We start from the raw sequence: 72089 nt of genomic DNA, 5'->3' as shown, positions 1-72089 counted from the left end.
AAAATGATCTGAGCTATGTTACCACCCTTGCAATTTTCTCCTGAGCTTGCCTTCTCTTTTTGTCAAGCCCTTGAAACAGCAATAAATTAAACTAAGCATCAATAAACACATTTTCCCTCAACTTACATTTCTAGTTGCCAGAAATCATTTCTCTTTGGTCTGTTGACAGGTAGCAGGCACTGTTCCAGCATGGAATACACTGTAGAGTTATTGATTTTTCTGTGATAATTGTAATAGGAATTTATTAAACTATCACCGTGTGCTGGGACCTATGCCTTACTCACATAGATTACTTTTCCTTAAGAAGCACTCCTAGGCTTCTTGTGAATGTCCATGCTAATTAAAGTCTAAATCCCTTAGACTGTTTGAAGTATAAAATTTTCCCCAATCTGACCTGTACCTTTCTTTCCAACCTTATTTCTGTCTCTGTCGTTTAGTCAGATTGAATTGCTTATGTTTCCAGAGCATACATCTTGCATTCCTATTACTTTGCTTTTATTCATGATGTTTCTTTTGCTGGCAGGGTCCTTTTTCTGGTCTTCCTCCATATGTCCAAATTACTCATCTTTCCAGGGCAGGCTGGCGTGCCACATTCTCCACAAGGCCTTTCTTGATAACCTCTTTTGGAATGAATCCCTCTCTGCTTGGAACTTGGCAGCATGGTGTTATGTGCTCCTCTCTTACCAACTACCACACAGCACAGTGCTCACACAACCCTAACCTCCACAATCACCCATCCTTGTCTAATGTTTCCCAGTACATCGGCAACTGTCACCGCTCTCTGTCCCAGTAACGAAGCTATGAAGTGCCAGAGCCAGAATTCATCTCTAAGCTGTCTGAATCCAAAGTTGGAAGTTTTAACTACTCTACTTTATTACTTTTTCCTATGGCACATAATTTGGTATTTATGAATATGTCTAATTTTCAAGACTGGATTATAAACTCCCCCCAAAGAAGGGTCTTTGTTTAATTCATCTGTATATGACCTTGTAAGTGCTGAGTGGAGGGCCAGGCAAGTGTAGATGCTTAATAAATATTTGGATAGGGGCGCCTGGGTGGCTCAGTTGGTTAAGCGTCAGACTCTTGATTTCGGCTCAGGTCATGATCTCAGGGTTGTGGGATCGAGCCCTGCATTGGGCTCTGCACTGGGTAGGGAGCCTACGTATGATTCTCTCTCTCCCTCTGCCTCTGCCCCTCCCCATCTCAAAAAAATATTTGGATAGATGAGTGGGTGAGTGGAGATGTGCATTTCAATAATGATATATTTTACAGGAAAGGAAAATTACTTACTGGTTTTAGAACTTTGGAAGCAGAAGAGTCTTTTTTTCTAATCATGTGATGTGGATGTAATAAATAATCTTGAAGGGGAAAACTCAGAAATATGGTGGGTATAAAAGGAAAGATAATGTGAGAATAATATTTGAAACAGAGAATCCATAGCCTGGATATGTTGTTAATTGAGTTATTATGTGATAATTTAAGCTAATGTATTAGAAGAGCACATGAAGATGTAATAGACTTATATCTCTCTGTGTGTCTGTCTGTCTTTCTTGATATTGTTCTGGTTCACGGTAAAAATCCCTTACCTTTTACTTTTTTTTTTTTCTCTCTCTCAAAGCTGCTGACTCAACAGATTGGTAATTCTCAATCTAATTTTCTGACATGACATTTACTTTGGATGACCCTTATGTAAACATTTCTAGTGGGCAGATCATAGTTCATAGTTTCACCCTTCTCTCACTCAGCAACATATATCAGAAAACTAGCAGTAAGAGTAATAATATTTTAGTTGTTATAATCATGTTCAAATTCATAGAAAAAAGCATTTGATGATTTTGACATTTCAACCATAACAAATGGGTTGTGATTCTCTCTTCACAAGAATGGGGGCACACTGCATTTCAGAACTTCCGCTTCCAAACATTTTAAAGCCCAAGCAAGATCTGTTTTGTTCCAGGAAGATTCCTGGCAGAGTTGATGGTGGTGCCCGAAAGGTGGGTACATTTCCGTTGGTTGAGACTAAGTCTCAGGGCAGGATTTTCGAAGGTTTTTTCCTTCAGAAATAAGAACTCATCAAGGGGGCGGGTATCGTATAAGCTAGAAACCTAAACACAAATGAAATGTTACATTGGGTCAGATCAGTACATCGTCTAGCCCAGAATTTTTTCCTGATGTGGATGTCAAGCCATGGCTAGTAAGGCTAGACTCTTTGCTCCCCATCATGTATAACTATGAAATTGATTGTAAACATTTTAAGGGCATGGGCTGGCCTTTATAATTCTTGAGTTTCATATTGCTATCTGGTGTAATTGTACGCTATGGGCACTAACACTTATTAAAAATCCTTCCATGAAATAAGCCCTGTACTGGACCATGATTTCATGTAATTCTCTCAACAACCCAATGAGGTAAGTACTTTTAGCTACACTGAAGATGAATAAATTGAGGCTCCACAGCAATTCCCTGAATTCCCACATCTAGAAGGTTCATTGGAGAGAAGGAGGGGCTGTGTGGGAAGGGTAGAGAAGAAGGAATCCAGCGTCTCTGAAATTGCCAGGAGATCTCAGGCTTCTGTAACAAGGAGCTTTTGGTGTGAAGAATAGGTTTTAAAGTCAGACAGACCTGGATTAGAATCACTTACTAACCTATGTGACCTTCTTGAGAATATAAGTCAAGTACTTATCACAGTGCTTGACACACATGAAACAGTAAATGCTAGCCATTGTAACAGTTGTAATTATGATTACTAACTGGAAGGGCTAGGTTGAGATCTTGGGTTTGTTTGGTACTGAAGTCTGCGTTATAACTATGTGCACTCCCACGTATTTGTTAAATGAATGGATTCTCCCTAATTTGTTTTTAATAATTTCTTTTAATTGCTTACCATGGTTCTCTTCTCTATGTATTTACCTGCAGCTGTAGCCTTGGTAGGAGCAGAGCCTCAGCTGAGCCCTAGGCTCAGAGTTTGATTTCCACCACTGCAGATGGTCTCTATTCAGTTTTGCAATAGGTATATTTTATTGATTTCTGGAAAGGTTGCATTTTAGATACTGGATCCTTGGCTGTCAGGAACTCAAAAGGGGTCTCCTTGCTCACCTTTTGCCTCCATAAATACAGAGACTTGCCATTCGCCGTAAAGACATCTTAATGAATGAGTTTGGAGGATCCATTGTATACTTTGTCACTGATTTTTGTTTGTCAGTTTGCTTTCTTGTTCCATGTCAGGAAATTCTGTAGTTATTTATCTCTGTGGGTAGTAAAACTTTGGTGCTTTCCCATATAATCTTTTGGGCTTTTAAAACAAACACCAATGGATTTATAGGCTATAAAGACCCCTGCTTCGATTCTTCCATAAAGTAAAGCTAAATTGATATTGGCTGGTCTAGACCTAGATTTGGTAGCTTGGGGAATAATACTTTTGGGTTATATTCTGTATTTGAGTCTGTCAAAAATGTTTCTCAAACTCAGGATATTTAATATATTTAATTTTTAATTATTGGTAATTGAAATATCTGCTTGATAGAGTAAGCACTAGACAATATAGTGTAATGATGAAGAGGAAAGATTTTGGAGGAAGGCAGACCTAAGTTCTAATCCAGGCTGGGCTACTTTGGGGAAGGTAACTTAACCCATGGAAATTTGAGTTTTCTCATCAGTAGATGGAAATAAAAATTGTATTTATCTCCTATGGTTAGCATGAGGATTGGATGAGAAATTCTTGTAAAGTGCTTATATGATGCCTAGCAGAAGGTAGGTTCTCAATCAGAAGATACTGTTATTATGGATCAGAAGAGGCTACTGTCTATCAGTTAAAATTCATACCAGTATTTGTTTTAAAATGAACAAAAGTATATCTTCAAGGATGGAAGAATGGAAGCTAGGCCTTCAAGCCAGTGCTAGATTAGTTTTGTTACAGCCTGTCTTCTGCCCTTGTGTGAACTTTCGATGTTGAGAGTGTTTCCATAGTTAGTGCAGCAGCTGTCCCGGTTTGCCTAGAACTGTATATACATGTATTAACAGCTAGTTACTGGAAGTAATAAGTACTCAGTACACTTCGCAAAAATTTTTGTATAAAAATGATCACATGATACTAAGCAATGAGCAGGGTATAGTAGAAGGCCAAGAATGGTGCTGTTGGGGGACAGCACGGCACAGTGGAAGTTATACCCATGGGGAGCTGATTAAGTCTGTGACTTTGGGTAAATGCTGTTCTCCTCTAGGCCCTTGGTCTCACTTACACAATGAGGGGATTGGATTAGATGATTTGCAACAGTTATCTTAAAGTTGTTCTGTAGAACTCTAGGATTCTGGGATGTGTCTTAGTGGCTGGTAAGGATGGCCATAGGGAAGGTGCACAGAAAAAACTGTCTTCCCTTCCCCCAGTCCAGGATTCACTCAGGACAGTTCTGTCCTAACAAAACTTATAAATTGAGATTATAAATTATATTATTATATATTATATCATTGTATTACCTGTTATATATAATACGTATTGTATATTATTATATTATTATAAATGGCAAAATTTATAAATTGAGATTATATTCAGGATTCTGTATGACAAAAGGGTTCTGTTGCTAAAGTTTAAAAACCACTAAAAGGTAGGGGAATGGGTGAAATGGGTGAAAGGGATTAAGAGTACACTGATTGTCATGAGCACTGAGTAATGATGTATGGAAGTGTTGAATCACTATATTGCACACCTGATACTAATATAACACTGTTAACTAGACTGGAATTAAACTAAAAAATAAAAAAAACATGCCAAACTCAAACTCTTTTAGTTCTAAAATGTTACAGATTTATGTTACCCACACTGTGGTTGGCAAAACTCACGTGGGCCTCCAGCTGCGCTTTCTGCTACAAATATGTCTTATGGCTTTGCTTTGTCTATTGGGCATGGTTGATTTTTACTATTGCTTGGAATGGTAGAGTCAACATAGTTATGAAAGAAGGATGATCCTTGTAAATCCGTCAGTTTACTTAGCACTTTGGCTTCATTATTCCATTTGTACATACCTACACATCGATGAAGGAGCTTGACCACATATTTCATGATTATTGTCATCTCTGTTTTTAGATGAAGGCACTAAAAATAGAGAAAACTACTTGCCCACATTTATATTTCTAATAAGCTTTGAAGCTTGAACTGTAGCACCATGCTGTGGTTACTTATAGAGGGCCTTTAAAATACCCATGGTGTTTGGTCAGGAAGCCTTACGTTTTTTTTCCTGCTGGAATTCAAGTGCCTGCCCAATGGTGATAAATGGGGCCTCCCCGCCCCCATCACTTCCATCCTTTCATTTCACGAGCCTGAACCAGCAAACTTCTTGACGTTTTCTGAAACCTGTCATGCTGTTTCACTTCTCTGTATTATCACATATGCTGTATTTTTTGGTCTGAATTCCCTTTCTTGCTTCATCTGCCTGGAAAGCTTCTCTTCGTCCTTCAGATACCTGTGCTTTCATCTTGTCCTTGATGAGACAACTATTGAACTTATACACAACAAAATGCATTATACTTAGTTGGTTATTTGTCTCTCTTTCCTGCTATCCTGTGGCTGTTCAGATGGCTTGAACTATTACCTATATTCCTAAGAGTTGGCAGTCAGTATTTGCTGAACAAAATTCTATTTGTATTTCTTACTAAATATAAAATCCCATAGTGATGCACCTCATTGTCCCGTGGATATGGTAGGCAACCAAATTTATGTCTCCTGACTCTTAAATTCCAGAATCATATATTCATCTGTTTACTTGACATCTACACTTGGAATGTCAAATAGACATTCCAAACTTAACATGTCCTAAACTTAACATCCTCTGTTAGGATGACCAACTGTCCTAGTTTGCCTGGGACTAGGGAGTTTTATGTGCCACAGGACTTTCAGTGAGAAGGTCTCATGTAAACCAGGATGGTTGGTCACCCTAACTCCCCATGGCTGTAACTTCTGCTGCTTCCAGATTATTTCCTTTTTTTATTATTATTATGTTCAGTTAGCCAACATATAGTACACTATCAGTTTTTGATGTAGTGTTCAACGGTTCATTAGTTGCGTATAACACCCAGTGCTCATCACAGCATGTGCCCTCCTTATTTAAACCCATTACCCGGCTACCTCATCCCTCCACCCCCCTCCCTTCTGAAACCCTCAGTTTGTTTCCTGGAGTCCAGAGTCTCTCATGGTTTGTCTCCCTCTCTGATTTCTTCCCCTTCAGATTTCCCTCCCTTCCCCTGTGGTCCTCCATGCTATTCCTTATGTTCCACATATGAGTGAAACCATATGATAATTGTCTTTCTGTGCTTGACTTATTTCCTTAGAGCACCATTCTTGGCACTCTGCAACAGTCTACTAATTTCTTAGCATCATGTGGTCATTCTTTTATTTTATAAAAAGCATATTGGGTGCTTATTACTCTCAATAACCAGTTGGTAGTACACACACACCTATGAATTGCTGTGTGTGTTCGACTGTTTTTAATGCATATGCATACCCTGGCATTTTACCTTCCTCTGTTATGAAATAGAGAAAGGGAGGTTTGTCAAACCAGAACCTCTACTGAAGTACTACAGTAATCAAGCCAAATAAAAAAAGATCTGGATGTTTCCCTAACATTTTATTAAGGCAATTACCATCTCTAGACGCTGTGGTGGATGGGAGGTGGTATAGCACACACAGACACTCAACACCCAATTGGCAGCAACCCTATCCTCGCAGGTGCTCCGGCCAAAAGCTTTGGAGTCAGCCTTAACTCCTTCCTTTCTCTCACATCCCACATCCATACACACACAGACACCACACTGTTGGCACCACTTCTAGTCTTTCCCATCTCGATTGGCAGCAACTCCATCCCTGCAGTTGCCCAGGCCAGAAACTTTGCAGTCATGCCGAATTCCTCTCCTTTCTCTCACATCCCACATGCAGTCCTTTAGTAAACCTTTCTGGTTCTACCTTCAAAATGTAGAATCCAATCTGGTTACCCTACTTAAAATTGCAGCCAGCAAACCACCTCCGCTCATCTGTTTTCAATCTCCCTTGCCCTTAGGGAGGCACTTACTACACACCTGTTTATGATGTTTATTATTTATTGTTTCTCCAGGGATTTTTTTGGGTGGTCTATTTTCTTCTCTGATGTATCTCATGTATAGGACAGTGTCTGGTGTATAGTGAATGTTCAGTGCTTATTTATTGAATGAATAATAATTCATCTCCAAGTTTTAAAGTCAGAATTGAAGTTATTCTTCTTTCTACTGTTTAGTGAACACTTGGTATTTTCAGCCATTGTTCTAGGTGCCTGATACGTATTCTGTCATTTATTATTTTTTTTAAAGATTTTATTTATTTGAGAGAGAGTCAGCCAGCGAGAGAGGGAACACAAGCAGGGGAAGTGGGAGAGGAAGAGGCAGGCTCCCAGAGGAGGAGCCTGATGCGGGGCTTGATCCCAGAATGCCGGGATCACGCCCTGAGCTGAAGGCAGACGCTCAATGACTGCGCCACCCAGGTGCCCCTGTATTCTGTCATTCAATCCTCACTAACTTTCAGAGGTTGCCTTCATCTCACTTCACAGAGATTAACTGACAGAGATAGTGAGTGGCAAAGCCAGGCTTTGAATATAGGTCTGTGTGACATCTGAACATAATGTTCAGCTGCTGTTGTGTTGCCTAACACCATGGCTAGCTTGATCTGACTAGACATTTCTAGGATTCTACTTCAGTAAATCACAGTCTCTCATGTTGTTCAAATCAGCATGTTCTAATTAGAGAGGAGCTGATATCACCTATAACATCTGTCTTTGTGAGGAGCTGTGGTGGATGGGAACCAATTAAAATGCCATAGAGCAAATAGAATGTTTATTTGGAATAAGTTTCGAACTACTAAAGAGTACTGCTAATGAAAATATCACATTGAACAATTTCACAATAGTTTAAAACCCATTGAGCACAACAAGACAAGCATTGAGCTGTCTAGAGAGAAAGCTTGAGCAGTGTGGTGGAAAGAGAAACTATTTAAAAATATGACCATTTAAAAAATTTAGTTTGTCTCTCCTTTTTTCCTATCCAAATAATTAAAGTTCTTGATTTGTTTGAAAATAGCTCAGATTTAATTTCATTTTGTTAAGCACCTCAATTTTTCAGCTCAGGAAAAAAAGGCCATTAGCAAGTTGCATTATCCATTACAACCTCCTTTATAATATGAAATTTATATGGGAAATGCTAATTGGACGTTCATCATCGTAAAGATAATGATTTCTGTACTTTTGGTGGTGATAATTAAGATGAAAGATGAAAATGATATGGGGTGAAAGTCAGATTTTTTTTCATTTTCTGCTAGTTGGAGACTGGGGAAGGCATTCTGTTCTTTGCCTCAGATGGGTGACAGTGGAGGGCAGAGCCAGGGGGTCAAGAAAGGGTATGTAAATTGGAACTGCCTTGATGTCCAGAAGTTCCTCAATTACCTAATCCCAGGCGATTAATCCAGCTCCAGATGAAAAAGGTAGGAAATGCTGTCTCTCAAAGACAGGTGCATCTGAAAAGATCTCTTCCGTCTAGCCTGTTGTTTTATGGACAAGAGCTCCACTGAAGTGCTCTCTCATCAATCCTTGTTCTTTCATATGGGATGGAAGTAGATGGCTGAAAAGAGTAATAGGTATGACTCCTGTAGGCTATTCCACTGAGCATTGTTGCATCTCTTAGCTTGCTGATGCCCTCAAGATTAACCTTTTGGAATTGACTTCTGATGAGCAAGGTGTGGTCATGGTGGATAAGAAACCTTGTTTTATTTTCCCATCATGTTCCTAAAATGGTTTTAAGTGAAGCAGAAGTCACTGACTTTTCTGTGTGTANGGAATTGGGAAGAAGTTTAATTTATTGGAACTTGAGAAAAATGATGCAAGTATCCTTTTAAACAGATTCCTATTCATATGCTTTTCAACTAAACTGGAAAATATTTATTGGGCATCTACTAGAGTGTAGACATTGACCTTTTGTAGGTACTGTTGTACCCATCATAGGTATTATTCCTCCTGGATAATTATATCTGCCCAAGAAGCTATGATTGATCAAAATTCATTTTATTTTATTTTTAAAAATTTTATTTATTTATTTGACAGAGAGAGAGAGAAGGAACAAGCAGGGAGGGAGAGGGAGAAGCAGGCTCCCCACTGAGGAGGGAGCCTGATGTAGGGCTCGATCCCAGAACCTTGGGATCATGACCTGAGCCAAAGGCAGACGCTTAACTGACTGAGCCATCCAGATGCCCTCAAAATTCATTTTAAAGATGTATAGCTACATGCAAAAGAATGAAACTTGACCACTCTCTCACACCATACACAAAAATAAACTCCAAATGGATGAAAGACCTCGATGTGAGACAGGAATCCATCAAAATCCTAGAGGAGAACATAGGCAGCAACCTCTACGACATCGGCCACAGCAACCTTTTTCATGACACATGTCCAAAGGCAAGAGAAACAAAAGATAAAATGAACTTGTGGGACTTCATCAAGGTAAAAAGCTTCTGCACAGCCAAGGAAACAGTAAAAAAAACTAAGAGGCAGCCCACGGAATGGGAGAAGATATTTGCAAATGACACTACAGATAAAGGACTGGTATCCAAGATCTACAAAGAACTTCTCAAACTCAATACACGAGAAACAAATAAACAAATCAAAAAATGGGCAGAAGATATGAACAGACACTTTTCCAATGAAGACATACAAATGGCTAACAGACACATGAAAAAATGTTCAAAATCATTAGCCATCAGGGAAATTCAAATCAAAACCACACTGAGATACCACCTTACGCCAGTTAGAATGGCAAAAATAGACAAGGCAAGAAACAACAATTGTTGGAGAGGATGTGGAGAAAGGGGATCCCTCCTACATTGTTGGTGGGAATGAAAGTTGGTGGAGCCGAGATGCCCTTCAGCAGATGACTGGATTAAGAAGTTGTGGTCCATATATACAATGGAATATTACTCAGCTATCAAAAAGAACGATTTCTCAACATTTGCTGCAACATGGATGGCACTGGAGGAGATAATGCTAAGTGAAATAAGTCAAGCAGAGAAAGACAATTATCATATGGTTTCTCTCATCTATGGAACATAAGAACTAGGAAGATCAGTAGGAGAAGAAAGGGATAAAGAGAAGCGGGGTAATCAGAAGGGGGAATGAAGCATGAGAGACTGTGGACTCTGAGAAACAAACTGAGGGCTTCAGAGGGGAGGGGGTTGAGGGAATGGGATAGGCTGGTGATGGGTAGTAAGATGGGCACGTATTGCATGGTGCACTGGGTGTTATACGCAACTAATGAATCATCGAACTTTACATCAAAAACCAGGGATGTACTGTATGGTGACTAACATAATATAATAAAAAAAAATAAAAAAATAAATAAAGATGTATAGCCAAGTATTGGACTTCCACCCACTTGTATCACTTGGATTTCCTGATTTCTAGAAATAAACCATCAAGAAGAGATCATGTGCTTATAATAATTGTAAGATAAACAGCCCCAAAGGGGCAAATTACTGATCTTCCTTTACGCTCCTTGTCTCTATAGTACAGTTTGTTTTGGGATTTTTTTTTAAAAAATCATTCATTCTTCAGCAAATACTTGCTGATTACCTACCATGTATTCCAGGCACTGGGATATGAATCTGGTTTATGCTTAACGTTTGGTAACAAGCACAACTTTTGAAACTCTCGAGTATCTTCTTCATTTACTAGAGTCATTTTAAGTTGGTACCATTTTAATACACAGTGGTAGGTTTCTTTTTCTTTTTTTAGAAGATGCTGTGGACCATCAGGATGCAAGTACCTTGGCCACAGGCTTAGAAAAGTCTTCCCTTAGAAAGGGAGTGTGGGAAACTGGTGATGGGTGGAGTTTTAGAACTTTCAGCATTGAATTGAATATAACGTTCCTTATGAGACACCTAATTGGATGAGACCAGTGTTTTTAGTTGGCCCGCATTCATCCCCAACATGACCACCAAGAAATAACAGGGGAGGCATGATGGAAAATCTTCATGTTGTTTGTCTTGAAGTGGATTTGTTTAAAGTCCTGTTGATTGATTATTTGTTCTGTTGGTCATAGTGTTAAGTGCTTTCCTACATCAGTAGCCTCTTAACTACTTGCTCTGCTCTCCTTCCTGCCCCTAAATCCCCAACAGCCAGAGACATCCTCCTAAAATATAGATCATGTTGTTTCCCTGTTCTTATCCCTGGTCACGCTTAAAATAAAATCCTGGTCCTTGACTCACTTTCTGACCTCCTAACCCACCACGCTCTCCTTTGTTCATTGTGTTCCAGCAAGTCTTGCCTCAGAAACACCTAGCATGTTCCTATCTCAGGATATTTGTATTTAGTGTTTTCTTCTCCTGGAACACTATTTCCCAAGATATTTGCTGGGTTTATTCCTTCACTTCATTCATGTCTGTGCTCAAATGTCACCTCCTCAGGGATACTTCCCTAGAAACTCTGATAGCTCTTTTTATCACTCTTTATTCTGAAACGTAGTCCGCTTTATCTTTCTTTTTGATGCTTATCACTCCCTGGCATTCTGTGACATAATTATTAGTTTATGTGTTTATTGTCTGTCTACTCTATTCAAATGGGGGCTCCAAAAGGAGTGAGGCTGTCATTCACACTTCCGTTCCCAGCACCTCCGCTCTGGCCCATACTATGCACTCAGTCCATATTGTAGGTGTTATTCCCGCCCGCTTTACAGTAGCAAACCTGGTGTTGGGCGAAGCTAAATGATTCACTGGCCGGTGGTGAATCCTGACTTAAAACTCCAGTCTGTCTGCAAAGCTGAAGCTTTTATCTTCTGTGCTAGGCCATTTCTTTTGACATTCCGTAAGGACCAGGGCTGGGTTTTACATTTTCTTGTATTGGTAGATACACATTGTTTGTTGGATGGATTAGTGACAATAGCATATATTTATTAGGGATTTATTATGTGTCAGATACTCTTCTAGGCACTTGGTACATATTGTCTCATTTAATCACAGTATGTAAGAGATGGTACTATTATTATCATCTCGAATTTGCAGATGACACACCTGAGGCATGGAAGGGCTGAGTAACCTAAGTGTCAAGTCACCCGCCTGTAGAAAGCGAGCTGGAATTCTGAGATGAGGGCCTGTTCACTCCACCGAGCTCAGAGGTTCTCAGCCTTTCTGTCATTATCACCTCCTTCACAAAGCCTTTTTAGATATTTTCTTTCTCGGGGCGCCTGGGTAGCACAGTCGTTAAGCGTCTGCCTTTGGCTCAAGGCGTGATCCTGGAGTTCTGGGATGGAGACCCACATCGGGCTCCTCCGCTGGGAGCCTGCTTCTTCCTCTCCCACTCCCCTGCTGTGTTCCCTTTCTCGCTGGCTGTTCTCTCTGTCACATAAATAAATAAAATCTTTAAAAAAAAATAAATAGATGTTTTCTCTCTCAATTGTCTCACTTCCTTTGAGGTTTTAGTTCCACAGAACTGTATATCTGTTTATGTACTATATGTCTCTCTGAGCTTTTGACAGAAAGAGAGTAAGATATTTTTTTTGCCTCCCCCCAAGAAAAAATTTTACCCCCACGGTCTAGGCTTATCTACACTTTGCTGCCTTCCCTCATCCATAGCAAAGGACCCAGCATAGAGTTTGGTGATGAATTTTGTGCACGGCATCATTATTGTTGGTTTATTTCTGTCTCTTTTTAATATTTTGCTAATGCCTTGAAGGGTAGGGGCTGCGTGTGCCTCAGCCTCACGTTCCTAGAACCAGGCGCGGAGTAGGCTTGCTTAATGCTTTTTGAACAGTGTTGTTCACCTTTCTTCCACAGCCTGCTGTGGGTGTGTCCTACAGACATGAATCTAAGCTCCTGGAGCAGAGCTGGCTTTCTTCATGGCTTAGTGAGTGCTGCTCACTCTGTTCCAGGCAGAAGCGTCAGCATCAGCCCATTGCTTTCTGGTGGGTCTTCCGGGAACAGCAGTGACATAAGTGCTCAGGCCCTGGGGTCTGCAGCAGGTTTCCTGGCAACAAAGGGGAGGTCAGCATCTCTTGGAACATGACAGGCTTTTAAAAATCCTGGAGTGCCTGGAGGAGGGACTCAAGAAGGTTCCTGTCAGGAGGCGATGAATGAAAGCATACCTGTCTCTCCCCTTGGTGTTCCACATCTGTACTGAGATGAAGGAAGAGGCCAAGGGTTGGAGTGAAGAAAGAAGTTCCTTCTTTCATCTTTTGTTGCTCCATCTCTAGGCAACCTTCAACCCAGGTGTTTTTGTTTGTTTGTTGTTTTTTAAGCAGGCCATTTGCAGACTCTCTCAAGTGGAAGCCGGCTCCAGGTTTTTCCCACGTGGTTCCAGTCCTGACGTGAATGTGTTCTTCGTCTTCTCTTTCCCCCTTCAGTTTCACACCCCCCTCCCTTCTCCATCCTGCACTCTGCCTGGGTAGGCAGACCTATGTAGACCGTGTGAATGGTTCCCCTTGCCCTCTGGCTTTCAGCGGGGGGTTGCTGATGGGGAGCCCTAACAGGAAATCAAGGGAGGGGAGGAGAGAGGCTGGGTATTTATTTCCCTTGCTGGTGACTTTCTGTGCTGGGTCAATATGGGCTGACTGCATCCTTTGGGTGGGCCACAGCTCCTTTCAAGTTGTCCCTCTCCATGTGATTCTGTTTTTGGGTTCTGGTAACTACTTCCTTTCTTCCTTCAGGCCTGCAGGTGTGTATCAGTCATGTTTTTTGCCTCTTGTATTTATGATGCTTTGACATCTTGGGACCTTTTGGATCCCAGGAGAGGAGGGGTTTACCCCTCTTAGAATTTGCTGATTCTTAGAGATCATGAAAGACTTGCCCGGGCATGCCTTTGATAAGCAAACCTACCAACATGGAGTCTTTACCCCCAGCACCTTCTTTTAAAAGACTCCTGTAGTCAGAGACACCATCCACCTGCCCTAAACATCCCAGGGCCAGGTACCAGGCAACTAGGACCAACTTCTGTAGTCCAGAACCCACCACGATTATTTAAACTATCAATCCTAAACATGCTGAACCTGTTTACCCTATCTCGCTATTCATTCCTGAAGAAACCAAATGAAGGCTCTTGCCCATGCTTTCTTCCCGCTCCCTCTGCATCCTTACTGACCCTGGTGCTTCCTGTGTGACTCCTCCATGATTTGGCATGCTCCTTCCTCTTGGGAACTACGAGTAATAAACTGTCTTTTCAGTGGCAGTCATCGGGCCTGTTGGTCTCACCACAACTAAATACAAACAAAATCCTGGGTACATTTTAAGATAGGGCGGCCTCATTAGTTTCCCTACCCACTGCCTTCCCCTTTGTAAATAGTTCCTGGTAATAAACTCCCCTTCAGTGATCTTATTTGATGTGCTCTTTCCTGCTGTGGACACTGACTGAGGCACTGTGCCTGTTTGCTGGACCCTGAGAGTCAGGGAGAGGCAGAGGGAAGAGAGCCGGTCCATACAGCCAGAGGCTTATGTTTTGATATACTTGAACTCAGCCTACTGTTTTTTGTTTGTTTTGTTTTGTTTTGTTTTTTAATTGACCCTGGCAAATACTTAGTGCCTAGCACAATGCCTGGCACCCATTAGGTGCTCGGTAGAGACTTGAATTAATGTCTTCCCCTTGATGCCCTGTTCTGTCCCATACTGTACTGAACTATATCACGCATAACCCAGTACAAGTCAAATTGATCATAATATTTTAGTGCTGGAAGGAATTTTGGAGATGATTCAACTCTTCCTGTTTCCCTAGTTTATAAATAAATAAATTTAAGGACACAGAAGGAAAAGAGATTCATATTAGAGGTAGAGTCAGGACTAGAACTCCAATCTCCTGATCAGTATTTTTTACACTGTGCAGTGATATTAATTACAGTAATACTCCCAAAATTTTGTGCAGATATTCTGGTGTTAGGCCCTGTGTTAAGCATTTCTTTATATTAACTCATTTAATCCTCACCCAACCTTTTAAAATACCTGTCAGTATTAGCCTTGTCTTAAATATGAGACAGAGAAAGGTTAAGTAATGTTTTCAAGGTCATCTAGCTAGTAAGTGGTAAACTAGGTTCAGATCAGGCAGTCTGGCTCCAGAGCCTTTGTTTTAACCCTGTTGCTCTATAAATTTACATTTATAGCTTTTTAATTTGGCCTGTCTCTCTCTGTCATGGAAGGGCTAGACACCAGTGTCCTTTTTTCATGCTCAGGGGACTTCACATATTACGTGGTAGACACCAGGTGGTCAGTCATTACTGACCAGTTGCTTACACAAAATCTCCTGAGCTTCTCTGTTGAACTCTTGGATCCAGTCAGCAATGATTCGGTGGCTTGTGTTTGTTTTTCTGTGTTATCTGCCAGCCCCAAGTAAGCTTCACTGACTGAATGGAAGATGCCTCCCTGGAGAAGAGGGAAATCCAGCCAGCTGATGCAAGCACACATTGCCCCTGGGCTGAGGTCTGCCTTGGAGTCAGATATGAGCATAACTAGAAGGGGTGGTTTCCTCTTGCCAAAAAGGGAGACTGGCATTTTTACGTGCCTTGTATTACAAAATTTGTTGCAATAAGGCAATTTAATTAGCACAGCAGTTTGAGGTTTTAATAGTTACTGTATTTAAGCTATTTCTCTGGCACTCCCATTGTTTTATGAGGCTATAATTTGGCTCCCAAATGGAGAAACAACAAGGCCCAATAAAGCAAAAAGATGGCAGTGTTATTCTGGAGGTTAAACTCCTGTTCAGCCCAAAGCAAGGTACCAGTGAAGCAGGGCAGCCATCTCTGCTGGCTTCCTCCAAGGACACTCTAATTGTTCAGTGTGTTTCATTGGGTCATTTGCTAAGAATTACATTGTGCAGCTATTGCATCCAAAGCTCAGAGAGGGATAAGGGACTTGCTAGGATTGAATTCAGGTTGGTTTGTTTCTGTGTAACCTAATAGGGCACAAATGTCAGCAATGATGCAATTGTGGGAACCATATGGTGGCCACATAGGAAAAGATGGTGTCCAGTTTTCATAGAGCAGAGGATATGGGAACCATGTGGTGTCCGCACAGGAGGGATGGGACCCAGTGTTTTTAATGTAGAGGATGTGGACCATACACTGTCCATGCGGGAAGAGATGGGGTCCAGTGTCCTGGAGAGAGACTATGGAACCTTATGACACCCAGGCAGGAAGGGGTAGAGACCAGTTTTCCTAGTACAGAGGATGTGAGAACCATGTGTTATTTATCTGGGAAGGAGTGGAGTCCAGTTTTCCTGATGTAGAAAATGTGGAACCATGGTATCTATATGGGAGTGGACGGGGTCTAGTTTTCCTGGAACAGAGGCTGTGGTGTCTATGCAGAATGAGTGGGGAATAGTTTTCCTGGAGCAGATGATGTCTGTTTTAGTGAACTGGGAATTAGGAATAAGTCTTTGCATGAGCGTTTCGCCAGAGAGAGACTGGATAAGGTGGGCGCTAGGAAGCTAGAGGTTTATGGTATCATATAGGTAACATTGTAGTTTGAGGTTAAGTTCTGAATCAGGGGCAGCAGTGTATTGAAACTGTCAACTTTTGAGCTCCCAGCAAGAGCTAGGCATTGTGCTAAGTGTTTAGATATTCACATAATCCTTATAATAACCCTTGAGGTAGGTGCCATTATTAAGCCCATTTTTACAGATAAAACTGAGGTTGATTAATTAATTCACTGCAACACGAAGGACCTGCTGGGCAGTCAGGATACAATGGTAAACATACAAAGAGGTTATTTTCAAATAATCACATGGCAAATAAATGATGGGGACTTAAACACATCTTTGTCTGATTCTCATGTCTGTGTTAATGAGAATTGTTATTTACTAGCAGTGTGACTTCAGAACAGGAATCTAACCTTATTGTTCATCGATTCCCTTATCTATAAACTAGGGATAATAATATCCAGTTTGTAATAGTGAACTGAGGATTAAAAGAATACAAAGTATCTGCCAAGTAATAGCTGATGAAGTCTGGTTCCCTCCCTTCTCTGCCGTTTGACGTTCTGAATGACTTTGCTCCAATACTCTAGATGATACTGGATTTGACAGAATGCAGCTTCCGTGCCCCCAGCACTTTCTGAGTTCTGCTTTACATTGATTTTCCAACCAAGACACCCAGTGGCCCCAAACGCCACTTCTCTACCAAACTCTGTAGATTCCACTGAATCTGTGAAAAGGGCTTTTCTTCTATTGGTAATTCGTGTGGTGGTAGGCATAGTTCTAAGATGACCTCCAGTAATCCCCCTCCTGGTACTCCCTTCCTTCTACAATACCCCTCCCTGAGTGTAGGATTGATATAATGACTTAGTTAACCAGTAGTATATGGCAGAGGTGATGAGATCTCATTTCTTTGGTTAGGTTACAAAGGACTGTGGCTTTCTTCTTGTTAGCAGACCCTGTTGCCTTTTCATCTTGCGCGCTTGCAGAAAGCAAGCTGCCGTGTAGGAGAAATCCACATGACAAGGAACTGAGGGTGGTCTCTGGCCGATAGCTCTCGAGGAGCTGAACCCTGCCCATTGCCATGTGAGGGATTTTGGAAGCTGGTCCTTCTCCAGTTGAACCTTGAGATTACTGTGGTTCATTGGGCACCTTAACTGCAGCATAGAAGAGAGACTAAAGTAGAGGGCAAGCTACGTTGTGTCTAGATTCCTGACTCATGTAAACTGGGAAATAATAAATGTGTGTTGTCTTAGATACTAAGTTTCGGGGTAACAGTAGGTAGCAGCAGTAGGTAACAAGTACATGCATGTGACATGTGCTTACTTGCAGGTGATACCTACTATGACAATTACTTATTTTTATTTATCTCTTCCAGGGCAGAGATCATTTGTGAACCCTTGATTATTATATCCTCAGTGAATATAGAGATTGTATGTAGGCAGTACATATCTGTTGAATGAATGGATGGAGGTACATTGGAGCCTGTTTCAGAAGTGGGGAGAACGATGCAGGCTACTTATCTCTCTTTTTTTCTCAATGTGTATGACTTGTCACTTTTTTGCTTATCCAGCTTCTAGCCCTCTCTTCCTATTAGTACCTCCGTCTCCCTTCTGGGGAACTCCCTGTTGGTCTGTAGGAGGGTTATTCCTGACATTGCCTGTTCCCTTGTCTTTGGAAGCAAAGGAGAGAGGTCAGATTTTTCCTCTATGCCTGTCCTGGGATAGCCAGGACTGGGCATGTGCTCCAGGTGCTGTTAGATCCGGGGACATTGAGCCCTGAGTGAGGGACCGATGGATGGAGGGAGACTGGTAGATTCAGCATGGTGGCAGGAGTGTCCAGTGCACCCGCTTGTGACTATTGTGTGACTCCTGCCAGGAAATGCGCTTGCCAACCTGTGTAGCATTTCTGACTCCCACTTGATTTCTAGGCCTGGACGTCAGAGCTTCCAATTGACCCTTAACAATAGATATGTGTTTAAAATTCTGTTTCTGTCACTTGCAACAAGAACCCTTCCTAGTATGTGTTGGGGAGAACTTGAGGATGCATGGAGTATAGGAGGGTTATTGAATATATAATTTCCATGTGATGGTAAGGGTCACATAACTGATCTCATTTCCTTCCACAGATTCTAGAAAGAGTTATTGCTTATGTTGAATAGAAAAGGAGAGCTAGAGAATTGGGTGTCTTGTCTATGGGTACCACATAAAGGCTCTGTGGTGTTGGCCAATCCAATTCAGTAAGGTATTAGCTCCATTTTACTGTTGGGAAAACTGAAACTCAAAGGCAAATACGTTACCCAAGTTCTCGCAGGCAGTTGGTGTTGGAACAGTGGGTTTCAAGGCAGGAAACGTGTGCACGCTCCTCCACTTCATCGTATCATTCCAGGTGAACAGTCAGCCGGAGCTCCCTCCTGTGTCCAGTCAGGCCTGGACAGGCCGGGGAGCCCTTGGCTTCTTGCTTATCTTTGCGTGCCCTTGTACGATGGGGCAGACTTAGTAGTAGAGTAGACTCAGTAGTCGCAGGCTTTGTTAGCCTCCTTTCCCTTGTTCTAATATGTAGCTATTTGAAAATTCTCTTTCTGTGATGCTGCCGTGGAGTTTTGCTGTGTGTTTTTTCACTGTCGGTGGTGGTTAGTAATCCCCACATAAGTAGGTCATTAGGATGAAAGGGGCGTTTAAGCCCCAGTTATCAAAGGTGCTCTGTGGCGGTGATAATATTTCCTGGTTGAAATTTGCTCTCAGAGGAATGGAGTGTAACTGGAGAAAGCAGGCTATTTTGATGCAGTGTTTTGACACTTTATAACTGTTAGCTTTGTGCAGTTTTTCCTTGAAAACAAAGATTTCTGACCGTTGTCAGTAATGTTTGGTGAAGGCTAAGGGTAACAACTTCTATTTTTAGTAAAGTGAACTAATCGAGATTTTTTGGGGGGGTGGGGTGGGCAATAGAAGATAATACCTACTTTGTTATCCTAAAGAAGAAACCTCTGAAATTTCATTGTTTGACAGCTGCCATGGGGCGTTTGCTTGCCATCAGCAGTATAACCACGTAATGTCTCATTTGTTTTGCTTGACAAACATTTGGATAGTGTTTTTTATGTGCCAGGTGCTATTCTCATATATATTTACAGTTACTGATTCTATTAATCCTCTCAACATTGTGTTGAGTTGGATCCTGTTGTGATATCTGTTTTAAAAAGGAGGAAATTGAGGCACAAAGAAGTGTCCAGATCACACACCTCATTAGTGGCAGAGCCAGGACTCACACCCAGGCAGTTTGTCTTCCTGGCTTACACTGTTAAAATTGTTCTAGATTGCTTCTCTGATGTGCAAGAAATGGAGATAACACATGCCCGCTAGAGCTAGAGGGTTCTTTTCTTACAATATCACAATTAACCAACCAGATCCTTCTTTTTATCTTGACTAGGATTCTCAGCTCATGCTTATCTGCTCTTGATTGGTATGCAGTTTTCAAAGTGAGCTGAAGTATAAGGACAATTTGAATGAATGATCTTAGACACTGCAGGCATTCTCAAATGTAGAACTTGATGATCTAGTGAAGTTAATTAATAAGCCCCCCTAGATGTCAGAATTGTTGAGAAATTGGTTATGACCTAAAGCAGGACATAGAAAACTTGGTCACTATAAACATCTTTTTCTGGTTTGGTTGTTGATTGTCGGCTGAACAAAAAAATATAATCATCACCAAATCTGTCGAATTGCACTCAAAATGGCTGGCATGAAAATGACTCCAAAAGGTGATGTGTAAAATGTCTTGAATCTAAGAGGGATATGATGACTTGACAGTGAGCTTTGGTGGGACTGGAGTGTAGGTTGTGGATGTAGGGGAAGAATGGCAAGAGACGAGGCTGAAGAGGTGGAGGGGAAGTAAGGGTGGATTTTAGCTTATGGCGGACGGGGAGTCACTGAAGTATCTTAGGGGAGAGAGACGTCATTAAATAGGGATTTGAAGGCATCCCTTCAGAACCAGTGTTGGGGATGACTGGAGGTAGAAAATCAGTTGCTCTTTTCTACTTCGTTTTATTTTCGGACAGTGCCAAGCATGCTTTGCCCTTAAGGACCCTCTGGGTGAAGATGGTGGATCCTAATCGGCCCTGCTGTGCCCATTCCAGGATGCCCTAGGTAATGTTCTTTGGAGGAATTCAGTATCTGAACAATGGTCAATTTTTATCGATGTGATAATTTTCTGCCGTTGTGAAGCAACGTGTATAGACATTTGGGATTCACAGATGTGGTAAGTCAGATCTGTTTGGAACCCCAAAATGCCAGGAGCCTGCCAGGGAAATAACGAAGGGTCATTTATCCTGCTGAGAGTCTCCTTAAAGGGAATCAATAGCCTCATTGGAAAGAAAAATTGCATCATTTCTGTGAGGCCCCATTCCAGGTGAGTAATGCTCTATGGGTGTTTTAGCTGCCATTTGTAGAGTGCTCCCTCATGACAGGCCCTGACACATGTGTGTAGATAGGAGCTCATTTCATTTAAGATAAGTTTTATTGCTCCCATTTTTGGATGAGGATACTGAGGTCTGTACATTCCACTAATGTGCCTACCATCATATAGTTGGTAAATGATAAGTGATTTGAACCTGGGTTTGTCAGATACGAAAGACACTACACTGTTCTTGTGCGTGCATGTGTGCGTGTGTGTGTAAGCATCCATCTGCATATGGTCAGGGAAGTTTTTAGAGCAAATCGTGAGTCAATACCAGATAATACTCCAAAAAGCTCTCATGCCTACTTGGAAGCCGTCATGTTCAGGCTTTTGCAGACCTGAGGAAGGTAAGTAACTTGCTTTGATCATTTGAATTGTGATTTAGAAGTAATCATCTGAAGGCAATATTCTCAGCATTTGACATTTGTTAATGAACTCTTTTAATCCTTACAACATCCTGTGAGGTTAAGTGCTATTATTAACCATTCCCATTTTACTGATGAAAAAACGGAGTCAAGAGAAATTAAATAACTTGTTCAAGGTCATACAATTAAGTGGCAGAGCTAGGATTCAAACCAATGCAGTTTGTCCCTCAAATCCATGCTCAGTACTGCCTCTGTTTATCATTCCCTCCAAAAAACAGCTCATGTATGGGGCTCCCATGTGCTCCCCAGAACAAGGTCATAATCTTGAGCAGATCTATAATGACTGGTTATAGGTGACTGTCTCTAAGGTAACTTTTCTGCTTTTTTCTCTAACCAGTGAGAGATTGGCCCACAACCCCAGGAGCCCAGGACCATCTAGGCACATAGTTGCAGAGGATGCCTGACACCCAGGGGTGGGCCCATCTTTCTGTTTTCTTTGTTCTTTTACACTAACCTGTAAAGAGTTGGGTTTGAGAGCTAGGCTGTTGATAATAAATTTGAAGTGACCTGTTGGCTGTTCCTTTGCTGTGATATATGTATTTAATGGGGGTGTCACCAGATGGGGAAGCAACTGTTGGTCACTAAGATAGAGGCGGACAGTGCTCACTGGAGGTTTAAGCTGTACTTTACCCACAGATCACAGGTAGAATTTGAAATGACCCTTGCATGCCTTATCTACTAGGATGTAAGTCGCCTGAGGGCAGGGATGACATCTGCCTTGCATTTGTGTGTCCCAGTCTCAAGCATAGTGCTCAGCCTATAGGAGATGTTTTATAAATTGTTGTTGATCCACCAGTCTTTTGCTGGTCCTTCAAAACCCAGGACATCATCATTCTCTGTAGGTCTTCCTGATCCCTTAACACTTTCCCTCTATCTTTGCAGAACTAATTGCCCCTTCATCTGGGTTCTTATTAGCTAGACTTTTCACAAATTGTTTTACTTATTTTTGTCTTAGTATCCTTACTTGTAAATTGGGGATAAAGGTACTGTCCGTCTCTCATAGTTGTGAACATTTTAATGAAATAATGTATATGAAAAGCGTTTTGTTAACTTTAGCATGATATAGAAATGATCGTAATTTCATCAATTAAATAGAGAGTGTCTCTAAAGGATAGGGAACTTTTTTTTACATTTCTTGTCTACATATCTTTGCCCTGAATAACTCTAAAAGAGGCTTCCAGTTAAAGGTATATGTAACTTGAGTATTTAAGGGAAATAATGGCACAAAGACTATGGGTCTAGGGATATTTTAATTATTTCTCAGTAATCTTTCCATCAGCTGAGAAGTATGAATAGCCTAAGAGGACTCTGGAAAGGTTACTCATAAAGGAAAAGTGCTTCTATTCTCACATGGCTAAGTGAGATCAATATAAACTTTTTCTTGGCTAATTCTGAGGGCTCGTTAATTTAGTGACACTAATGGCTTCTATGACAGTCCTGAAGTTGAGGTTCCCAGACTCCCTATTGAGAAAGGCAGAGACCTAGGAAATCATTTACCACTCCAGGTGAGACCTGTAAAATTATTGGCCATATAATTAGGGAATTTGCATATTATTTCTCAAACTGCTGGAGTATTGTGTCTCAAACTGCTGCAGAAATGATGTCTGATCTGGAGGAAAGGGCCAGAAGCAGGATGAAGCTGTGTGTCTGTTGCCTTTGTTGGTCAAATCTCTTAGAAATTGCCCTGAGGTTATCCTGAAGAAAGAAATACAGTCTTATCCTTCATGTCTTGACCTCTTTGCCTCACATTTAAGCAGCACACACACGGCAGTTTGGTGGAATAGCCTTTATTAATAATACCAATAATGCCTGCCGTTATTTAGAACAACAACGGGGATCATTTAAAAAGGCTTGTGTTAACCCTTGGCCTTGCTCTCAGCATGGACGGCTGTTCTTTTAGAATTTTGGTCTGGCTCTTCCCATCAGGGGAAATAGCAGGAGTAAGACCGAAGATGGGAAATCACCATCATGCCAGCTGTTACGGCACAAGCCACATAGCATTTCTGCAGACTTTCAACTTGGGGAAGTTTTGTCAGCAATTTTATTTGACAGCCCTTTAAGCAAATCAGCCCCAGTTTAGCAAAGTAATCAATTGGATGAGAGAAAATATTCTAATGTTTCTGAGTGCACCTGAGGTTGTAGAACTTTGGGGTTATCTTATCCTAGCATGACTGTAAACATGGAAGGAGGCATTAATTTTCATTCACAAATGCAAAACTGTGACTCTGAGAGGTTAGGAGACTGTCCAAGGTCACACAGCTGGTAAGCTAGACTTGCAACACAGGTGGATCTCTGATCTTTTCCACTTAGGCTCTGTTGTGGGCAGTGGGGTGGGGGGAGGTTGGAGTTCTGGGAGCTATTTCAAACTCTTCCTTTCTCACTACTTCTCCTTCTGATCCAGTGGATGTGAAAAGATAGACGGGAAGGGCTCAGAGTGGAGAATAGCAGAGCCATCTTACCAGTGCCTACCTGCTTATACCAGTAAGGCTGTAATCGCCCATCAGTGACAATTCACATGACACTGAGATAATAGCTGAAGGTTCAGTAGAGTCAGGAGTTTTTGCTTCCCGATGCTGTGCACTTCCAAGCCCAGGGGTTGCCTCTGGGTTAATATTTACCTTTCTTTTGTCACCACCGCCCCCCCAACCGGATCAGGGGAGCTAGAGTGTGTAAACACTGCAGGCATCTCTTCACAGGCATTAGCTGTTTGTTTTGAGAATTAATTTATGTTCCTCTAAAGGAGTATTGATTTGAGCTAGGTGATTAAAGGCACTCGATAAAGAACCTGCTTAATCTATTCACTTGTGTCCCACTGATTATGGAAAGGGATATATCAGTCTTTTCTCACCAAACAGCTCTTCCTATGCCTCAACCCCTCTTCTGTTCTGATGCCCTAGGACTTTCTATTAGGCTAAGAGGCAGAATTCATTGTCCCCCGGGGCAAAAAGAATGGCTTAACCTTTTAACTAGTTGTATAAGCTTGGAAAACAGCAGTTCCAGGCCTTCTCTTCTCCCCTTCTCTCATCTAATCACTTTCTGATTCCACATCGAAAATGTTTCAGGCCAGCTCTCTTTCCTTTCTTGGTTCTGGTGCTGTGCTGGTTCAAGTCCTGATCGTTCTGCCTCACCTACCGCCGCGGCCCCTTAACTGACCTCTGTGCCCCCAGAATGTCCCTCACCCACCCATCTCTCCTCCGCCCTGCCACTGAATGTCTTTAAAATCAAGTTCTGGTGACATCACTGATACCTCTTGCTCTTCTCTTTCCTCGCTGCCGATAGGATGGATTCTGAACTTGTTTATCTGGTCCATAAGGCTTTTCAGAACCTGAACTTAGATTGTGGGACTGATTTTTCCTCAGCCACCTTGCATATACTGGGTTCTAGTCACACTGTATGACCTGTCATTTTTGAAGAGTCCATTTACTCCACACTTCTGCATCCTTGCTTTATCTTTTTCCTTGGAAACTCTTGTTTATCTTCAGGTTTTGCGTCAGACACTCAAACGTAAAGCCTTTGCTTATTCCCTCTGCTCAGGAAGCATTAGATTCCCTCATTTGTCTCCCCTTCCATGCAGTATTTTGGATATACCTTTACTTAGCAGTTTTAACATTATCCTTTTAGTACTTTTTTCCCTGAAGTATGAGTTCCATGAGGACAGGAATCATGACTTATTCATCCTTGTATTTCCAGAGCCTGCTGGAGAGTCTAATACATATTAAATGATGGATTGGAGTGTTTTTCAGTAAAATTTTACATTCATTTTTTCCTTCTTGGGTGAAGTGTACTTTTTTTTTGCCCCACTGACTTTGAGCTTGGCAATATTTCCTCCCTAACCAGTGGAATGTGAACAGACATGATGTGAACAGAGGTATTAAGTGTGCAGGGATAGCTTGTCTTGTCTCTTTGTGCTCCTGTAATCCACTAGAGCCAGTGGTCCAAGGCAAGTGGGGCACACATGGGGCAAAGTTGAGCCAAAATCAAAGGTTTAACCCAAGTTCAGCCAACTTGAAGATCTGTGAGCAAGAAATAAATGCTTGTTGCTTTAAGTCACTGGGCTTCAAGGTGGTTCATTACGCAGTATTATTACAGGAACAGCTCATGAATACAGGTACCAAAATGTTTGAATCTATACATGGATGAGTAATACAGAGTCAAATAGGATGATTCCATGGTCTGAATGTTTGTGTCTTTCAAATATTCGTATGTTGAAACGAACCCCTGAAGATGATCATATGAGAAGGTGGGGCCTTTGGGAGATGCTCAGTTATAAGGGTGGAGCCCTCATGAGTGAGATTAATGCTTTGTATAAGAGACCCCACAGAGATCACTAGCCCCTTCCATATGTGAGGGCACAGTGAGAAGGTGTTGACTATGAATGGGAAGAGAGCTCTCATCAAAATGTCACCATGCTGGTACTTTGATCTTGGCTTGACAACTTCCAGAACTGTGAGAGATAAATGCTTGTTGTTATCCAGTCTGTGGTATTTTGTCATTGGAGCCCAAACAGACTAAAGCAGATGAGAGAGGAAAAGTCAGAAATTATGAGCTAAATCCCTGTGCATTTATTTCTTGGGAAAGCATGACATTAGGACCTAGTGATAACTCATCACCCATGGGAAGTTCAGGATGGGATTATATGAAGTTATGGCAGTATCATAACCTTTAATGAAAGACTTTACATTTTAGTTCTGCAAGCCTGGGATGGAAGCTGAGGCTTATAAATTTTAAAACTCTAGGACAGAAATTAAGTTTCTCACTTGAATATTCATCATGGAAAACATAATCAGAAGGTAAATCTTCTGGGAAGAAAGTCACATAATGAATTCCAAATCCTAATAGAAATTATTATTGGATTGTAAACTGTTTTGGATTAACCATGCCACTGTTCCCCTTCATTAGTGTGGATAATTAAAAGTTAACTGTGTATTATTTTCTTGATATTTATGGATATTGCTGTACCAGTGATGGTGTGATTGGTATGGTCTATGACGAGTTACTTTCTTTCATTAAGGAGCTCAGTTAATGAGTTCAGTGTTATAAGAGTGAGACCTGAATGTGTTTATGAACTTTGTCTTCATAATCTCAAACGCATGCCAGGAAGACCTAGTGAGAATGCGTGATTGCACAGACATAACATTTACTTTAGAGAAGTCAGGTAACATCTAACACATAGTAGGAATTGAATGTTGATGCGAATGAGAGATTCAGATTATATAGAAGAAGGGAAATGAAAGATGGAGAACTGAATCAGCACTCGCATGTGGAGCAGCTCCTGAGTTTGCGTGCCTTTGTTCCTGGGTGTGAGTCTGGCAGGAGAAATTAGGTTTGATCAGCCACTGTGGAGAATTCTTGATGTAGTGAGGTGACTTATGAATCACAAACTCTCACGCATTGTGTTTCCTGCCTCCAAGGACCCAGAGTTCTTGAACCCTGCAGGAGTGAGTTCTTAGATTTTTGCAGGCAGGGTTAGAAATTAAGTTGCTTGCTTGAATAGTAATCTTTCAAATGAAAGAAACATCAAACCAAGTTGTTGGTTTGATTTGAATTAATAGGGTCATGTTTGTATTTTTTCTAAGCCTATAAATTACAGGCTTAGAGGTGTAAATTTGTTCTTTCTGTTCTTAGCTTGTTGGAGTGTTGTGACATTTAGGGATTTGTGCTAGTGTATCATTTGACCTGTTCATTTCCTATTCTCAGGATGAGGCTATTGCATCTCCCCTAGAGTTGGCCTGCTTAATTTAGGGTACAAAAGGATGTCATGTGCTACTGCTATGATGTTCCCTCCATAGCATTTACTCCTGTAGCTCTCTTTCTCTGTCCACCTAGCACTTCTTTCCAGTCACCCTGAGGAGCAATTTGGTTACGGGAAATACCATTAGAAACTTCAAGAAAGCTTTTTTGAAGCCTGGGGATGGTGGTGCTTATGATAAAATAGGATTTCTTTTCCTTGAGAGCCTGATACTTATCCTATTCCATCAAGGTACTCCAAAAGCATAATCCCCACAGAGAATTTAAATTTCCACTCCTTAACAGGTTTAGAACATGAACATTATTCACTCAAGTTTTGGACAGAACTGAATTCACATACGATTTAGTAATTATCTAAAACATTGGCTGTAAGGCAGAGAAGATAATATGTGGCAGCACAACTGGATTTTGTAATGTGTTTGTAATAGACTTCGTTTATCAACTGTGTTCCTGGGTTACTGTAAATCAGGATAGACCTGGTACATGATATAGATTATAAGAAAATGACCCCAATAAGGCATCACACAACAAACATGTTCAAATGATGAATAATAGAGGATGAGACTGGAGAGAGGGTCCTGGGCAAAAGTTAACTTTTGTCCTTGGGAAATTAGCCAGGGAAAGAATATAGAGAAACCTGTGTTGGTAGAAGAAAGTGTTGGCCTTAAGAACCAAAGAACCAGTTATTTTACCAGCAAAGTTATTTTACGGTGGTCCCCCCTTATCTGCTGGGGATATGTTCCAAGACCCCCAGTGGATGCCTGAAACTGCGGATATGGTATATGCTATACTGTACATGTCATATCCTCTGCATATATGCATATGAGATGCAGTATATGTCATACTCTCTACAGTATATGGTATGGTTTTTCCTATATATATATATATAGCTATGATAAAGTTTAATTTATAAACTAGGCACAGTAAGAGATTAACAGCAATAACTAATAATAAAATAGAAAATTATAATTACAAAAAAAGAATATTATAATTACATACAGGAATAAAAGTTACTGTAGATCTTAGTAACTTCAGCATACGATTTTTTTCCCCCTTTCTTCTTAAGTTGAGAACTTTTACCTTTTCACTTAAATGAAGTACTTTACAGCTTCTCTTTGGCATGTCCGAATTGCCAGCATCACTGCTCTTGGCACTTTGTGGTCATTATTAAGTAGAATAAGGGTCAGTTGAACTCAGAATTGTGATACTGCAACAGTCGGTCTGATAACTGAGCCACCTACTAAGTGGCTAACAGGCAAGTAGCATCTAGAGCATGGATACACCAGACCAAGGGATGATTCATGTCCAGGGTGGGATGGCACAAGATTTCATCACACTGCACAGAATGATGTGCAATTTAAAACTTATGAATTGTTTATCTCTGGAATTTTCCATTTAATATTTTGTACTGTGGTTGATCATGGGTAACTGTGAAAGTGTAGAAAGCCAAACCTCAGATAAGGGGAGACGGTTGTATTCGGGAATAACAGACAAATTGCATTTTGGGGCAAGCCACTGAGGGCAAACCTTGGGCAAGTCCAGAGAACAGAGCAAAAGGGCTTGCTTTTATAGGGGAAAAGAAGAAGCAGGAAGGAGCTGTTTTTCTGAGTTCTGATTGGCTGGGCTGTTTCTGGGCAAGGAGAAATTCTTCCTCCTGCTGGGGTTGGTGAGGTAGGCTTCTTCTAGTTGGGGAATGGGAGATGCGTTTCTTTAAGTAAGTGGTAGTGTGTCAGAGCTCCCCTTACAGGGCTTCTTGATTCCATTTAAAATGAAGTTTCCTTTATTTTTACAAAGGAGTTAGCCTCTTGCATCTCATTGCAGAAGTTCTTTCACTCTTTTCTTCTTTTCAGGCACATTGGGGGCGGGATACCATTCTCCTAGCACATGCAGAACATCAAAAGGGAGTGAACAGCTTTTTTTTTTTTTTTTAACTTTTTAAAAAACTTGTTCAGTGTCTTTATAATAAGAGAGCTGGAAAAATGAACTAAAATAAATACCTATGCAGTTGTTATTAATGCATTAAGACCATACATTTTTTTGTGTGTTTTATTGTCAGATTCAGCGTATATTATGGTTTGTCCAAAGCACTTTGAACTCTAACAAAAATGGGATCACACTCATTTCCTGCCTTGTAATTATATATTTTTATTTAACAGTTTATCAGGACCATCTTCTTGTGTGTCTAACTTTTCTGCTGTGTCAGGTTTGGCCTTTACCAGTGGGATCACTCCACCTCAGTTTGGCCACGCTTTTGACCTTCTCCACGGATCTTATCACAGTTGGTCTCCTTGCCGCTAATGACAACCTTTTGATTTTTCCTTGGTATTGTCATCCCACTCCTTCATGTTTCACTTAACTTGACTCAAGAGAAAGAGGGCTGGGCTTGCTGATGGATCAGGGTCTCTGTGGCTGTGTCAGGATTGAAGTGTCACTTCAGGGGGACCTCTGCATTTCCTGACATTATTATTAATTTATTTATTTTAGTTTTTTGAGACTGTTACCAGTTTATTAAGGAGTCTTCAAACACTGGGGTATAAACATAAGATGGTTCGATATCTTCTAATCATTGCTTCTCCCACTTGGCTCTGTTGAATTGTCTGTTGTTTTAACACCCTCAACAGTATCTTAGGCAGATTCCATACTTTTCCAGTCACTTAAAGTTTAAAAATAACTAGACAATGAATGATTCCAAGTCGCTAGTCTCAGTCTTGGTTTAAATTCCATGCCCTCCTCCTCTCTGTACAGAATTGAGGTGGAACCCTAGATGTTGAAGGATGGGGTGAAGTCTGCTGCTGCAGTGCCCACCCCCTTGCCTGGCTCAGCTCCCCTGGTTGACAGGCAGGAGAGAGGCACCAGAGGGGGACACGTGCCTATTCATTTAAGTGACCACTTCTCGCATCCTCTCCTGGGTGGTTCTTGTCGCTCTACTACATACGCTAGGCTGACTGGCTCATGATACCTCTGAGAGGCAGCATCCAAACACTGGATCTCTTGCCACAAGTCTGAGTTCTTAGAGAGCTCTCAGGGCGCTGTCATCCCCCTTCTCCACCTCCTGCACAATTCCCTAATGTGGAGGAACCGGCTCTGGCTTGGCCTTTTTTTTTTAAAGGTTATTTATTTATTTATTTATTTATTTGACAGAGACAGCCAGCGAGAGAGGGAACACAAGCAGGGGGAGTGGGAGAGGAAGAAGCAGGCTCCTAGTGGAGGAGCCTGATGTGGGGCTCGATCCCAGAACGCTGGGATCATGCCCTGAGCCATAGGCAGACGTTTAACGATTGTACCACCCAGGCGCCCCGGCTTGGCCTTTCTTAACCCTTTCCCATGCTCCTTATAGCAGGGGCAAATCCCACAGCCTGTTTTAAAAATTTTTTAAAATTTAATTTAATTTTATTTTTTTTAAGATTTTTTATTCATTTGAGAGAGTCAGAGAGTGGGAGCAAGAGAGCACAAGCAGGGGTAGTGGTAGAGGCAGAAGGAGAAGCAGGCTCCCCGCTGAGCTGGGAGCCTGATGCAGGGCTCGATCCCAGGACCCTGGGATCATGACCTGAGCTGAAGGCAGATGCTTAACTGACTGAGCCACCCAGGCGCCCCCTAAAAATTCTTTTTTAATTTTAAAAACTTAAGTATAGTTGAAAAACAATGTAACATCAGTTTCAGGTGTACAACTTAGTGATTTGACAAGTTTATACATTATGCCATGTTTACCACAAGTATAGCTTAAGTTTAGCTACCGTCCGTCCTGTTACATTGCTGTTACAAGATCCAGACAGGCTCTTAGTTCAAACCCTGGCAGTATGGGTAGTGGTTATTCATGTAGACTCTGGATCAAATACTCCAGCTTGAGTTCCAGGTTTTCCACTCAACATGCACTTCAGTGCACTCATCGGCTCTTCATGTGGTTGCTCTGTGTGACAAACACATTAATACCCAGAAAGCACTTGAAACAGGGCCCAGCACATAGCAACCACTTACTTAAAAAGTGTTAGCTCTTAATTTTTATTTAAACAGAGATTTAGAATTGATTCTTTTTTTTTTTTAAGATTTTATTTGATAGAGAAGGGAGAGAGCGTGAGAGTGTGTGTGCATGAGTGGGGAGGGGGCAGAGGTAGAGGGAGAAGCAGACTCCCTGTCGAGCAGGGAGCCCACCATGGGTCTTGATCCCAGGACCCCAAGACCATGACCTAAGCCGGAAGCAGACACTTAACCAACTGAGCCACCCAGGTGCCCCGTTGATTATGATTTCTTAACACCACTCAAATATGCATGTTCCATCCTCACTGACATTACGTTAGTTCTGATGTCTTGTCGCCACAACAGTCTTGTCACCGCCCCTGTCTGTTTTATGCCCCTGATTCATTCTTCATACCATAGCCAGAGTGAGTTTTCTAAAATACAGACCTAATTAGGAGGCTACCCTGGCTGTAGTCAGAGTTCACTCTGACTAGAATGCCCTTCTACTCAGGCCTTGGGACTGGCTAACTTCTACCCATCCTTCAGGAGGCAGAGGAAGTGGTCATTCTCTCCAGAAGGCCCCCCAGAGCCTCTCTGTTACCCCAGCTGGGATTAAGTGCTTAAGTGCTCCGTAGCATCCGGTTCTTGCCTCAGCTATGGCATGTTCTGCATTGTATTATGATGTCCTCATCTGTTTTCCCCACTAATTTGCAGACTTCTTGAGGGCAAAAGACTGTTGTTCTCTGTACTTAGTATCTGGTATGGCAGCTGGACCATGATAATTTCTCAGAATTGTTTTTCCCAGATGGCCAGTCTCAGTTATTACGTGTTGACTTTTGATAGTTTCTGTCTCAAAGGGTGGATTTTTGTGGATTTTGTCCCCACTTTCTCACCTCATTGTTCCTCTTCTCTGCTACCAGTCTCTTGTCTCCATCACCTCTATATTTAGAACCTTCCATACTTCCACTTTTTTCTCTTCTCAAAGTATTTTGTCTAAAATCCCTGTAATTATACTTTTAACCCTCAGCTGAAATTAGTGCCTGGTTTTTGCTTTTCCTTGGGATTGTGAACAGTTCGTACTACAGATTGGGTGGGGCATGGCCCTTTCAGCATCCTGTCTTCTATGGTGTCTTAGTTTAGAAGGATTTTGCTAAATAGTGGTAACATTAATCCAAAGCTTTGAGGAGGGAAAGTCAAAGAAATGCATATTTAGGACACCCCTCTCTGGAAGCCTATTTTTTTTTTAAGATTTTATTTATTTATTTGAGAGAGAGAGAGAGAGAGAGAGAGAGGAGAGAGAGAGAAAAGAGTGCACGAATTGGGGGAGGAGCAAAAGGGGAGGTAGAGGGACAAGCAGACTACACCCTGAGCGCAGAGCCTGAGGTAGGGCTTGATCTCGCGACCCTGAGATTATGACCTGAGCAGAAACCAGGAGTTAGACGCCTAACCGACTGAGCCACGCAGGTAACCCTGGTAGGCTATTACTCAATAGTGAAATTGACAATTGTAGGAGAAATCTTATATATAAATCTCATATAGAGGTTGTCCCTTTGGGTAAACTGAAAGAGGAAACTTACCATTTAGACACCTTTTTAATTTTGAAAGCTGGTAATTGTTCCATGGGACTTTTTATAGAAGGGAAGGTAGAAACTGAGCTGTGTCTATGGTCTAAGTAAAGCTCAAATAGATAATAAATGCTTAATATATATTTTTATGTGTTATATGAGGATTGGTTCTAGAGGACAGCTCCAGTTGTAGATTATTCTGTAAAATGGGTTTAATAATAGTATCTACCATATAAGGTTGTTGTGAGAGTTAAATAAGTTAATTCTTATAATGCATTTATAAGAATGGCCGTGCCTAGTTAGCATTAAAAAAGATAGCTATTATTACTCTGTGGCAGTTGTTTTATATATAGTATCTTATTTTATCCACATATTAACTCAAGGCATTTCCCTTCAACTTTTTGAGGCTCATTGATGTGGGGTAACATCTTTAAGATCATAGAGCCATAACGTGGTAGAGTCAGGGTTTGAACTGTGTTTTATTTGACTCCAAAGTCCATGCTCTTTTCACTGTGCTGCCCATTTAGAAGGATGACCTGGCCAAGGCTGGCATTGATTAGAACTTGAATCTGTAGGTAAAATTGTTCAGGTTTCTCTCTGGTTCCTCCCTCTATTAATTTGACTTTATAATTTTCAAACCAATATATCAGAACCTGTTGTGTTAGGAGTCTGATTCTTACCCATCCAGAGCAGAGTTTTGCACCCTCAGCACTGCTGATATTCTGGGTTGGATAATTCTCTGTTGTTGGGTCTGTCCTGAGCATCGTAGGATGCTTAGCATCTATGGTGTCTACTTCACTGGATGCCCATAGCATCTTCTGTCTCCCAGGTATGACAGAAATGTTTCCAGACATTGCCAAATTTCCCCTGTAGGGTCAAAATTGCCCCTGGTTGAGAACCATTAACCTGGAGTATGAATCTCATATTCACTATGTCATCTGTCCCTAGTGCATTTCTATTTGAGAGAGGACAAACCCCAAATGAAACAGTCCTAAATAGCAACTTCTTCCAACTTTTATCAGTATTTTTTTTTAAGATTTTATTTATTTATTTGACAGAGAGAGACAGCTAGAGAGGGAACACAAGCAAGGGGAGTGTGAGAGGAAGAAGCAGGCTTCCCACTGAGCGGGGAGCCTGATGTGGGGCTCGATCCCAGGACCCTGGGATCATGAACCGAGCCGAAGGCAGACACTTAATGGCTGAGCCACCCAGGCGCCCCTACCAGTATTTTCAAGCTTAGCCATCTGCCACTGCTGCTTTCCTTGGCTCTTAGGTTACATTATCTTCTAAGTCACTAAGAAACCTTGCCATACCCACCCATATCAGTTTGCTAGGGCTGCCATAACAAAGTACTACAGACTGGCCAGCTATAATGAAATGAATTTCATTATAGTTTTGGAGGCTGGAAGTCTAAGATCAGGGTGCCTAGCTGAGTTGGTTTTCTTTGAATCCTCTCTCCTTGGCTTGCAGATGTCTGCCTTCTTGCTGCCTTTTCACATGGCTGTCCCTCTGGACATGCATTTCCCTGTTGTCTCTTTGTATGTCCAAATTTCCTTTTCTTCTAAGGACAAAAGTTAGTTTGAGTTAGGGCTCATCCTAATGGCATCTTTTAAACATAATTACCTCTTTAAAGACCCTGTCTCCAAATCTAGTCACATTCTGCAGTCCTCAGGGTTAGGGCTTCAACATTACAAATTTTGGGGACATAGTTCATCCCATAACACACCCCAGCCCACCCAACCCATTTATGCCCCTTTTATATCCACCCTTCTTTTCTCCAGTCTCAGATGATGAACCATATGTCCTATTTATGGCCAAGACTCAATCCTCACCTAAACTTCTCATTCCCCAATTTCCTTTGAGACCTTGCTCCAGCAGTTACCTCCCACTATTCCTAAACACCATGTTCCCCCAACATCTTCATACTCTGTCTCATCACTGGATCTTTTTTTTTTTTTTTAATACTGATTCTTTTTTGTCTGTTAATATGCTCAAGGATCTTTCATTCTTGAGCCATGTTGTCCTGTGACTGTTCCTCTTCTCTCTCCTTGGCACTATATTTCTTTTTTGAGAAATACAATTTTTTTTTTAAGAGAGAAAAGAGAGAAAGAGTGTGTGCACACGAATGAGCAGGAGGGGCAGAGGGAGAGAGAGAGAATTATTATTTGCCTGGTTTTCTGTGTACCTATTAGTATTTTTTTATTTTTTTATTTTTTTTTTAATTTTTTTTAGATTTTATTTCTTTAACAGAGAGAGACAGCCAGCCAGAGAGGGAACACAAGCAGGGGGAATGGGAGAGGAAGAAGCAGGCTCCCAGCAGAAGAGCCTGACATGGGGCTCGATCCCAGAACGCTGGGATCACGCCCTGAGCCGAAGGCAGACGCTTAACGACTGCGCCACCCAGGCGCCCCCTATTAGTATTTTTTTAAACCAAACTATGAATTAGAGCTATAAAATTCTTATCCATGTGCTCAAACATCAGTTTCATTAATTTTCCTTGTAAGCAGTCTTCCTGGAACCTCTGTCCTTCTGCTGCAATATGGTTCCTCCCTAGGCCTAGTACCCAGATGTCATCCTAGACTTTCTCCAGTATTATCCCAGGTATTCTTTTTTTCTCTCCTGTTTTCTATCTCCTTTTTCCTGGATCCTGTGTTTTTCTCTTTCTTGGACTACTTCATTTTGCTCTAGCATATATTCTAGAAAGTTCCTGAGAAGGAGTGCATAGGAGATATTTTTCTTATTCATTTTGGACCTGTGATTTGGTTTGATATAAAATTTTAGGTTGTAAATACTTTTTTCAAGAAATTCCAAGAGTTCCAGTCTTATGGTTGGGATACTGATGCTATCTGAATTCTAGATTGTTTATGTGTGACAGATAATCTCCATGTTTCTCTCTTCTTCCTTCCCTTCGCTTCTCCCTTCATCTCTCTCCTCTCCTTTCTCTGCATACCTCTAAACCTTCTTTCCTGTCCTCCCAGATGATGACCTTGCTTCCTATTTCCCTGAAAAAAATGGAAGAAATTCAAAGAGAATGTCTTAACTCTCTAACACTTTGAATAGCTAAATTGTGGAAGGAGTCGAGATGGCCATCAACAGACGAATGCATAAAGAAGATGTGGTCCATATATACAATGGAATATTACTCAGACATCAAAAAGAATGATTACCCAACATTTGCAGCAACATGGACGGGACTGGAGGAGATAATGCTGAGTGAAATAAGTCAAGCAGAGAAAGACAATTATCATATGGTTTCACTCATTTATGGAACATAAGAAATAGCAGGAAGATCAGTAGGAGAAGGAAGGGAAGAATGAAGGGGGGCAAACAGAAGGGGGAATGAACCATGACAGACTATGGACTCTGGGAAACAAACTGAGGGCTTCAGAGGGGAGGAGGGTGGGGGACTGGGATAGGCCGGTGATGGGTATTAAGGAGGGCACATATTGCATGGTGCACTGGTTATTATATGCAAGTAATGAATCATGGAACACTACATCAAAAACTAAGGGTATACTGTATGGTGACTAACATAACATAATAATAAATTATTGAAAAAAAAAAAGGAAAAAGAACTCTCTGCATCTGTTTCTTTCTTCTCCTTCTGGTATTTCCATTATGCATATGTTACACTTTTTGTAATTGTCCCACAGTTCTAGAATATTCTGTTCCATGTTTTTCATTCTTTTTTTTCTTTGCATTTCAGTTTTAGAAGTTTCTTTTAACCCTTTTAAGCTCGCTGATTCTTTCCTTAGCCATGTCTAGTCTATTGTTAGGCCTGTTAAAGGCATACTTCCTATCTGTTATAGTGTTTTTGATTTCTAGAGTTTCTTGATTCTTTTCTTAGAGTTTCCATCTCTCTGCTTACATTCTCTATCTGTTCTTGCACGTTTTCCACTTTTCCCCATTAAAGTCCTTAGCATATTAATCATTGTTGTTTTATATTCTGTCTGGTAATTTCAAAATCTCTACAATGTCTGAATTTGGTTCTGATGCTTGTTCTGTCTCTTCAAATTGTGTTTTTGTCTTTTCGTATGTTTTGTAATTTTTTTTGTTGAAAGCAGCGCATATGTAGTGGGTAAAGGGAGCTGAGGTCAATAGGCCTTTAACGTGAGGTTTTTTGTTTATCTGGCTAAGAGTTAGGCTCTGTTTACTGTGTGCTGTAGCTATAGGTGTCACAGATAAAGTGTCCTTTCATGTTCTTGTTTTTGTCTTATTGTCTTTGAATTTCCCTAGAAACTTTTTTTTTTTTTTTAAGATTTTATTTATTTGAGAGAGAGCATGGGCAGGGGGAGGGACGAAGGGAGAGGGACCAGCCTACTCCCCACTGATCAGAGAGCCTGATGTGGGGGTCAATCCTAGGACCCTGAGATCATGACCTGAGCTGAAGGCAGATGATTAACCGACTGAGCCACCCAGGTGCCCCTCCATAGAAACTTCTTAAAAAATATCTGAGGTGTCCTGTTCTTTCCTTTGTATTTCTCTGTTATTATCCAGGAGCCCTATTGGCATGATGGTAAAGTGTAAGGGTAGGAGAAACATTTGGTAGTTCTATAATTAGCTTTCAGTGTTTTCATGAGCTTTGTCCCTAAGGCTGTGACCTTTACCAGTGCTTCTCAGTTTTTTTTTTTTTTCCCCCTCCCTTAGGTGAGACAGAAAGGATTAAGGGGGCTGGAGTTGGGTATTTTCCTTCCCTTAGGTTGTTTAGGCTCTGGTAAAATAGTTTCCCTTGAGTGAAAGCATTGTTAAGAACAGAATGTTCTTATGTTTCCCTTCCTGCTGCCAGAAGCAGAGAACCTAGTACAGAATGTTTATGTTTCCCCTCCTGCTGCCAGAAGCAGAGAACCTAGTAGGGCTTCCATAGATAAATCGCATGAAAGTATGGGGGCCCCATAAATTTGGGCCCCTCTGGATTTTTAAACTCTCAACCTTGTCCCAGTGTCCAGCATTTTGTCACTTACAATGTTAATTTTCCCACCTTGTTACTGTTTCCAGGAGTGATTTCTGCTCCGATAAGCTGTGATTCCCTGTATCCACATTTCTGGCTCCCCAGTTTTGGGGACAGTGGTTTGCCCCTTTACTTCAGTTATCTGGTGGATCCAAGAGAAGTTGTTGATTTTGGTTTTTTCAGCTTTTTTCTTGTCACAAGGGCAGGAGTGATAACTTCCAAGCTCCTCACATGCATGCTAGACTGGACACTGGAAGTCCCCGCATGTGTATTACACATACTCTGTCTTCCCTTTTGCTTCTGGAAACTGTCTCTGTTCCTATCTAAGCACAACCCTCCTCCATGCTTCAGATCTCATCCCCTTTCAGCTACCCTAGGATCTTACTCAAGCAAGTGTCCCCTCTCTTTGCTGCATCCTAACATTTCCCCCTTTTCCTGCAACATTGCCATTAGTATTCAGAAATGGTGTCACCGTTCATAGCTTAATAAAGCAACAAACAAAACAAGCCCCGTAACCTCACTTGATCACACATCCTAATTCAGTTACCACCTATTTATGTCCTCTCTTTTGCCACAGAATTCTCTGAGAGACTTCTGTTTGCCCTCGGTCTCCAACCGCTCCTCACCCAGGCTTTCATCCTCACTTATTGCAAAACGCTTTTGTCCTGTGCACTGCTGAGTTTCATGTTGTTGTACTCCACGCTCAGTTTTCATTCCTCATCTTATAAGCCTGGCCTGTCTGCATTTCGTAAGTGTTGATCTCTGTTTGCCTTGGAATATGTCTTCACTTTGCTTATGAGAGCCCATACTTGCTTGTTTTCTTCCTAACTTACCTTTGGTGTTTTTAGGTCTCATTTTCAGATTCCTCCTTACCTTCCTGACCTTTAAATTCTGGACTGCCTCAGGGTCCAGTCCTTGGATGTCTTCTTAATTGACACTTATTCCCCTATGATCTCATGGGGTCTTCTGGTTTTAAATATCCATTTATATGCTGATTATTTCTGTATCAGAGACTAGAGGACTGCTTTTGGAACCAGTTCCTCTTCATCCAGGGGGCACAATTAGATTGCATTTCCTAGCCTTCTTTACATTTAGATATAGCCATTTGGCTGAGGAGTGTGAGAAGTGATGTGTACCACTTCCAGGCCTAGCCCATAAACGTATCCCACATTTGTTCTTCGAGGGCTGGATGCACAGGGCTCCAAGGCTGGAGCCACAAATGTGAGGAGCATGAATCTCTGAATACCATCAGGTGAAGGCTGCCTGTCAATCAAGAACAAAATTTGGACTTCGAGTGTGTGAAGCCACTGAGATTTGGAGATTTAGCTGTTACAATAGCTTGCATTACCTTAACTAAGCTAGAAATTAGTATCTGAAATGGGTTCTGCCATAATAGAAACCTAAAATGTGTGGCACCCCTTAATGGTTAGGTGGTAGACAGCAAGAAAGCTGATATCAGAGGCAGGAATGATCATTTGTGTGTAATAAAGAGGAAAACATCTGGTTAAAACATTTTCTGTGATAACTTGGAAAACAGACTTGTTGGTAAAGAACTTGTAGCTCTAGGGGAAAGACAAAGTAGAACCATCAAAGTTTGTTAGTTGTTTTTGGCTGTGTTTGATAAGGAGCTGGCAGAAAAAGGTGAGCTCCAGAAAGAGCCATCTGGTTTATAAGCAGAATAAAAGGCGTAGAAAGAAATTCACCTAGAAGAGTCAACTATTTCTAGATCCCAAATGCTAATAAAATTAAGCAAGGCTTCAAGGGACATAGTCCCATTATGATTGAGCCTTGTAGCAATGATCGGATTAAGAAAGTAACTTTTCTCCCCAAACCTGTTATCCCAGCTGTTGTTTACTAGAGATGGAGTAGTAAGAGGCAAGAAAGCCAAGTCAAAGGTCAGCATCAGCTTGAGAATTAAATTCAGGAAAGAGCTTTTGGTGTCATAACTGACAAGGGTAGAGACAGGTAGCAAATAGAATTGTAGCCTACTAAGTTATAAGGAAATTGTACTGACAAGGAAGTGTAAGCCCAGATTAAAGTACCTGCAATTATTCAGGCTTTAAGCACAGTCTTTGGGGACTCAAAGTAGTACCAGCAGCAGGTGGGCTGAGAATGTTGCATAGCCACGTAAAAGGGTATAGTCCACAGCACCCGGTTCAGATCTTTGGACAGAGAATCACAAAGAAGATGGTTCTCCCCAGAGAGCACAGTCAGCACAGTCAAGGAGTTTTCTCACCTCCAGGGAAGGGATCTTCTGCTGCACTCCCTCAGCAGGATTTCAGTGACTGCAGTGTTTCTCCTAGTGTTCCCTGTTTGAGTGGGAGGTTTAACTGTGCTTATCTTGTCCCTATTCCTCCAGGATAGGGCATGCAGGAAGACACTTAACTTGTTCTTTTGCTCATAGATGGATGGATTATGAGGTGCCACATCCAGATTCAAGGTTGAGGACCACACATATTTGGGAGTGTCCGGATCTGAGCTAGATATAGAGAATGAATGGAACCTGAGGCTGTATCCTTTGGGAACAAGGTACATGTGAATCTGTAGAAGAAAATGAAATAGCTGTTTCATCCTCTGGAGGGTTGCCCATGACAGAGACCAGCAAACCGTTCACTAAAGCATGCCCTCTTCAGGAGCACACAGCTACACTTCCTGTCTCAGCCTTGCTTGCAGCTAGCTGTGGCCATGGAAACCCAAGTGGTCTGCATCCTTTCCTGACCTGGCCCGTAGAAACATCCCCCATATGATTGCCTGTTCCCCTTTCTCACCCTCTGACTAAATGCAGAGGACTTGGAGACAGAGCAGAGCCATAGGTGGAAGCAGCCTGGGTCCTTAAATAGCCATAAGAAAGGCCACCCACCAAATCAGGAATACACATTTGTTTTGCTTTCACACGTGAGAAAGAAGTGCTACTGTTTTTCTGGGCATTAATTTTGTATCTTGCAACTTTACTGAATTCATTTGTTATTTCTTGTAGTTTTTTGGTGGCATCTTTAGGATTTTCTATGTATAGTCTCATGTCATATGCAAGTAGTGATTTTCTTCTTCTTCTTCTCCTCCCCCTCCGCCCTCCTCCCCCAACCAATGCCTCTTATTTCTTTTTCTTGTCTGATTGCTGTGGCTAGGACTTCCAGTAGTATGATTCCTTAACCTTTGTGCTGGGTACTTTTGGGTCCTGTCATTCTGGAAGCTCATGGCCCTTCAGTTCTGAAAGTTTCCTTACATCATTTCTTTGGTAATTTCTCTTGTGTTTTCTTAGTTCTCTGTGACTAGAACTTTTCACATTTTAGTTTTTTTTTCTATTGTCAGGGAGATTTTATTTCATCTTCTAATCCTATCTCTTGAATACATCTTAAAATTTCTGATATCATGCATATCATTTTCGGTCACCATTTCTGTTTTGTTAATTTTCTTTTGAAAAATACACATTGTTAGAGTGCCTGGGTGGCTCAGTCGTTAAGGATCTGCCTTCTGCTTACGGTGTGATCCCAGGGTTCTGGGATCGAGCCCCACATTGGGCTCCCTGCTCATCTGGGAGCCTGCTTCTTCCTCTCCCACTCCCCCTGCTTGTATTCCTTCTCTCTCTGGCTGTCTCTCTCTCTGTCAAATAAATAAAATCTTCAAAAAAAAAAAAAAAGAAAAAAAGAAAAATACACATTGTTTTTTCATCACAGGTGCAGTATTTACTTTTATCTTCTGAAGATATATCATTTTGAAGATCCCCTTTTAAGAACACTTTATTTAAACTGTTTATCACAGTCGGTGTTTTCCTCAAGTGTATGGTGATTATTGACTACAGATTTCAATTATGGAAAAATATGTGGAAATGATCGGAAGCCCTTGTGGATGGCAGAGCTTCAATGAAGGTTGATAAGGTGATGACTTGCGATTTTCACTGGTGCATCTTCAGTTGTCAGTATGTATTCTTTTCTCCACAGAGGAAGAGTCTGTTATATCCTGCCTGAGATGTGTGTGGGGGGGTATGTATGTAGAGGGTTGAGGTGAGGAGGGCTGTTGGCATTCTGGGAGCCAGGGAGTGGATGAAGATAGGAGCCTCCTGGTTCAATACCAAAGTTCTCCTGATTCATCCTCTTTTCAGTGAGCTGCTTTGCTCCCACTCTCACACGGACCTGCTGTCCCTCAGACCAGAACATCTCTTGTTCACCTTCTGCAGAAGCTTAAGTCCAATATTGGGTTGGGATGGGGCAGGGCAGTCACTAGCTGTGGGGCATCAGTTTAACTCTTTTTAATACAAATTTACAAACTGTCTTTCAATTTTCAGCCCAGTCATACTGGAGCTACAAATGTTCCTGCTCTCCAGTTCCTGAGCATGCTACAGAAATAGATTTTTTTCCTGTATTTTTTGACTCTCATCCCAAAAGCTTTGTAAACCATGCTTTAGTTTTCTCCAGTCTGCTAAGTTCATGATCCTTGCCTATTTCCTTAGCAATTTCCAAAACTTCATCAAAATGTCCAGTCTGCTGGTATCTCATATTCTGTATTCTTTGTGTGTTTATAAATCAAAAACATTTTTTATGGTCCTTGTTTTTGCTTTTTTGAGGGGAAAGTAGTAAATATATGTGTTGAATTTCCTTTGTTTTTTCACAAATCCATTTTTCTTTCTGAAACTCTCAACCCTGACTTCTATTCTGTCACTCTCTCCTGATTATCTTCCTCTAGCTCTGACTGTTCCTCCTCTCTGCTTTTTATGGGCTGCTATTAACTTGCTTTTGCCTTCAGCAGTGGTCTTTCCTAGCCCTTCCTCATGGCTTCCACTTCCATTCCTGTGTTACACATTTTGATAAAGTGACCTGTGTATTGTCTCATGGTTTTAATAACCCCGTAGACAAATAACTCACACATCTGTGTCTCCTGCTCTGACCCTGCCCCCTAGTTCCACATCCAGTAGCCACTTATCATCTGGATATAGCCACTGAATCATCCTATAAACATATTTTAAAATGCAGTATGTACAAAGTAGAACACAGTTTCTATTCTCCTCCTCACACCAACTCCTTTTTCTATATTTGCACTTATAGTCACAGAAGTCACAAATGGGGGAGTCATCTTAATCCCCTCCCTCTTTTTCACTCCATAGATCCAGATAATCACCAAATCCTGCCAGTTTTTCCTCCCACGTGTTTTTTTGAATCCAGCCCTTTCCTTTGCCTCCATGATGACCACTCTTATAACCTCCTTTCTGCTCTGCTGCCACAGCCTCCTAACTGCCACCCTCTTCTGTCTTTTCCCTCTTAAATTCTTCCTTTGCTCAGGTACCAGAGTGACCTATCCAAAGCATAAATCTCATCATATAGCTCCCATGCTAAATCCCCTTCCATTGCTCCCCTGTGAGGAATAAAATCTATGTTCCTTGGCATAGTATACAAGGCCTTCTATGACCTGGCCCTAGCTTGTCTTTCTTGGTTCATCTCATTCCCCTCCTGGCCTCATGTGTTCAGTCTTGTAGTACAGAACTGCCAATCCCCCCTGCCCCTTACATTTCTTGCTTCTGTACCTTTGCTCCTATGATTTCCTCTGCCTTCTTACTTATTTTCACTTGACTAAGAAGGATCTTACACATTATTCAAGATATAACTCATGATGTGTATTCTTCCCTAGGAAGCAACTTCTAATTTCTCTGGTTTCGTGAAGTGTCCCTTCTCTGTGCTCCTATATATCCATACATGCATACCACCATCCCAGCATTTAATGTCTCTATCATTGAAAATTATATATGTATATTTGTTACAGTGATAGGTATGTGTGTGTGTATGTGTATATATACATATGTATACATATGTATACACATGTACATATATATGTATATATATAATTTGTTGCAGTGACTCTGGTGGACTGCACGTTTTCCCAGAGAGGAGGAATTTTTCCTTGTTTTTGGTGCCTGGCATGTAGTTGGTATTCAATAATTAGAGATTGAATGGAAATGAATCTGCTTATAAATTACTTCATAGTGACTTGGAATCAGCAGGAGCTCAGTACCCAGGAAGAGTGTGGCAGGAAGTGTTGGCATGATGGCTATGATGGGAGCAGATTGTGATACAAGGGTGATCCTTTGGCCTGGGTTTCTCTTGCTATTTTGAATGTTTCATGTGGTGAATGTCAGTGAAGGGTATTTCCTGATCTGGAGGTGTTGGATGTCAGAAAGAAGAGAAAGCTGGAGATAGTTTTCATTCCAAGTTGATGAGTTGAGCATGCAAGGAAGAGCTGGATGTGACTTGGGTCATCACCATAGATTAAAACATAAGATTTTATACTGTCAAGTGATTTAGAAGAGGGTTGGAAAAAGGTAGATCCTATAAGTACCTGGCAAGTGGGACTGGATTGGCGGAGAGGTAGGCAGAGTTGAAATAAATGAAAAGTGACATTTACTTTCACCTTCCTCACATATCAAAGTTCTCCTGGTCTGTTCCCAAATGTCTCTGGGCCACGTCCAGTTTGCAGATGGCAGTGGACATCCTAATGTTGTATGTAGGCTCTTGAAGACAAGCACTCATAAATAGTTCCCATGCCCTGGGAGGTGCGCCAAAACACATTTCTGTGATGACTGCCGAGATGCTTGCTAAAAAGCAAACAGCACATTAACAGCCTTCTGAGTTCTTGTGCAAATGGAGTGTGAAATTGTGGCTTGATGCTCCAAAGCTATACCTTTTTCTCCCTGATGATGATTAAGAGAAGCCTGACTTGATTTGATTGGGAGGGTGTGCATGGCTGGAGGTGGGGGGTAGTCAGATGGGCAGGAAAAGAATGATTGGTGAAAGGGAAGGAGAGAAATGCTCACACCCCCTTCAACTAAGTGCTTTATTTGACCTTCAGGAAATTGGAATAGAAGTCACATGACTTAACGTTTGCCTGGAAATTAACTGCCTCTGTTTGTTCCGGACCCTGGGAATGATGAAAAAGCCAAGGGATACTGACCATAGAATTATAATAAAGGGAAATGTCTCAAGCAATTATTAAATATTTAAAGAACCATCTCAGTACTAACTTGTCAGATGGAATGAATGAAATTGAAATGATTTTTAAATATTATTTCCAATGGCGTGGATAGAAATTCAGGGATAAAAATTACTCTGTGCCGTAAAGAAAATATTTTCAGTTTGTTTTTGTGACACTGGTGTTTTCTGTATCAGCTTTCATTCCAAATGTTAATTAAGGAACAGTGTGCCCAGGAGTTGGATCAAATGAGGGATCCAAAAGGAAAGGGCATGGTCAAGGTTTTTTCTTTTTCCTTTTAGGTATTATTAAACCAAAGTGTTCAGAGGACAAGGGGACATTAATCCCCAGTGCAGTTGATATATTCTGTATCAAAACAGAGGGAAGCAAGAGCTTTGTGTATAGTTTTTGTATTGTCTAGACTGGGCAATGTGAGATGAATAGGTGGTAAAATAAAATGATCAGAGATGCCATAGAGGTTTTTTTTTCACTGAATATTGTTAATAGATAATACAGTAAATATTGTGGATACCTACCTAATCCTTATTCCTCCTTTCTTTTGATCAACACCCTGTTTTTGTTAAAGGATCCACCCCTGGCAGAGCCTTCGAGTTGCTATCCAATATCAATTTTTACCTACTCACAGAAATTTGATTGTGAGAAATAAAAATACTCACCTAAACAAGTGTATTTTTCAGCCTCCCTTTTTAGAAAATTGAAATGTATTTGACATGTAACGTTGTGTAAATTTGAGGTATACAACATGTTGATTTGATACATTTATATGTTGTAATATGATTGCCACTGTAGCAGTAGTTAACATTTCTATCAGGTCACATAATTATCATTTCTTTTTTTGTGGTGGGAATAATTAAGATCTAGTCTCTTAGCCTGTTTAATGATTATAATACAGTATTGTTGTCTGTATTTACTATTATGTGCATTATATCTCCAGGGTTTATTTTTCTAGTAGTTGCAAGTTTGTACCCTTAAACAACATCTCTTTTGTTCCACCTGTCACTTCCCTCCCAGCCTCTGCTAAACATCATTTTACTCTCTGTTGTTACTAGTTGACTTTTTATTTTTTAAAGATTTATTTACTTATTTTAGGGGGTGGGAGAGGGGCAGAGGGAGAGAGAGCCCCAAGCAGACTCCACACTGAGCATGGAGCCCACTGTGGGTCTTAATCCCATGACCCAGAGATCACGACCTGAACCAAAACCATGAATCAGGCACTTAACCCATAGCACCATCCAGGTGCTCCACCAGTTAACTTTTTAAAATTTCACTTATAAGTAATATTATAGTGTTTGTTTGACTTTTCTCACTTAGCATAATGTCCTCAAGGTTCATCCACATTGTCAAAAATGGCAGGATTTCCTTCTTTTTTATGGCTGAATAACAGTTTTTTTTCTCTCTCTCGATCTCTTGCTCTCTCTCTCTCTGTCACATCTTCTTTATCCATTCATCTACTGACAGACACTTAGGTTGTTTTCATATTTTAGCTGTTGTGAATAAATGCTACAGTAAATATGGGAGTGCATGTATCTCTTTGATACCTTTTTATTTTCTTTGGGTATATACCCAGAGGTGGAATTGCTGGGTCATATGGTAGCTCTGTTTTTAATTTTTTGAGGCACCTCCATACTGTTTTCATGGAAGCTGAATCAGTTTACATTCCCACCAGCAGTGTACAAGGGTTGCCCTTTATCTCCATCTTCACCAGTACTTCTCTTGACTTGTTGATGATAGCCATTCTAACAGGTACGAAGTGAGGTCTTATTATGGTTTTGATTTGATTTGAGGATTAGTGATTTTGAGCATCTTTTCATGTACCTATTGGCCATTTGGATGTCTTTTTGGAAAAGTGTCTATCTAGTAACTCTGCCCATTTTTAAGTTGGATTGTTTTGTTTTTTGTTGTTATGTGAGTTCTTTGTGTATTTTGGGTATTAACTCCTTATCTGATACATGGTTTGCAAATACTTCTCCCATTCTGGAGTTTGCCTTTCATTTATTTGATTGTTTCTTCTGCCATGTAGAAGCTTTTAAGTTTAATGTAGTCTCATTTGTTGATTTTGCTTTTGTTGTTTGTGGTTTTGGTGTCCTATGCAAAAAATTATTGCCAATGTTGAGGTGCTTCTTTCCCATATTTTCTTGTAGAAGTTTTATAGTATGAGGTCTTATGTTTAATTCTTTGATCCATTTGAGTTCATTTTTGTGAGTGGTACAAGATAGGGATCCAGTTTCATTCTTCTGCATGTATTTATCCAGTTTTCCTAAAAATATTTGTTGACGAGACTGTCTCTCCATTGAGTGTTCTTGGCTCCCTTGTGGAATATTAGTTGACCATATATGTGTAGGTTTAATTTTGGGCTCTCTTTTTGGTGCTATTGGTCTATATATCTATTTTATGCTAGTATCCTACCGTTTTAATTATTATAATTTTGTGGTATAGTGTGAAACCAGGAAGTGTGATGCCTCTGGCTTTGTTTTTTTCCCTCTCAGGATTGCTTTGACTATTCAGGGTCTTTCATGATTCTATACAAATTTCAGGATTTTTTTCTATGTTTGTCATTTTTAGTGAATGCCTTTGGAATTCTGATAGTGATTACATTGAGTCTCTAGATGGCTTTGAGTAGTACAGACATTTTAACAATATTTATTCTTTCAATACATGAATATGGGATGTCTATTTATTTGTGTCTTCTTTGATTTCTTTCAATAAAGTCTTGTAGTTTTAATTGTACAGATTTTTCACATTCTAGGTTGAAATTATTTCTAGGTATTTCACCATTTTTTATACTATGGTGAATAGAATAGTTTTCTTTATTCTTTTTTCAGATGTTTCATTATTATACAGCTATGTAGCTGGTTTTTATATGTTGATTTTATATCCTGCAACTTAATTGAAGTCATTGACTAATTCCAACAATTTTTTGATTGAGTCTTTGGGATTTTCTACATACAAAATCACATCATCTTCAAATTATAACAGTTTTACTTTCTGATTTGGATGCTATTTATTTATTTATTTATTTATTTATTTATTTATTTATGTCTTGCCTAATTGCTCTAGCTAGGATTTCCAGTACTGTATTAAATAAGAGTGATAAGAGTGGGCATCCTTATTTTATTCCTGATCTTAGAGAGAAAGCTTTCATTTTTCACCATTGTGTATGTTAGCTGTGGGTTGTCATGTATGGAGTGATGATCATGTGATATAATTCTGGCCAACAAGATGAAAGGGGAACTTGATACATGGGGTTCTAAAAAAGCTCTTAAAAAGGGAGCAGGGTCATTTGACCTCCCCCCCCACCCCTACTTTTTCATTCTCCCACCATAAAACATAGATATGATGTTTGGAGCTACTGTAACCATTTTGTGACAGATGATTAGGTATAGACTGAGAGAAATGGGAAAATGTCTGTTGGGCATTGTATCAGTCCTGGATTTCTTCTGGACTTCCTATAACATGAACGAATAATGGGCCCCACTTTAGGTGACTGTAATTTGAGTATTATGTTACACAAAGCCAAGCCCAGTGCCTAGGAGATACTCTATTTAGCAGAGCACATCTCCAGCTCTATGTAGCTCATTTATAAACTGATTAGTCTAAGCCACAAGAAGTCTCACTTTCTTGAGTGACTGGTTTAGGCATGAGCTTATGATGGTAGCTGATGGAATGTGACCAATGAAATGTAAGGAGGAATATGCTGTCGTCCAGAGAGAAAAGCTGCCCCACTCCTAAAATAAAGCCTATCAGAAGGGATGGTATCTTTTGTTGGGCACTGTCTAGGTCAGAATGTGATGCTTGGAACCGCACTGCAGTCATCTTGTAGTGGGGAGCTGGTTTGGGGATAAAGCTAATGCAATTAGGATGGTACAGTGGTTGTTTAGAAAGAACCAGATCTTTGACAATGTTGTTGAACTGTGAAATCATCCAGTCCTGGAATTGCCCATCTTTGGATTTGTTGTTGTTATCTAAACTGAAGTTGGCAAACTTTTTCCGTAAAGGTCCACATTGTAAACACTTTAGGCTTTGTAGGCCAACTCAGTCACTGTAGTGTGAAAGCAGCCATGTACAGTATGTACACAAACAAGCATGTCTGTGTTCCAGTAAAACTTTATTTACAAAAGCAAGCAGCTGACAGTATGTGTCACTTGTGGTGGTTTGCTGAACCATGGTTTAGACAGTGAGTTGAGGTTTTCTGCTTCTTAACTGATCTATATCTTACCTGATGCAGAGTTGGAGGTTGAAATGCATAAAATGTAAGGCCTCTTCCAACTCAGAGATTGGATTATTTGGAGGATGACACAAGAAAAGTCCAGAGAGGAGACAAACAAGTTAAAAGTAGAAATGATTAAAGATACTTGTAGAAGAGCTAGTGGTAAAGCAGTTTGAATCTGTGTCCGTTGAATAGGGAAGAAGGAAATATCTAGCCCTCAGCAGAAAGCCTCTAAAAGAAGAGAGTCTCAGAGAATGTAGATGCATTTAATTTTTAAAATTTCCATCATTTTTTTAGCACATAAATAAAAAATTAGAAATATACTTAAGAAAAAATGTGCTTATTACCCTACCACCCAGATATAAATCTTGTTACAAATATGTAAATACTTTTTCTTTTTTCTTTCTTTCTTGAAGATTTATTTATTTATTAGAGAGAGAGAGAGAGAGAGAGAGAGAAAGAGCGAGTGTGTGTGTGTGTGTGAGCAGGGGGAGGGGCAGAAGGAGAGGGAGACGAGCAGACTCCCCACGGAGCAGGGAGCCCCGCGTGACCTGAGCTGAAATCAAGAGTTGGACACTCAACCAACTGAGTCACCAGGTGCCCCTAAAGGCTTTTTCTTTTTAAAAAAGGGAAAATTGTATTATACATTTGATTTGTAGTTTGCCTTTTCCACCTTAACTGTGGATTTTGAAACAACTTACAAATTTATACAACCATCATTTTGAAGGTTGCTCAGTAGCCCATTGTTATAAAAGTAGCAGTTTATTGAACTGGTTCCTTATTATTCTTTCATTTTGATTGTCCCCCCTTTACCCCTATTCCTTTTGCTCTTATATAGTAATCTTGAAATATTCTGTTTGCTGTTAGGAAGTTCTGTGCCATTTTCTCCCTAAAGCCTTCTTGTTTCAGATGAGGCCTTTTCTTCTTCTCTGATAATGCCAGGCAGCTGTTAAAGGGCAATTTAAAAATGTTTTAGTTTAGCAATCAGAGACATCATCTTCTATTCCACTCTGAGTGAAATCCTAATGAGGTCATTTGTCCAGATGTGAAATTCCCGAGTTTTGGGGGATTTCAGCAATGGTTTCTGCTATTATGTTGAGTCTTTTGGCTCTTCTTCTCCATATTATATACAGTCCTTAAATTGTAGGGTAGGGCTGGCTATTGATCAGAAGTAGTAATATAATGGGCCTCAGGTCTGCCTCCCTACTCTCCTCCGGTACCCCTACTCCAGTGTCTGAAGATGTCTGAATCATTCTCAGGAGCAGTTCAGCTTATACTGTTTAGTGTGGTATTTTCTTTTTTCTTTTAAAGATTTTATTTATTTATTTGACAGAGAGAGACCGCTAGCGAGAGAGGGAACACAAGCAGGGGGAGTGGGAGAGGAAGAAGCCGGCTCCCAGCAGAGGAGCCTGATGTGGGGCTCGATCCCAGGACTCCGGGATCACGCCCTGAGCCGAAGGCAGACGCTTAATGACTGCGCCACCCAGGCACCCCTAGAGTGGTATTTTCTAATCAACTTGTGTCTGTCAGGTAGTGAGTACTCCTGTTCATTGGAGCAGATGGAACAGAAAAACTGTCCTTTATAACCGGAGAATACATATTCTAGTTTTCCTACGTTATTAGGAGGGAGTACTGGTAATGATAATACAAATGGCATTCATATTTAATTTTAGAATGAAACCTGGGACCCAGAGAAAGAAAGAAACTTGCCCAATGATGCACAGCTAGAGGTGGGACTGAGGGAGGAACCAAAGGTTCCTGGGGATTTTCCGTGACACCGCAGTGGTCAGAGTGTACCAGAAGGGAAGTCTCTCTCAGGAAGTGCTCATCCAGTGTCCTAGAGTTGCGTGTGGGGGGTGGGGAGTGGGGAGAATAAGCACAGAGCAGCAGATGTAGTGTACAAAGAAGAAAGGTTCTAGAAAAAAATGAGCAAATCTCATTAACATATTTTTTAGGTAAACATTTGTGGACCTGTAAAATATCTGCTGTATATAAAGTGAAAAGTTTAGATTATAAAGTAACATGTGAAACATGACTCCGTTTTTGTGAACAAACACATTAACCTCATATTGGTGGGTCTGTCATCTCTACATACCTAAAAAGTTATATTTAGAGGTTTCTTTTAAAAATTTATTTAAATTCTTGTTAGTTAACATATGGTGCAGTATTGGTTTTAGGAGTAGAATTCAGGGATTTGTCAGTTACATACAACACCCAGTGCTCATCACATCAAGTACCCTCCTTAATACCCATCAGTCACCTAGCCCATCGCCTGGCCACCTCCCCTTCATCAGCCGTCAGTTTGTTCTCTGTTGTTAAGAGTCTCTTACCGTTGGTTTGTTTCTCTCTCTCTTTTCTTTTTTTCCCCCTTCCCCTATGTTCATCTGTTTTGTTTCTTAAATTCCACATATGAGTGAAATCATGTGGTATTTGTCTTTCTCTGACTGACTTATTTTGCTTAGCATAATACTCTCTAGCTCCAGCCACATCATTGCAAATGGCAAGATTTCATTTTTGATGGCTAAGTAATATTCCATTATATATATGAAATGAATATATATATATCTCACCTCTTCTTTTTCCATTCATCAGTCTCCAGGTTTCAACAGTGTTATTTGGGGGTATTAGAAACTGAAGTGTTATTATTTTTTTCTTATTGATCAACAGTATTTTCTAATTCTTTTATAACAAATATGTGTAGCCTTTCTAATAAAAAACATTATAATTAGAGAAAAAAGGCAGTTATAGATGAATTATAGGTTGTGTCTTAAAGCATATTTGTGTGTCACTAAGACTTATAAGGAGCATTTCAGCTCTTCTCTGCATGAAGAATATTCTTTTCACTGAGAGCATCATTCACATGGGACCTTTTGTATACCATGCTTTCTTCATAGTCTTTCTCGTAGCTCTTGAGGACAAGAGTCTGTGTCTCAACTACCTGGTGGCCAGTGGCCTATTAATTGTTAATTTTTTTTTAAAGAAATAAAAGGTATTCATTTTTTTATTTTTATTTTTTTATTTTTTATAATAATATTTTTTATTATGTTAGTCACCATACAGTACATCCCTGGTTTTTTATGTAAATTTTTTTGTTTTTGATTTAAATGAATGAATGAATAAGAAACTTTTAATATTTTATTTGACTGTCATGGAGGCTGAAATTAGTCCATGAGAGGATATCAATGAAGGGCAACCCATGGGACAGTGTGTGGATTCTAAATCTTGGATCCAGGATAGGGAAAGGCAGGAGAGGAAATTTGCAGTGTAGCCCCTCCCCCATATCATATATGAAGAGAAGGTAATCGCCAGTGTGGCTGAGGATCATTGAAACGTGGTTTTGCTTCAGATGCTCTGAGATTTATGCTGAGAATACCGAGTGGAAGTGTGGTTGTGAGCCTGGTGCTTTCCTGGAGGGTTAGTGACTCTGCTGTTGGGAGGGTGAGAGGAAGGACCTTCCAGAGCAAAGGCAAAATGGAGATACTGGGAACATGGAAATGGTTCAAGGGAACTTGAAAAAATCCTGTGTCCCCGGTCATGTGTGAAGAAAAGGTTTCTGGTAGGATTCAAGGAAGTCACTGGCTCAAGGCTGAGTTAGATACAAAGGGGAGGGTGGAGATATCAGAGAGAACAGGCTTCCTGCGCCACCAGAAGTATAGCATGGATTAGTAACTAAGAAGGATTGCAGTTCCCACTGTGTAGAGAGAAGACTACCATGAGCCGCTGGAGGGAAGGATGAGCTCTTACCTTCCTGCAATCCTTTCTCCAAATAGCAAGGATTAGTGTTGTCACCAATTTAAGAGCATTTGCTAAACCTTCATAAATTAAAAACAAAACAAAACAACCAAAAAAAAAAAAAAAAAAAACAAACCACCAAAAAACACTTCAGACCCCTTCCTTTGGCGTGCCTACAAAGCTTTGCGTAATGTGTCACCACCCCATTGCCTGCCTTTTTTTTCTTTTTTCTTTCTTTTTTCTTTTTCCTTACAAATCAGCTACAAGGCACTTCCTTCTGTTTTAGGAACAGGCCAAGCTTGTGCCCACATTGAGGCATTGTACTAGCTGGAAAACCAGCCAAAAAACCGCTGCCCTGGATCTCAGCTTGTTGGCCTCTGCCTTGTTTTCTTAAGTCATAGCTGAATGTCACCTCCTCAGACGTGAGAAAAGAGACATGGTCTGTCTTATTTATTTATTTATTTATTTATTTATTTTTAAAGATTTTATTTATTTATTCGACAGAGATAGAGACAGCCAGCGAGAGAGGGAACACAAGCAGGGGAAGTGGGAGAGGAAGAAGCAGGCTCATAGCAGAAGAGCCTGATGTGGGGCTCGATCCCAGATCGCCGGGATCACGCCCTGAGCCGAAGGCAGACGCTTAACCGCTGTGCCACCCAGGCGCCCCAGGTCTGTCTTATTTAATGTCTAGAATAGTCTTCAGCACATAGTAGATGCTCTGGGATATTTGTTGAATGAATGAGGAAATCTAGCTTAAGATCTTCATATCCTTATTCTGGGAACACTCCTGTGTCCCCTTCGGCTGAAATAGGTATCTTGATTTTACTTCTGGTGCTGCCCCAGTCTTTGAATGCAGTGTTTGGCTAAATTGTACACAGCAACAGACCCAAAGTCTGGGACTTGCCAGGAGCTATTTAGTGAGTGAGTGAGTGAATACTGTCTGCAGATGTGGTAGATTTTTGGGCAGAGCCTCTGTGGTAGAAAAGCAGACCTTGGCGGGAAGGAAGGGGAACAAACAGGGAGAGACATTCAAAGTGACATATAAATTTCATTTGAGGTTTGTCTTGAGTCATACCAAAAAAAAAAAAAAATAAATAAATGACAGAGACAAAAATAAGACTGGAAGGGCTATGAGAAAGTAATTGAGGTTACTTCTAGGATCAGAAATCTGGAACGTTGATTTTAAAAGACTGTCAGCTTAGACTTTGCCCAATCTCCAACTTATATTAAATATGAAGACTGTCATTCCTCTTCAGCTACTTTGGAGATCTGATTAACTATCAAATTTTTGACCAAGAGAGGGAAAAAGAATATGGAACCTCAGGAGATCTCAAATGGAATATATTTGGAATAGGAGAAGGGAGAAAAATGAGAAAATATTCGCTGTTAGTGAAATAGTCCTCTCTTCTACCTTTGTATTCCAGTCTATTTCTGGAGGTTTAAGATTTAGCTGCTACTGAGCATGTTAATGGCCCAAGGAAGCTGGGGTTCCCTTTTTTATGACAGTAACTTTTGAATTTCACTAGATAGTTTCCACAGAATGAAATTCCTATTATTCCATTTCTGTGAAGAGTTAAGGGATTTGGGGGCTACTGACATGCTAGAGAGGAAGGTGTCCCACATGCTGTACCCTCTTTCTTTCTTTCTTTCTTTTTTTTTAATTTTATTTATTTATGTGACAGAGAGACAGCCAGCGAGAGAGGGAACACAGCAGGGGAAGTGGGAGAGGAAGAAGCAGGCTCATAGCGGAGGAGCCCGATGTGGGACTCGATCCCGGTACGCCGGGATCACGCCCTGAGCCGAAGGCAGACGCTTTAACGACTGCGCTACCCAGGCGCCCCTGTACCCTCTTTCAAATAACTGGATATTCTCTCAGACATAAGACCAGATGATTTCAATTCCACAGGTGTTTATTAAGATATGGGGTGATAAAGCGCACTATTTATTAAAAATGTTTTATGGAACAGTGGTCCCTGAGATGCTCCATGAACAAAGGATTCTGTAAAATAGCTTGGGGAAAGCTGCTTAATATATTCTTGGAGATGTACACTTCACATCAGCATGGAAAAGGCTCTGAGAAGATCTGTAGTAAAGAAAACTTAAGTTTCTTGAACTGTTTTGACTATGCAGCCTTTGTGCATGTGTAATGTATATGAATGCTACTAACACTTATGGGAAATATATGGTAGAAGAAATAAAAACATTGGAGTCAGACAGACCCAGGTTCAGACTTAACTCTTGCTGCCTGCTGCGCTGTGGCTTAGAACAACTGATTTAACTGAGTTCTGTTTTCTCTTTGTAAATTGGCTGTACCACTTTTCCCAAATAAGGTTATTGTGAATATTAAATGAGATATTGCATATCCTACCATCTAACCCAGAGCATGGAATATAAGTGTTTAATAAGATCGGTGACCAGATAGGCAAACAGTTATTATACAACAGCACCATGGTAGGTATGTGTGGGATACCAACCAGAATAAAGTAATGCACCTTATGTCAAAGAGGCTCAGTATTTATCAAATGTTTACAAAAAACTTCTAGCTCTCTGAGTCAGCACTGTGCTGGATGCCTGGGGTGCAACACTATGAGCGAGAGATGACTCTCATTCCCATGGAGATTACTGGCTTGCTTTAGGTGGCATTTGTGTTCTTACAGCCTGATTTACACTAGAACTTGTCCCCCAACCTCATGCCTAGCTGCCTTCAGCTTGACATTAAAAAATAACATTTTTTGGCTAACATTAACAACAGGAGGAACAACAGGTGTTGGTGAGGATGCGGAAAAAGGGGAACCCTCTTGCCCTATTGGTGAGAATGCAAACTGGTGTAGCCACTCTGGAGAACAGTTTGGAGGTTCCTCAAAAAGTTAAAAATAGAACTACCCTATGATCCAGCAGTTGCACTTCTAGGTATTTACCCAAAGGATACAAAAATACAGATGCAAAGGGGAACACACACACTGATGTTTATAGCAGCATTATCAACAATAGCCAAAGTATAGAGAGAACCCAGATGTTCATCATCTGATGAATGGATAAAGAAGATGTGTGTTTGTGTGTGAAGAAGTCTGTCTGTATCCATTCACGCTTCAGCAAAGAGCTTACTGAGCTATATGGAACGCCTCATGTTCCTTACAATGGCCAGTTGTCAAAAAGAATGAAATCTTGCCATTTGTAGCAATGTGGATGGAGCTAGAGTGTATTATGCTAAGTGAAATAAGTCAGAGAAAGACAAATACCATATGATTTCATTCTTATGTGGAATTAAAACAGATGAACTTAGGGGAGGGGGGAAGAGAAGAAAAGGAGAGAGGGAAACAGGCAATAAATGACTTTTAAAGACAGAGAACAGACTGAGGGTTGATGGAGGGAGGTGAGTGGGGGTGGGTGGGCTGGATGCATGATGAGTATGAAGGAGGGCAGTTGTAATGAGCACTGGGTGTTGTATGTAAGGGATGAATTACCGAATTCTACTCCAGAAACCAATATTGCACTGTGTGTTAACTAACAAAATTTAAATTAAAAAAAAATAACATTTTCCCCCGTATAATCTCTTTAGTTATAGTTTTAGGGGGATATTTTGCTGCTAAGTGGCTCTCTACTTAGAGTACTTGCTCCTTGTAAATTGAATCTATAAAAACTGAGGCAAGTGACAGTCATGTGCTTAGAAAATCGGTGGGGAGAGGAACTGACTGACATTGGGGACAGTACTTAGAGAGTGCCATGTAAACTATAGACTATACATTAAACTTTGGTTTCCCCTCCCGTCAGGAATAAAGAGAATCACCCTTCCTAAATTTTGTGGAGAGCATTTATAACAGTAGTTTTCAAGGATAATTTTAGGAATGCTGTTATTGCTAGAAAAATGATTTCAGGATATAAGGGTTACAAAGATTATGAAAATTATAAACTGTCCTTCTTTGCACATTTTCCCTAGATTTGAGTGCTAGCATTTGCTTTTATGTGAAGAATAATGGCAAATGCTCAGAATCCCCGACAAAATATTTGAGAAGATTTTCAAGGTTTTCAAATGGTTTGAAAGAGGGAATATGATTTTTTATTCCTTATGAAACCTTCTTAGTTCCTTTATGTGTATGTTTAAAAAACAGGGATGTTTTATGAATCATTTGGAATAGAGAGAGTGCTTCCCTGAGCCTCAGGCATGCAGCAGTCAGTAACTTCTACCTGCAGCACAGTCTTTGAAGGGAGAAAGATTTCACTCGGAAGACTGAAGGGGCCTTGCAGGTAAAAGGAAGGAAATGCCAGCTCTGTGACTGCTGAGGGACAATTTCCTGTCCCAGGAAGTGACCTTGAAATGCTGTTCAGAGTGCCTGTGAGGGATGTGTGGCTCATTTTGGTTAGAGAACATGTGGGCTTGGAAATGAACTGCTCTCTTGGGTTGAGCCTGCCACCTCGAATGGGGCACTAATGCATTTTAATGGTATTGCCCACACTAGGGTTACTTGATAAGGAACAGCTGTTGCTTGTCTGTTTTCAGTCTTTTTGTCTTACAAAATTATGTATTTTTTTCAGGCTTGGGGAAAGGATGTGGTTGAAAAAAACCAAGTGAAGTGGGACTGAGGTTAGGAATCAGATCATCTGTATTTAAATGTGGCCACTTGTTGGGGCTTCACTCCAAGCCAGGGACAGTGCTAAATGCTTTCTATTAATTTTCTCATTTAATGTGCACAGCAACTCTATGACAGATATACGATTCCCTCCAATTTACTGAGGTTTAGAGAGGTAAAGTGACTGCTTAAAGTCACAGAGCTATTAAGAAATGAAACTGGAGTTTGAATCCAGGTCTTTTTGTATTGAAACACTGTTTTCCTTTTAATATGTATCATATACCTATATGACATTTACGACTACCACTAATCACCACTACCACCAAAACCAACAACTAACACTTATTGAGCTCTTACTCTGTGCCAGACACTGGGGTGGATTTTATTATTGAATCCTCAGAACTGCTTTGAGGTATTATTCTGGTATGGTCTCTTTTTAGAAATGCAAACGGACTGAGGTACAGAGGGTAAGTAACATAATTCATGTCAGACATCTGCATGTAGTGGAAGCAAGCTTTGAGCCCTGGCAATTTGACTCCTAGCTCTATCCTCAGTCACTATAGTACCTGCTGTAAGAAGTGTCAGTGTGCCCATGAACCCTGTAGACGTGATCTGAAGAGGGGAAGTTGGGGGCATATGTTAATTTCCTAGGGCTACTATAACAAAGTTCCATGGAGTGGGTGCTTAAATAACAGAAATTTATTGTCTCAGTTCTGGAGACTGCCAGTCCAAAATCAAGTTTTTGGCAGAGTTGATTCCTTCTAAGCGCTATGAGGGGAGGGTCTGTTCCAGACTTCTTTCCTTGGCTTGTAGATGACTGTCTTCATGTTCACATGATATTCTTTCTGTATGCATGTCTGTCTCCAAATTCCACCTCTTTATAAGGTTATCAGTCATATTGGAGTAGGGACCACCCTAATGACCTGATTTTAACTGGATTACCTCTGTAAAGGCCCGTAACAGGGCAGGTCCAGAGTTGTAAGTAAAGTTCTAATATTTCTTAAAGTTCAAGGGATTAGAGAAGGGGAAGAGAACTTGAGGAATCTATGAAGCCCTGCTGATGGGCAGAGATCAGGCTCAGGGAAAGGCAGTCAGGATTTCTATCTAAGAGCTATCCTATCTGGCTGGAATATCTCTCCCCCTCAGGAACCCAAGGGGACATGGCAGAAATGGATGACTATCCCCAATATGTAATGTGTGTGCCATGCCCTGGATGTCTCCCACAGGGTGACAGGTTAAGGTGAGATACAATGTGGGAATCCTGTGAGAATACTTCCAACACAGGACGTGGGTTTTCTCTGAAAAGTCAGTAATCCTAAGTCTGAAGTTTAGTAATATATAGTTATGAAGGATGTATGAGAAATACATGGTCTATAATTATATTGAGAGAGCAATAAATAATCAAGGTAGGAAACAAGGCTTCACCAAATATTGAATTGGGTTTAAAATTATTTCAGGGTCATCTAACTTTGAATTACAGCAAATATCACTCACATATTCATTCATCCACAAAACTTTCTAAGAGCATATATTCTGAGTCCTGTGGTAACAGGTGGGAGAATAGTGAGATCATTGTCACTATTTCTGTCCTGAAGGCAAGTGTGTTAAACAGTAGCAACCTCCAAGGAGAAAACTCACTATTTTGAGAGTATAGTATCCACTAATTTATATGACAGCAACCCCTCCATATGCAGAAAAATCTTTGGGGGGCATGAATAAATAACAGCATTTCTGGGACCTAATATGTGTTAATTACTCTCTACCTATGGAGGCAATACTTAAAAAATTTAAGACCTAGACCAATACCCATTTTGAACAGAGAGAATGTTGGTTCTGTTCTTCCCTGGGAGTCCTCTCTGGGAGGTAAAGACTGTGTCTAACCTCATCTCTTCTTTGGGTATTTCTCTGCTCCCTGTCCACTTTCCCTACCATGTCTCTGGATCAATGTGGACATCTCAGAGTTTGACACAAATGTTCTACAGTCTTCTTCCCATATGCAGCTCTGAAGGCTCCCAAAAAATCCTTAAAGGGTTAACTGTAAATTGGTTTAATTGTCAGTAGAGGGCTCAGAATAGATGCCGATTGCCAGGAGCTATTCTCTGGCTGTGATGTCAAGAGACAAGACAGAAGGATCTAGAGACTGTTTTGTGACATAGAAAGGGCTAAAACATCATAGGGAACATATGGGAGAGGGCACTTGAAAAGCTGGGGTCATGGAGGGACTGCCTGGGGACATTCCACTGGAGGTGGAACAGTGGAATGTCCCAATATTGGAGTATGTTGGGCTCTTCATAGAACTCACTGGGGATTAGGGCTAGAAATTTATAACTCCCAGTACGTACAGTTTCTCCTATAACCATGTGGATTCAACCTTCCCAAAGTGGGATCTAGTTCTGTGTGGTATACTTCTTGCCTCTCTATCCTTAGCCACATTTTCCCCACCACCACTTTGCTTTCACTTATGTTTAAATTACTACCAGCTAGTGGAGCCAAAGATCCACATACAAATCCTTGAAGGAAAGTGACATTTTTTTCTTCCAGAGCTCCAACACGTAATGAGAATTTACAAAGGGTCAAAGAGGATTTTTGCATGTGAACACACAGATTTTGGCTAACTCTATATCTGTTTAATACAAAGAATATGCTATACCTGAAACATTGTGGTCTGTTTTTATTTAATAAATTTATTTCAGTCTTTTAAAAATAAACTTCAATGGCAAGGCAGGGTTTCTTTTCTTTTGAAGGCAGCTGAAAGTTACAGAGGTAGAATTTAATCCCCCCCCTTAGGGGATTGTTTGACTGACAACTGTTCAGCAGGAGTGTGTGGTGTGGGCTTCCAGGAAAGAGTAACACTTTTGTCTTCTCTTTGTTCACAGGCTATTCTCTTAGGAGAAGTGACTGACACTTTGTTTGCCAGGGAGCAGCAATTGTCCACAGACATTGGTTTGTAGGGAAGAGCTCTCACCTGTAATTTCTCACTGTTCTCGAAACCCCATTTCAGCAGGAAGGCTGAGGGTCTCTCCATTTCGCTCGTTCCGTGATTGAGCCTGGATGGCCTGGATGGCATTACACTCAGTGGGGGAGCTGGACTCTTCTTCTGGTGTTTTTTCCGGTGTGGCCTCATTTGGGGTCAGGGAGGATGATGTGTGGAACCCGGGAGCTGTCATGCTGGGGCACAGCTTGAACCCAGACGCTTCTGAGCCTCCCACTTGAACTGACTGACTGCCTGTTCAAATACTGGTTAAAGTGGTCTGGCTTTTTTTGTTGTTCTTCTGTGTTTGTGAGGCCTAACTGTCCCCCATCTTGCTATCACTCTATGCAATGGTGGTCTTAATGAGCTCAGATCTTAGTTTCTTGGGATCAGTTCTTGACACTCTTAGTCTGGGGTTGGTGCCCTGAGAATGTCCTATTATTTCCTCTGGCACTATATTTATTATACTTAATGCATGTTTAGAAGTTAAAATTAAATTTTTCAAAAATTGAAATCACCTGCTTATTGATTTACTAAACAAGTCCTTATTTCGGACTACCACGTGCCAGGCACAGTGCAAAGGGTCGAAAATTCAGTGGTGAACAAAATATTCGAAGAAAAAGGAAGTATATGGGGTAAAAGTGGAAATTCTCTTTTAAATTCTCCATCTGTACCTCAAGTCCCCTCTGAAGAAACCTGCTTTTAATAATTTAGAGCACAGGTTAGCGAACTGCAACCTGAGGACCAAATCTGGCCTGCCACCTGCTATTGTAAATAAAGTTTTATTGGAACATAAACATGCTCATTTAAGTATGAAAGCTCTGCGGTTGCCTTCACTCTGTAACTACAGTTGAGTAGTTGCTGTAGCAAGTGTATGGCCTACAAAGCTGAAAATATAAGCTAGCCTTTACAACCTCTGATTTTTAGGTTATCTTACCAGAACTTTTCTTGGTGTATTTTATATGGACATATATGTTTATATTTTGGTTTGTGTTTTTTCTTTGAAACAGGATTATATTACATGTATTATTCTTTAGTCTGTGTTTTCCCCCTAATTGCTTGCATAATTGTCCTCAAACAGAACAGAGCACTGTTCACTGTTTCTAGTTCAGCCCTTGGCATTGTCTCAGGTGCAAAAGTAGTACTCCATAGATATTTGTTGAATGAATGAAAAGAATATTATTTTAAATAAAGTTCCAAAGTTGTAAATTGTTTACTTAAAAGATAATTCAGAGCATACTCAAGGTTATCCATATTATAAGAAGGCTACCCATATTATAATATCCTTATCCCATTGTGATTTCTTGGGTGAGAGAGAAAAAGGAGCAATACCCACTTGCCTCTAGAGAATTGTGCAAGGATGTAAGTCTTATAGGTGTGAGCCACCTGTGAAATAGGTTGAAATGGAAGACTGGTTGACAACTGGCCATTCCTAGGGAACATGAGGCTTTCCATATAGCTCAGTAAGCTCTTTGCTGAAGCGTGAATGGATACAGGCAGGCTTCTTCATTTGGTAATTTTGTATTTTGTGGTTTGAGCACATGGATTGTACTGGTCCACTGCCCATGGCATTATAAAATGTAGATACACTGCTCATAATGTATCTCTCTTACTTACTAATATTTTGTATCTTGTACTATTGTTGAGGGATATTCTCCACTAGACAGTATGAATCGTGTATTTAGCTATTCATAGGGCTCTTTATTTTCACTAAAGGTGGGGAGGGTCTGCTTTCTTATCAAGAACATCATTTTACATAATTTTGGCAAATCCTTTTCTTGGATATCAAGCAAGCAGTTTTAAGTGGCTTTTTCTACTTAGATGGCTTTCTTTTCTTTTTGTGTCCTTCCCTCTCATGTCTCAAACCTCCCTCATCTAACCTTGGCAAAGCATGAGGTGCAAGTAGGGCAGGTGTGTTGCCAGGTGAGGTAAGGTATGTGGGCACATGGGAGCTTAGCTGCTGAAGCCTTTCCTGAGTTTCGGTCTGGGATGTAAATGTGTGCATTTTCCACCATCTGGACAACACTTGCTGTTGATCTTTCTTTCTCCCGGGCGTGTATTTGGTTTGGGGGGTGCAAAGTGGATCTCAGGAAGGAAGTGTGATTCCAGGCAGATTCCTCCTTAACAACTGGGACCTGGAGTGGGATTGTGGCTGCCTGGTGAAGTCAGCTGCTTCTTCCCCCAGCCCCTTGGGTCAGTGACCACTCTTGGGTTGCCATAACACAAAATGAATGATTATCATTACAAGGATGGAGACTCTTTTAAATCATTTCGGAAAAAACTATTGATTACGAGGATACTGTTGAAATAGATTCAAAACCGGAAGATGGGAGACACCAAGGCAATTCTAGAGATCAGTAACTTCTCTCTCTCTTTATACAGTTATCTTCCTCTCCTTTTCCATATCTTTAGCTTGGCATGCCCATCATACTTTCCCTACCAGCCTGTCTCATTTTCTGCTTTATATACCTGTTTTCCATCCTATACACTGACAAATACAACATAGTCTCACTGGTGGCAGTGTTTCTTCTCTGGGTGTCTGTAAGAACAGGCTGAGAAAATCCCATAGTTTGTTCTTACGAATTCCCTTTAGGTAGAGCACACCTCTCTTGTTGAGAATCATTACTTTCAATTTTGGCTATTCTTAACTTCTTCCATAGAAACTCATTAAAGTTCTCTCCTGTATTCTTCAAACCTTAATGTGCATACCAGTCATTGTGAGATGTTAAAATGCTGATTCTGATTCATGAACTGTAGGTTGGGACAAAATACTGTGTTTCTGGTAAGTTTCTAGGTGATGCCAGTGCTGTTGGTTGGTGGATCACACCTTGATCGCACAGAGCTTTAGAGCCGTGGTGCTGAGACTAGTGTTCATCAGAATCATCTGGAGAGCTTGTCCAAATGAAGATTGGTGGGCGCTGCCACCAGAGTTCTGATCCAGTAGGCCTGAAAGGGGGGCCTGAGAATCTGTATTTCTAACAAGTGTCCAGGAGTTGCTGATGCTACTACTTTGAGAGCCACTGCACTAAAGCCGTGGTGTTCACCCTTGGCTTCATATTAGAATCAATAGGAGAGCTTTGCAAAAAATATATATCTAGTTCCTCTCTCCACCATCCTGATTTAACTGGTCTGTGATGGAGCCTGGTACACGCGTCTGTTTGAGATCACCAGGTAATTCCACTTCATAGCCTGGCCGGAGAAAGCTTAGAGAATTTAATTGGCTAAGTCTGTGAACTAGCTGCCGTAGATCCAGTTCTTGTCTGTGGTCTAGGTGTCTGTAATCAGGGGGGTTCATATGAATTAGCTGTAGTCTCTTAGGCTAAAAAAGATGTGAGTGGGTCAGTTGCTCTTAGAAGAAGCCATAGCAGGAAGGTGGCCGATGTCTGTAGCTCACTGAAAATAACAAAACCTAACTGAGAGGATTCTCACAGAGGGTTCAGTGTAGGTGGTTTAGGCTTGGTACAGAGTAGACATTTAAGCACTGGTAAGAGTAGAAGCAGCTCTGGTCACAGAAGTTGTAGTAGTTGCTATTCTTTCCTTAAGTCTTGGGGTTTATGAGAGATACCCTGAAGGGCACCATCATCATTTTTTATGGCACTGGTAGCAAAACAAATATGTGCACTGCCTGACACTCCTAGTCTTTGCACTCATGAGTTACCTGACTTGATTCTGTTACTGACCTGTGAGTCTCTTGGTTCTAGGGGGTCATGTCTCACTCTTGCAAGCCTTCTGGCCACCGTGGCACCTCAGTTAGTGTTCAGTACATGGAAGTAACCTTCCTGTCAGATGAAAGAATGAAAAGACACAAGACCGTGCCAGGCAGAATAATGTGATGGTGTTACTGCTCGTGCAGCTCTAATGTGGTCTCAGCCCCCACCTGAGCCTGAAGGAGAGGGTCTTTGAGGATTTTGCATCCCTGGAGCATTGCTCAGTAATATCTAGACAGTTCCTACTGGAACTGTGAAGTCCTCTATAAGCAATTTAATACAACCTCTCATTTTATAGATAGAAATGCAGAGGCCCGGGGAGTGAAGAGACAGTTATCCCTGGGTGTTGAATTATATTAATTATCCAGGGATTTAATATTAAATGGAACCAGCAGTATAATTACAGGGAACAAAAACTTGCAAATTTTGCTTCCTCTTTCATTTATAACTGTGGAGCTCCACAAGGCAGGATAGTGATAGTTTTTCCACGTGCCAGGCATTGTGCTAAGCAGTTTATATGCATTATCTTATTTCATTGTCACAGTAACCTTAGAGGTTGGTGCTTTTAGTAACCACAGTTCATGAATAAGTAAAGTGAAGCTAACAGAAGCTGTGATTTATCCAAGATCACATGGATAATAAGTGTCGGAGCCTGAGAAGTCTGATTGCAGAGTTCATGCTCTTAACCAATGCACCTTCTCTTGTGCTTTGAATGAGACTAGAGCATGCTCTTCAAAAGAGGCTAGATGTGTGAAAAGTAGGAAAAATCCAGGCTTTAATTTCTGGTATAGACTGTCTTCATTATACTAGGATGAACGAAGATCATAAAATCCTAACAGTACCAAGACAAGATGGGATCCATGACTGCCTAGGCCAAAGAGTGAAAGGAACAGGCTCCTTGCACATGCTGTCTCATTTTACCTCTCTCTTGTTTGGAGATGGCTGGTCTTGGGGTTGTGCTTGGGGAAAGGTAGAAGGAGAAAGAACAGCTTGGTGAGTTATTGTAATTTTAGAGCTCATAAAATATTTGTGAAAGCTTTTCTCAGAGTCAGACTTGAAATATTTCTTAACTCCTGTGGCCTGAATCACACCATGGGACCAATAATATTTCTTGGAAGAAATAATATTTCTTCCAACCCAAGTGTCTTTGTCTTAATTTGTCTTAATTGATGCTACCGTAGGATCCTGAGGGGCATGAGTGAAGAGGATCTGGTTGGCTGTTAACGTGACATAATTTCAATTACTTATCAGAATCCCTGCCATTTCCTTTGGTCACTTAATAACAAATGAACTTTGTCGCATTTGTCTTCATAATAGTGCAAATTAAATTGGAATGTTGCTGGTAGGGAAAAACTAGCTAGAGGGAGTTGCTTGGAAGGAACACAATAGGAGGAGGAAGACTACAAGTATTCCAACTAAGTAAACTAGTCCTCCCTCTTTGGATAAGTTTGGGAGTTTAAGTGGAATGTAGAAAGATTTAGCCTTCATATTGGACCTGGAGCCACACAACAGATTTATCATTTCTCCTTTTGATTTAGGAGGGAGGAGGAGACAATGGAGGCATTCTCTCCTCTTGGTTATTAGCTGGCTGCCAGGAGAGTCTGCAGAAAGGATTTCTGGTCCCAGGAGCCCCGGGAAGCTGCTTTCAATAGCTTTTATGGTCTCAGTGCTTGAGACTTTAATTTATTTGACATTTGGTTGTTGAAGATGATTTATTTTCCCTGGCTTGTTTTCATTATCTCAGGCACTTGAGAGGGAAAATTCAGAGACTAGGAAATGGGAAGGAAATTCTTTAGGTCCTGGCTACTCAGAGTGTGGTCTCTGGGCCAGAGCATCACCCAGGAATTTGTTAGAAATGTAGACTCTCAGGCCCCACCCAGACCTACTGAATCAGAATCCGGATTTTAACAGGATCCCCAGGTGATTCATGTACACGTGGCAGTTTGAGAAGCGTTGCTCTAGGATATCTCCTGCCAGTCTTTGGGATGCTGAAGGAGGATTGTAGGTTGTGCTGGCCTGACGTGTGTTAGTTCAGGCTGGTGAGGCTTCTTCACATGGTAGCTAGCCCCCCACCTGCCCCCCACCCCACATCGCTGTGTCGTCAGTTAGTAGCACTGGTACCTGCGTGTCGACTGTGTGCCCATGCACAGTTCTGAGCGCTTTACCGATACTATCTCATTTAATCTTCAGAAAAACTGGGAGGAGAAAAACCACTGTTATCCCTAGGTTATTGATGGGGAAATGGAGACAAGAGAGATTGAACACTGTTTTTTCCTCTGCGGAATTGGAATTGCTCAGGGGAGGCAGCATGTGGGGAAGGAAAGAGTTTGGTCTTTGAGGTTGGATAGACAGTAGTTTAATTTTGATTTGTGTGGAATGCTAGCAAAGTAATTTTGAGGATATTGTTATGCTCCTTATAGGTTGTTTTGAGGGTACGGTGCAATAGCATGTAGACTGTCCAGCAGAATACCTGGAACATAGTGCTCCATAAATAGATTTCATTTTCTTTTTCATTACTTCCTCCCTGCTCTTTGCCTTTCCTTCCCTTCCATTCCCCTGTCCTGTGGTACCCTTCTGCTAGCTAACTTTGGTCCATCATTTAAGTCCTAAGCACATTTTCCTCGAAACCCCCAGGTGTGTGGGACTGAGGTTTTATAATGCGTGTATCTTCTTAAATGTACAGCTTGGGAAGGACTGAATGTAAAGCCCTAAATCAGTTGTCAATTGCTTAATAAGCATCTGTGATTTAAATGCTTAGGTTAGATGATTCCTTGGGTCTAATTCAGTGCCGTGAATTGATCTGAATCCAAAGCAAGTGAAATGTATGGAAATGTACATATTTGGAGCCTTACGTGGAGTCTGGCTGTGTTCGAATCCATTTTCATGAACTGCTGTCTCCATGACCTCAGGCCATTCGTCAGTGAAACAGAGCAGTGATTAAGTGCACAGACTCTGGGGCCAAATTGCCTGGATCCAATTCTTGGTTCTGGTGCTGACTGGCTGTGTGAAATGGCAAAGCTGTCTAGCTTCTCTCTGCCTCAGTATGTTCATCTGTAGCATTAAACCCACCTTGTAGGTTTCTATGAGAATCAAATGAGGTGCTCCTAGAATGGGTCTCGCCCATATTAAAGGCTTTTGGAGGTGGTAGTTTCCATCACACTTAACCACCTTGTGACCCCATTTCCTGTGTAACTGGTCCGCATAGGGCCAGAGGCTTAAATGTGGTGGCATAATAGGTCCAGTGCAATTTCTGGCATCAGCAGGTAGGTACTTAGCTCACGTTTTTTCTCCTGCCGAGTTAGCGAGACATGTATGGTATCCATTGTTTTGAAGAAGTGGCCATGTACTTACACTCTGCATTTATGTGCATAAGTTAGGGGTGTCAAGTTTGGGAATTTTTCTGAGGTCCAAATTAAATTACTCATTGATTTTTATTATATGAATCTTTAACAAGAAAGATAGACTTCCTATGAGCTGGAAACTACATAATGAAATAACAATAATAATAATAATAGTAATAATATTAATTATGAAACAGCTGATATGTTTCCAGAGTTCTCCTTGGAGAGAACTCCTCTCTAGGGGTTGGTGAGAGGGCAGATGTTGACTGAAATGTCATTTAGATAAGGAAATGCATCCATGGCAACTAATGAGACTGGAAATAGGCTGGGAAGAATCAACTGACAGCAGGTCAGGTAACAAAATGACAGAAATGTCATTCTTTAAATGCTCTCCTGCCAATCATTAACTAAACTTGGCATTCAAACTGCCCTAGGCGAGAGGTGATCATAGTGGATCAGTGTGGCTAATTTATTCATTGTCCCGGGACGCATCATGACCACAACTGCAACCTTGCAAGCTTTCTGAGAAGTGGGAAGGTCCAGCATGACATTGTTCTTATTTTATGGATTGGCGGGGCTGTTCTTAGGAAATACTGTGAGATGGAACTTGGTATCTCTCTTGCTTCTCGGCCCTCTGTGGTTGCATGCCCTTGCCACCTCTCGCCCTCTCCCTGTCTCTCTCTCCCTCTCTCTTAGCCTGACATTCTTTTATAGTCCTCCTCTTACCTGCTTATCAAGGTGAGTTTAGCTGAAATGTTATATAGCTTAAGATGTTATTTCTTACCTTTGAGAATATTGCATTTTACAGTCTCTTAAAGACTAAAAATTACGTAACAAAGCACAATGTGAGGACCTCCTGGTATGGGTTGCTTCAGTGTCCATAGGAGAAGCCTCTGTTCTGGTATAGGAGAAAGAACCATTTTGCTCCAAGTACAATTTTGTTTATCTTCAGAGCCTGGTGGGTTTCCAGTTGTTGTCTTGGCCTTGAGAAAAGCAGGCTCTGCTCCATGTGAACTTCTCTCTGTCCTTGTTCTCTTGCTCCAGTTTCCAGTTGTTGTCTTGGCCTTGAGAAAAGCAGGCTCTGCTCCATGTGAACTTCTCTCTGTCCTTGTTCTCTTGCTCCGGTAGCTCTTGACTTTTAATTCAGTTTCTCCTTTCGGCTCAGTTCAGCCTGCCAATGGCTCATGCAGGCTGCATGGAGCCGAATAGTTGGGTCTCAAGACAAAGAGGTTACCAAACCCAGCTTAAGTAAAGTGACCTTAACAAATGCCCGATACCACATCTGGTCTCAGAGCATCTAGATAGGGCTACCAAGTCAGTTGGTTAAAAATATACTTTTGTATTTTCCATTTTTAGTAAAATGTAAGTCTGTACCTTGGGTTTTTCCTTGTTTGTTAGGACTTTCACATTTTAGACCTGAAGGTAATCTGAGCCAGTGGTTCCTAAACCTAGTCTTGGGAATTTAAAAAAGTCCATTCCCAGGCCTTACCCCAGCCCCACCGAGTCAAACTCTTTGGTGATTGGAGCCCAGTAATCCTGGGACTCTGTATTGGAACAAAAACTCCACCGGTGATACTCCAACAGCCCATTGGCTTCCAGACCAAGGACCAGCACTTGGGAACCAGACCAACACTTTTTAATTTATCAATGTTGAAGTAGGCCCAAGAAACTCAGCCAGTCATAGAGCAAGGCTGTAAGCAAATTGCCTTCATGACTGGCTTTATGATTATTTTTAGCCTTTCCATCACGATGACCATGTAGAAAGCGATGACGGGCTGGCTGTGCGCTACGTGAGAAGGTGCCAACATGTTCCTTCTTAACCAGCCCCGTGGTAGCTTTCCCTGCGATTGTTCGTCACTAGCCTCATCCTGTTCTATCAGTAATGGCTTTTAGTTTTATAATGCCCCACTGGGCCTACTTTTTATTTACAGGGCTTTCTGTTATGGTTAAAGAATATTCTATTGTTGCTTAATTTCCAAATCAAGTGTGCATAAATAATTTATTGACACAATGTTGCACTCAGACAATTTTTTGAAATTGCCCTGTGTAACTTTATTAAGTGCAGAACCGGGAATGCTAATTTGTCTGATTGGGAAGGGGAAAAAAAGAAGGATCTATATATTATTAAACCGTTCAGGTGGTAAACAGCATCCTCCTCTCCCCCTCTACCAAAAGTCCTAATCACTGTTTTTAGTCATCAGATTTAAATTGTAAATGAAACAGGGTCAGTGCATTAGAAAAGCACATGCCATGTTTTGTTAACATAATGAGAAAAATGGAGTTGCTACAAACCCTTTCCCCATCTGCCAGTCATTGTATTAAATGCTTCTGTGATTTTATTAGAATTCTCTGTCCCTGCAGATGCCAGTCAGCTGTGAAATTGAAATTGCAAACAGAAATATTACATTTTCATCCATAGAGGAAACTGAGAAAGTCCATTTTTTTGACAGGAAAAGAAATAGCATGACCTTTTCAACTGGGTCATTCTCTGTTTGGGTTTGAAGGCAGTTTTGGGCTCCTCTCTTGAAAGGGAGAAAGGAAGGTGGCTCTGCATTTCTGTTGGCTTTCTCTGGCAGTCTAATCAACAAGTATCCTCCACGGTTCACAGAGAGCTTTTGAGCTTTTCCGAATGCAACCCATTTTCCTTTCTCTCTCTGAGTGAATTGAGGTTGTATGGGAGAGGCATTAGTGCTTGGAAGGTACAGACATTTCAACAAGAGATTAACTCTAACATTTCAAGGTTTTCTAGAGGGTAGGGAGGATTACTGATAAATAGTTCTTGCTGGGCTGTTGTAACCCGAGTTGGGCCTGAAGTGAATGTTAAGAATAATGTAGGATTGTCTTTGCTTGGGACTCTTTCCTCTCCTCTTTCCCTGGGTCATCCCTGACTGCTCTTTTTGTCTTGCTTAAATGCCACTTTCTCTTGGAAGATTTCCCCATTCAGCCTTATCCACTCACTCAAGACAAGGCTATTTGTACCTGCTCTGAGCTACTATTACTCTTACCCCAGCCTGCTTCCCTCCCTAGATTGTAGACTTTCTGAGGGGTAGAGACCCTTCTATCTTGCTCATTATTTTATCTCCAGGCTTAAAATGATATAGGTCTCTAAGAGTTGGATAGGTCAATATTTGCTAAAAGAATGAATGACTGAATAAAAGGTACTTCCAGAAACAGCTTAGGTGAGAGGTACTGGGAAAACGGATGACCAGAACCACAGTAAGGGACTATGGGATGGAGTGCCATAGGGGGCAAAATAGAATGGGAACCAGAGAAATTACAGTAATCAATCAATGGGAAGTCTCCAAAACAGCATTTATAAACTCTGGCCAAGGTTTGGAGGTGGAGAGAAAAAGTTGACTTGAATTTTTTATCTTTAGTTTCAACTAAATATTTTGTGGTTTGGAAGGAAATGATGAAATTTTTTTTTTTTTTTTTTTTAACATAGGTAATGTACTACTGTAAGTATCAAATTGAGTTGAAGAGACCTGGCCTAGCACTTTTTAAACTCCACATAGAGCCGAGCTCAGTTTGGTCACTGTGTACTCGTGTATTGTGTATCAGGCCGTGTGTTAAGTGCTTCTTGCACGTTATCTCATTTCATCTTCAAGATAATTCTATGGTTCTAGGTACAGTTTTTATCCTCCTCTTACAGATACAGAAGCTGAGGTGGAGAGAGACCCTCTGACTTACCCAAAGCCCCATAACTAATTCAGGGTGAAGCTGTGGTTTGAATCTGGGACTGTTGGACTCCACAGCTCGACAAACTTCTCTAACTGTGATGAGGGGCTGCGTCTCTACACGGAGCAGAATAGGCGTATGACAAATCTGTGTTTAATGACCTTGAAGAAGGACTAGATGCGCCAGCTGGTTCTCACAGTGTTGCCAAGAAAGGAGGTAACGGGGAATGGTGGTCCCCCTTCCAGTGGAGGGAGTGGCTGTGCCCCACTTACCAAAAGCTCTCTGGGTGACGTGAGCCAGGGTTGCCAGCAGTGTTGTGCAGCAGCGCCTGTGCTCATGCTGTTTGCCTAGACTTGGAAGGCTGCTTCCTTGAAAACCCTGTCAAAAGAGAAAGCAGCAGGGAAGGGGTTCATTTCTGGGAGCACATCTGGCAGTGCCCAGCTGTGCCTGATGCCATCTTGTCTGTGGGAAGCTGAGAGAATGGGTGGGCCGTGTGCACTGTCCTGCTGCAGGGTTCCTGTCTGAGAGTTCCCACCTGCATGGTGTGGCAGTTACACGGGCTTTGTTTCTACTCCTTCCTTGCTAGGACCCGATGAAAGGAGCAAGCATTCCTCAAATTTGAGGCTACAAAATAAAAGCTGTGAAAACAGCTCTGAGCACTGCAGGCCCTCCTTCCCTTTTTGTGAGTTTCTATGTATGGTGGCCTTCAGTGTTTCCACTCAGTAGCCACATAGATGATTCTGTCCATTTAATTGTTATTTTAAAGAGGCTGACATTTATTGAACACTCTTCCCATGCACCATGCTATGGACCAATTGCAGATACTCATTACAGTATAACTGATTCCTTACACTACTGCTCTGAAATATTATAATATCTGTTCATGGATAGAAAAACTCACAGCTTAGGGAGGCTTAGGAACTTTCTTGAGATCACATACTAATATAGAGCTGGACAACCACTGAGGTCTATCTGACTCCACAGTCCAGCTCTAAGATCAGTCCATCATGCTGCCATTCTCTACAATGCTGAAGAATTGGCTATACAATATTAATGGGCATTGTCTTTAAAGTCAGTTCTCTGGTGCAGCTTTGAGATGCACAAGAGCTGGGAGGTATATTGATGCAGCAGGTGGGCAGTTATTTTTGCTGCCAGGACTGCTCCATGTCTGTGACTACCTTCTCATTAACCAAGTCCATGCACAGCTGAAGGACCCCAGAGGCAGTTCAATTTAGTTAGGAGGCAGTACTTCCCAGTGGATATGGAAGCAGCCCCAGCTCATTCTGGTCTCCTCTGTTGAGCTAGCTGGGTACTCAGCGTCACCAGTGTTTTCGTCCCCGAGGCTATCAGCCCGATGGCTTACAAAAACCTCT

The sequence above is a fragment of the Ursus maritimus genome, unplaced genomic scaffold (assembly GCF_017311325.1).
Source record: "Ursus maritimus isolate PB19 unplaced genomic scaffold, ASM1731132v1 scaffold_23, whole genome shotgun sequence".
NCBI classification, from domain to species: domain Eukaryota; kingdom Metazoa; phylum Chordata; class Mammalia; order Carnivora; family Ursidae; genus Ursus; species Ursus maritimus.
Note: the sequence above shows the minus strand (reverse complement) of the source record.